Source organism: Malania oleifera, chromosome 2 (assembly GCF_029873635.1).
Source record: "Malania oleifera isolate guangnan ecotype guangnan chromosome 2, ASM2987363v1, whole genome shotgun sequence".
In the NCBI taxonomy this organism is placed as follows: Eukaryota; Viridiplantae; Streptophyta; class Magnoliopsida; order Santalales; family Ximeniaceae; genus Malania; species Malania oleifera.
In genome coordinates, this window is record NC_080418.1 from 135,959,729 (window position 1) to 136,029,251 (window position 69,523).

Consider the following 69,523-nt stretch of genomic DNA (forward strand, 5'->3'; position numbering starts at 1 on the left):
CAGGATATCATTCTGTCAACAACTGGAGATCGTTGTATTGGATGACATTGGAACAATGTCTAAAGTTCATTGCATAATGAATTGCAAATTGAACTTCATTGACTCTTTTAAAACTACTGCTAAAGTTAACTGGCCATTCATGAAATTTTCTCACTTTGTACATTTCATTAATGTTTAAGGTTTCAGGATCATGCGCTAAACTCCCTTCATTGGCACTGGATATTGCATGTATGGTTAAATAAAGTAATGAAAGCTGTCTTTTACGGGCAACAATTTTTGTAAGTAATGTGCAGCAAGATATTGCAGTGTAACTGTGTAACCTTATGAACTTATTTATCGTGCAACCAGTGAAAGAAATAAAAAATTTACTAAATTGAGTGTAATAGTGTGGTCCTCTACAAATGAAAGCTCATTTGCCAAAAAATAAACTTTTAGTCTCATAGAAAGTATTATCTACATGCTACACCATGGAAGTAATTTATAGTTCTTGGGAGCTGATACTGATATAATAGTACCCCTGGCCATGGGTGCATAAGTTAATCCTCCAATGGTTAACTGCAATTTAGAACATTCTCTGGCAAGCGAAAAGTTTAATGTTCTGCAGACTTCCTTTTGTCTCTTGAAGTTTGTCTGCTGCATGTGCATTGATAGAGACATTTCCTCTTACAGTCTTACTTCAGCAACTTGAGTAAAGGATATATTTGTATAGTTATTGGGACGTAATATGTTTTATATTGTTTGTTAATTGCCAGGGAATGCTAACACCCCAGCAAATCATGAACTAGTAGGAATGTTTTGAAGCGTGGTGCATTTTCATTCTTGAACACTAGATCTAGCAATCCAGAGTGTGATTCACTATTTTACATATGACATAATTGAATTAGTAAACATGGAGCATTATTGCAGTACAGTCTTATTTTTAATCATTATCAATCTATAATTTTCATCAATTAAATCTCTTTTTGATTTAGAAACACCTTAACACCCTTTGTTAAATATACATGTATCATTACACAGTTTTGACCAATACTCATATGTAAGTTTGCCCCTAACATACCTCATTTTGGATCTTTTGCTGTACTGTGATCCAATTCCCATTCCATGAATTGGGTGTTTTGCACTCTAATATATTTTTTCTCTACCTTTCCTGTATAAGCTCCCATTAAGGTTTCTGCGGGTCCTTTTTGATTGAGGATGCATATTGGTTTACTGGTTCTTGTTTCTGTATGCAGCATGATTAGGAGAACTCGAGAACTATGTAACCTCCTTGATATGTTTCAAATTTGTTGAACTTTGAATTGTCGCAATTCATTTATACTGATGCAACATTTTTTTGATAGAAAAAGAAATTCATTAGAAATAGAAAGAATGCATAATCAGGGGAGAAGACCCCTTAACGAAATCTGGGAATCCTCAGAAAAAACAATAAATATAATAAAATAAAAGGAAAGAAAGCCCAAAAAATAAAAACAGCAAACTGAAATCTGCACGCCCTTAGAACGGACTGCCAATCACGCTGAACATCTGAAAAACACATCCCCTTGAAATTTCTGTTGCCCACACACCACAAAGAAGCCATAAAAAGCACCTTTTCCCACACCAACCAATATGGAATCTTCTCCCCTGAAAGAATACTCAAGTTACGTTCCTTTGACAAGCCCTAGAACACTGAAAGAAGTGCATTATGAAAAATTTTGTTTTCCTCTCAAAGAGCTGAAAGAAGCAACTATATATATTTATCTTTTTCATCTCTCTTCAATATATTTGATAATTGTTCAAAGTTGTTTGCACTTTGTATTGTGTGGATTGATTTAAGTGTTGAATTGAATACAGTTTTGAACTTTGTTCATGACATAAAAATATAATCCCCCCCCCCCCCCCCGGCGGGGTGTATGCAAGATAATGACATATTTTCCGTTGGCTAGTGTAATTTATTTCTCTGGAAAAAGAAAAAATAATTTCTCCGCTGCCCTCCACACGCGCAAATGCTGTATTCATAATTTTTGCATAATCTAGAAAATGTGTTAATAGTAGCATGAAAGAGAGTAGACTGCTGTGGTAACTCATGTTGTATACTTGATGCAGGACCAATGCTCAGTAACCTAATTTTAAACAAAAACTAATACATGGGCCATTTATATGCTTATAATGCTTGGAGGATAAGGGAACTAATTAAGAAACCTAACTAAGTCAAAATACTAGTTTCCTAAATGATAACAACCTAGAATCTTGAAGATATAATCCTAATAAAAGTACCATATATATATATATAAATAACGGAACCAGAAATAAAATCTTCTATGCTGGCTGCGTCAGAACTTCTAGTGCCTATGATATATTATCAAAGTTTTGTTCTTTTTTTATGATTGTTGAATGTTTGTTTGTTTTCTATTATTCTCAATATTTACGTCTTATATACAGGTTTCAATGCTGTCATTCTGTATATCATTGCATTTCTATCAATATGAGTAATACTGCTGATGACACAACCACATCCAAGCCCACTCATAATGATTTAGAGTTTAGACCCTGCTTGATCTCCACAGTTTCCCTACATCTTTAGGTAATCTTAGATTGAGCTGTACTACAAGGCAAAGATTCTATTATGTTTTATCGTAATACTGAATGTCTTTTATTAGGCTTTTACTTCCCTTGTCGATGCTTTTGGAATTCTGGTTTCTTTTTACACTTCTGTGGAACAGTGTATAAAGCAATAAATAGATTTTTTCAGCTTGAATTGTTTTGGTCATCTCCTGAAAATTTGAACTTGAGTTGCATGACATATGCACTAGTAAATGGTCCCAACTTTCCATGTTGAGATGCATTTTCATGTCCCACAGCGCTAATCTCCTGGATGAAAATTGTGAATTTCGCAAGTTTAAAATGCTATAATTTCATTTCACCAATATAGAAAATAGCTATTTTTTCTGGACAATGCCATATGTTTGAATGACTATGTAATCTTCCTTTATTTACTCAAGCTTATCATTATTTAGAGAAGCATCTTTGGTTTTCCCGTACTTTATGAATCGAAAGAAATGACATAACAGTCGGTTTTGGGATTATATGCTATGAGGGCAGTGGCATGGTTGTGTAAGTGTGGATTTGGATGCAGATCTTTGCAAATAAATTGTCATTGCTTGAGTTCTTCATAGAAACTCATTTTGTTTCTATTTTACTTAATTATATCTGGCAGATTCACAATGGTTCTCAAGCTTGCCAATTTTCTTGCTGTACTTGTTTGTTTCAGGTGGACAAAGGTGTTCTTTTGAGTGAAGCTCTCCTTATGCATGATAAATGGCTGGAAGAGAAGGGGATTAAGCACACCAACTTTGCTGTCGTGACATGGTCAAACTGGGATTGTCGTGTGATGTTAGAATCTGAGTGTCGATACAAGAAGATCCGGAAGCCACCATATTTCAACCGGTAAATGAAAATGATTTGAATACCTGTCTGAAATAAATAAGCTGTTTCTCTTGGAGGCTTTTTGGACATTCCATACTAATGAATTAGTTCATTGTCTATGTGGGATTCCAACATGCATATGGGTGTGATGAAATGAAATTATCATATGATTACTGAAATAATAATTAATGAGAAAAGACTATATCAGTTAACGCTCCAAAAAATATCAAGTTTAATTAATTATATGTTCACTGAAATAATGTTTTATTAGATTTGATTACATCTGTTGATATTCCAAATAATATCCTCTTGACTGAGTGATAAAATATGAGTACCATTTTTTTTCCGGCTGCAGTAATGCAAAATCCTGCACATTACTCATTCTGAATGGTCTATCTGTATTTAGGAAACACAATGGTGCAATTTAACTTCATGGGACGTCCAAATGCCCCAAAAGAGATTGTATCATCACAACTATATTAATAGTAATTGTATTTTCTTCAGGAATGTTTGGTTGGAGACAAGAAATTGAAGCCAAGCATACTTTACGGCTTGTTACTCTTGTGCTTTACTGGTGAAAGAACTCGGGGTTTATATATATTTTCTGTCAAAAAACAGTAAATATGCATATATTATTTTTTTTCACCATTTATAGAGTATTGCACATTTCATATTTACCTAAATGTTAGTCAGAGTGTAGTTTACACAGTATCTTTTTTACGTCCCAAATAAATAGCCCTGTTTCTTTTTTATTGCAACTAGCACAAAGGATGTTACTGTATACCCATTAAGATTTTGTTTGCAAAACCACTCAGTAGAGTTCGCCATGCAATCTAAGACCACTTTGGTGCATTTAACCGATCATTAGAATAAAATTCTAAACCTAGACACCACTCACATCCTCTGTGTACATTTCCCGAGTTCTAAGCTTGGGAAGGGGTTTGGATGGGCTAGCCCTGTTGCTTAGCTCAAGCCCATCTGGCCTCCCAATGGACCCAAAAAAACATTATTGATTCTCTCCTAATTATTTTTTTTTGTGATGCTGTGCATGAGAACGGTTTCTTCTTTATAAACACATCAATATCTTGAAGCTAATGGATTTGCACCTCTTTTTTTCTCGATCAATTGCCAGATGGATCAACTTGAAGGTTCCGTTTCATGAGGTATTTGGTGGGGTAAGGTGCAACCTGAAAGAAGCCGTTCAACTGGCTGGCTTGGTGTGGGAAGGCCGTGCTCACTGTGGTTTGGATGATGCCAAGAACACTGCTCGTTTGCTTACTCATATCATGCACCGTGGATTTAGATTCTCCATAACCAACTCACTGATCTGGCAATATTCTGAGCAGCAATTGACAGCACAGCATTTCCTGGATTGCAGGTCTAGCCCTGTGCAGCATTTGAACAGGTTGAAGCACCCACCGACGCCCTTCATTCAGTTCCACCAAGTGCCAGTCGACCCCATAAAAGAACGACGCATGTACTGCTACTGTGGAGTGAAGAGCAGCAAGCGGATGGTCCGTAAACCAGGACCAAAGCATGGGAGCTTCTTCTTCGGATGTGGTAACTGGACCACCACCCGTGGTGCTCTTTGTCCATATTTCGAATGGGCTTCTCCATGAGTATGGCAGAGGATTATTATCCTTTCCCATATGAAAAAATGAAAAAGACCCAAAAAAAAAAGATGGATGAGAGAGAGAGAGAGAGAGATGACTCCTATGCAAGCAAATGAGCCTTTTGGTTGCTGCTTCTGACCGTACATATATATTGTGGCCTCTGAAGGTGGCTGTCTGCTTGGTCTCTATTAAAGAAGTCTGTTAGGAAAACTGAGCTCTTAACTTGTAAAAAGCTGTCTTCTTGTTCATAGGAAAGAAGGGAGTGGGATAGTTTATGCTTACATAGGAGGATGCTTGTACCATGCCAATGCATGGTCTTCTTTTAACTATTTTAAATAATTCGCGAGATAGATGGCAGCCGGATCTTTGCTTTTGAATGGGAATGAGCAGTCTGCTGATTTCATGTTTTCACATTTTATTTTTACGGTGTGTGCTTATTTTTGTTCTTACTGTTTTTGATTTTCAGATGAAGGAAGAAAGCCTGAAGATAATTTAAATAATTTAAAATCATAATTAAATTAATGCACGACAATTTTAATGCAAGTGCTCTTGGTTTCCTAACTCTTTTTGAATGCTCAAAAGATTGGACCTCTCTTATTGTGCGACCCAGAAGGAAAAATGGTTTTAGTTTTGACTAAATGTACAATTGATTTAATTTTTCAAATTCAACAATATATATACTTTGCATCAAAATAATTATTATATTATTAATTTAAAATTAATATTTATGAACATTTTTGTTATATTTGCCTACACTTATTATAGTTTCTTTTAGAAAGTATAGTTTACATGAGCTTCACATTAAATTGCATAATTGACTTATATAATTTCCGGTTTATTTTGTGAGATAAATTCTAGGAATCTAGTGAACTAAGTTTATGTTACCTAATAATGATTGGATGAAAGTAAATATTGATAGTAGCTTCCGTGGCAATCTAGTGTAGAGTGAAATTGGTGATCTTATCTAGGATTAGTTTAGGAATTGGATAGTTAACCTTTCTAGTTTAATTAAGGTAATCTAGCCTTAGATTCTTGCCGAGAGGGAAACGTCCTTCCCCCTTAGGCCGATACGGGCGAAAAGGGATTCCAACCCTTGACATCATGGTTAGTAGCCACATCCTCTAATCCTTTGAGCTACAAGTCTCCATCCCATCTCTACTAGATTTGTTCCTAGAGTATCCTTAAAAAGAAAAAAAAGAAAAAAAAGGTTTTTTCATCTTCATAGTTAAGAAGATGTGAAAACATGTTTCTTTCTATAAGAACAGTGCCGGTAAGTTCTTCAACTTGTGAACACGTGCAAGTTCCATGTGTATTCTTTATGACTTTATTGCAAATGGTAAACATCCCAAGTGTTTGAATTAAAGCCTAATTTGTCGGCATACTTTATATAATTGCAATCAATGTACAAATTATTTAATCAAAATGGTTCAACAAATACTTTTTTGATGATAGATATGACATATCCTCCTCTTAGCTTGAATTATATTATTATAATTGACAATTTTGGAGTTATTTTTTAACGGTAGCTTTTGTTATATAATTCTATGACATTATATTTTTTTTTTTGCATATACTCATAAGCAAGCGTTACTAGTTAAGAAACTATTATAAATTATTTACTTTCAAATGTATTCTCTATTAATTAACAAAATCATATGTTCAAAGAGATATCTTAGACCTAATAGGGTCAGGAAAGATGTTAGGGAATCTTTTAAGAAAAGATATGGAAGATATCCTAAATGCCTAGAGGGAAAATCTCTTTCAGAATGTAACTTTTGTTGGTTTTGTGGTAAGAAAGGTCACAAGGCTAATGACTGTCTGGAAACAGAGAAGAGAAAAGGTAGAATTAAGAACATCTTAATGGAAAACTCTTCAGAGCTTCTTTATGAGACTATTTGGGGGGGAAGAAATAGATTTAGATAACGACAACATCTATTATATTTTTTTCAGAATACTCAGATACAAAAGGAGAAGATTCAAAGGAAGAAACCCTAGAACAATCTCCCTTTCATTTGAAGCTAAGCCAATTGAGGTTAGCCAGCAGAAAATGTACCAAATCTAGTTCCATTAGCATAATTAGGAGAAGATCTAATACATTATGCAGAAACAGAAATCCCTTTAGTAGGAAGAGATTCCCAAGAATGGAGAATGTTTAGAGTCAATTGGGCTAAAGCATACCACACCTCATAGATACCTTACAAAGAAACTGTAAAAGTCATCGAGAAAGAGGTAACTGCAGAAGTATCCAGTATAAATGCAGTGGCATTTGTAGTTCCATTGCTTACTACACAAGAAGTTTAGAAAGCCATGGATAAAAAGGTAAGGTATGTCCATTATGGAATCATACAAGTTGGAATTAGTCCATTGGTTAGAAAAGGACAAAATCTACCCATCATTGTAGCAGTCATGGATGGAAGCATTGGTATTTTTGGTAGGTCCTTACTACGAGGAGCAAGAGCTAATTTGCATTCAAGAGCAACCTGGATCAAAATAATACTAGATTTACATGTAGATCTCCAAGACAAAAGTGTACAAAAAACTCTACAGATTAAGGTAAATACAAGAGAATGGCAAAACATGTTAAGATGCAGTCCAGATAGGAGATGCATCAGATTAATTGCCAGATTGTGTTTAAAGTTTTATAATATGGGGAAACCAGCCCTTAGAATAGGAGTTAGTAGGTTTACACAACTCTTCGAGACAAATCAATTAGACCCAGTCAGAGAATTTCACCAGAAGTGGTAAATCCAAGAGCATTGAGTTGACCATAGATTTGGGTAACCCCGAGAACAAAAGAAAGGTTAAAAAGTCTTTAATGCCTAAGTAAAGGAGTAATGATAATATGATAAATCAAAAGAAGGAAGAGTTCCTGTTAAGAGAAAAGAAAATATTTAGAAGGTTAAGGACTTCAGGTGACTAAGGTTGGAAGCGCAGGCGACTGAACTTGAATATGTATATATATATATATATATTGTATAAAGTTGGCTCCAATTAGGCCTTTCATGTTTAGATTTTTATATGATTTTTTAATGCCATAAACCAAGTTATTAGGTAGAAATGATCAATTCTAACTTTCTTTTCTAATTGGACCAAAATTCACATTCAAGATGAACAATACAACTTTTTGAAAGTTGTTACTTCTTAAATAATTTGGCATCATGTAAAGATCATACGTTCAACAACTATCAAGGAGACTTATTATTTAACTTTATTCACAAAAATACATAATACTCACTAAGTTATTAATAACTTTACTCACTAAGTTATTCACAACAATATAACTTTATTCTAAGTTATTAATACTCACTTTTTTTTCCAATGTGGGACAAACTTTACAAGTGAAATTCTCAACAATCTTTCCCTCACTTGCAAGTTCCAACTGCTCCCCCTTGAACGGAAGTCATCTTCTCCTTCACGAGATTAATTCTCTAACAACTTGCTCAAGTGGGCCGTCTTACATGTCTCAAATTGTGTTTCAAATGGTGCCTCCAAACCAATCCTACCTCCTACGTCTTGACCCAATTTAGATCCATCTTGGCAGCTTAGTTGATCCTTCTTAGCCTCGGTCACACACAGCTGCACCCAAAGTTATGAGCTGTCGGCTTTGATATCACTTGTTACAACTGGAGGAGTCAAACGGTGTGCTTGATACACATGGGCAAGCACCAACTTGACCTAAAAATTTAAGCCCATTGTGTCTTGGACTATACCATGTATATTATCACTTATCAAATACTCACATTTCCAATGTGGGACAAACTTTATAAGTGAAATTCTCAACAAGTAGAAGGTATTATTATTGGGATGCCTTTGGTAATAACTTCTTATTGAAGGAATGATTGCCGAATAGTATTACATGCTTTAATCAATTGAGAAAATACTTGTCAAATTTAGAGATTAGTGTGTTTTTTCCACTAAATATAAAAATATAGTTTTCTTATCTTCTCCTTAAATTAATGCAAGCTTGTAACCTCTAACTTGAAATGGATGAATTTTTTTTTAAAGTAAAATTATTTACATATTTTTGTATTATTATTATTATTATTATTATTATTATTATTCTTATTATTATTATTATTATTTTATTCATATTATTATTATTTTGCATCCATATTTTATTTTCACATTATAATAGACATATAACTTGACATTGTGAAGTTTTAGCCTGCTTAAACAAATCTTGCTATAATTCATCTTTAATGTTAATTATACATGAAGAAATCAACGCAAATTTGGCACTACATTATTGGACTAATATTCCTCCGTATTAGAATTTTATAATGGAACTTTAAATGGTTTAGTTTACGACTCTTAAGTTCATTTAAAAATGTATCTATAATTTTTTAATTGCCATAGCATTGTTATATTGTCTCAAAAAATATCAAATAAACTTTTTCGTTTTTCTAAATTATTACAAAAATTGTCTCATGTTCAATTTGTGCTTTGTGTTGCTTAACAAATTTGGTATCCAATTGTTATTTCTTCGCATCATCACACATTGGCCCAAATTCTATGCACAAATTTTGAATCCCTACCTATTTTGAAATAAGTTATTTGTGTATTATAGTTATTAATTCTTATGAATTTCTTTCTCATTTTTTCTTTAATCCAATATATTTTACTTTGAAGTTTTAGTGTCTTTGTCAAGTTAAAGGGGGATAGGTTCAAAAGAGTTTTTATGCTACCAAATGAAAAATATTGGCAACTATAATTACTAAATTACAGATTTTCATGAGCTCAAATCAAAAGAAGATACAAGAAATTTCTAAAGCATTCTACGAGTACTATACAATTTGACTTTCCTTATATTATTAATGACTTCAACCTCATTCATTGTACTCACGTACAAATTGTTAGGATCGGAGGAGCCCATGGGTGGACTTGATACACATGAGTGAACACCAATTTGACCCAAAAGCTCAAACTAATTGGGTCTTGGGTCCATCCATGTATATAAGCACCCATTATCCACTTTAATTTTCTAATGTGAGATAAGCTCACAAGTGAAATTTTCAACACAAATATGATTTCAGTATAAAATGACTCATCTCTACCAAATGTCAAAACTCATGTCCGAAGCAAACACACCATGACCAAAAAGTACAAGATTGACGACAAATTTTGTTGCAGTTGTTCCTGAAGATTATAGTTAAAACAAAATTGTAATTTATCCATCAGAGAGTATGAATTGGATGTCATCAATTAAGCAACTCAATGTAGTGGTGTATGAACTTATTATAAACAATGTGTTGTGCATCTAACATAATATAAAGAACAGTAAACTGCAAAACATTACTTTCGACAATCCATTCAACATAAAACCTCTTTATATGCAATTAACTACAATAATACCTCATCATGAATATTAAGAGGTTCAAAACTATATTTTTATTGCTTCAAGTATTATTAATAAACAAATTGTGCATCTTATCAAACTAAAGATAATATTATATAATTTGTAAATATTATGATCATTCATACTAAAAAAGATTGATTAACTATAGATCATAAATTATTACTAGAATCTGTGTATTATTATTTGTAATGCATAAAATTTATTTCACGTGCAATGCATGTATTTATAACTAGCTCGTATAAACACTTAAAAAATGTGTTTGAGAGTATGAATTTTAGGTCCTTGAATTTGATTTTGAACCAACTTCAACAAAATTTAATTCACTTTATGATGAATGCTATAAATTTATGAAGATCTTTCTTTACCTCTTTTTATTTTTTATTTATTTTTATATTTTTATTACATATGAACTCCGACTACCAACGAGCCCTTTCGCACCCTTTGGTGCGGCACCAAACTTATGGATGCGGACATGACTTTTGTTCATCAATTGGATGTTCGGTCAACTTGATCCCCGCAACATATTTTCATTACCATCCATGATTTCCGTTGGTTCATAGAAAACTCTCACCATCCACGCTTCCTGTTAACTTATAGAGCGAACTCTCACCATCCACGATCGTCATTGGTTTACAGAATAAACTCTCGCCATTCACAGATACAGTTAGTTTCGTAAGTGTATTTACCTAAATTAAACCACAGCTCCTTTACCTCTTTTTATTTTTTTGATGGTAAACGAATGGATCTTTCTCTACTCTTTTTGGTCTTTTGATGTGATCTGATGTGAGCAGAATCCTATGCTGACTTTTCACCAAGGTCAAAGATTTGGACCACTGAGGTCATCCCCATCATGCACCTCGCTCTGATATCATGACGACCAAGTAGAAGAAGTACACAATTAACGGTTAGAGATGGCAGCAGACGTAAACTAAAGTTCCGCCACGATACGGCCTAGACATTCTCTCGGATTTCAAAATATCAAATGTACATAGGTTCTGCAACCCGCTTAAAAGTCCAAGCAGTTGATAGCTGTATCATCTCCACCTCTGCTGTTGTTGTCTTCCATGGCGAATTTCACTTCCAGAAATCAACTTCGATCCATGGACTCATCAATTGAGACTCAATCGCTCCGTCTCCTCCGCCTCGTCGGTCTTCTCTTGATGTTCATTTCCTCTGCATCGGGGTCGAAAGAGGTACCGACCATAGTCCAATTCGATTCGGATTTTCCTTTTTCGTTGCGTAAGTATTCGGGTTTATCCTTCGTTTGGTTTCCGAGGAAAGGAAAGGGATAGAGATTTTGAATGTCACTACAATTGCCCTGGTTAGGAGACAGTGATGAACTCGGAGTCTGCTAAAGGACTGAAGTTTGGTTATAGTGAGATTTCGTTCTTTAAAATTCATGTCTCGTATATCATAGCTGAGAAAAATAGGGAAAAAAATAGAGTAAAGAAAAATAATATTAAGTCTTTTTGCTGAAAACAATTGAAGAAGTCACTCCAACTGCAGCAGTTAGTTTTTCTGCGCTCTGTTAGAGTGTACAAGATTTAAGCCTTCGATTTCCTTTAATCTTCCTACATTTTCTTCGTGATTGAACGGAATTTGAAATTCTTAGATAAAAAAGTCAATATTTGATTTACAGTTTTGCGATGCTGGAATCGCGTATGGTGAATCTGGGTGTGGAATGTCATCGTCGAAGTTACTGATAAAGGGAGGAACTGTTGTGAATGCTCATCTGATGGAGATTGCGGATGTTTATGTAGAAGACGGGATCATCATTGCCGTGAAGCCTAATATCAAGGTACGTGCGCGCGCGCCAGACTTTAAACTTCTCGTGGAGCTATGGAAGTATTTCCGATCAAGCTGCAAAGCTTCATTTTAAACATTATGTTTAATCATCCCTAGCTGTGTTTTCATGTTATGATTGTATCTCGCTAATCCAGGGCATGCAAAAAGTGCCCTTCTATCTGCTCTTTGACTCCTGGAATACTTTATGCCTCTTCCCTTGTGGGAAAATATTTTTCATTTTCAGTTTTCCAAATAATTACAAAAAACTTGTTTTCTTTGTACCATTTGCATAAAGAAGTTGGAAAAGAAAGGGTGTGTTCAGTTGTGGAAGAGAATTTTCCTTTTTCATTTTTTAGTTTTCAAACTATTACGAAAATGAAACAATTTTGTAATTATTTAGAAAACTGAAAAATTGAAAACCAAAACTATTTTCCCGATGGTACATGCCCCAAATTTTTTTTTTTTTTTTTCAGCTTTCGTAAATGAATGTTAGACAATTAAAAAATAAGGTGGCATTTCTGTAATTTTTTTAAAAATAGAAATAGAAAATAAAGCTGCTTTCTACGGTTAAACAAGCCCTTAGTTGGCCATAGTAATACCTTAAGTTGGTGGTTTATTCATCTATTTTTGACTTGCATCTGGATATCATGATTGACATCTGCAATGGCAGGTTGGTGATGATGTTACAGTGCTTGATGCTACTGGAAAGTTTGTCATGCCAGGTGAAAGTTTTTGTATTTCAATTACATGATGTTTTGACTAGAAGTGTAAGTAAATAATTATGGTAGCATTGATGATTAGGAGAGGATATATTTTTCATCTTCTGTTTGTTTTGGGGAAAATTGCCTCTTGGTAAAAGATAATTTTCTATTGAAAAATGGTCACTTTACATTGTTTTGATGGAATGCTGGAATTTCTTTTGCAATTTGTTTTGGTGGTTGAAAATATTCTTATTGATTATGGAAAACAAATTTTGCTTCAAGAGTGTGGAACTAGAAGGTGCTTTTTGCGTTTTTTGTTTTTTTGGGCAAAAGACATTCACCTCTCCTAAGGTTTGACAAAAAGATAGAGACGTCCTTCAGGATTTCAAAAATGCCACAGACCTCTCCTGAGATTTCAAAAATGTCACAGACCTCCCTTGAAGTTTGCCAAAAAGACACAGACCTTCCCTCAATGAACTTGTCTTTTTGCAAAATACAAGGAGAGGTTTGTCTTTTTTTGGCAAATATTAGAGGAGGTTCCTAAAATTCTTGAAACCTTAAGGCAAGGTTCTTAGAATTTTTGAAACCTCAGGGAAAGTCATTGTCTTTTTACCAAACCTCAGGGAGGTCAGTGTCTTTTGCCCTTTTTTTTTTAATGCCGAGGAAGTTACTTTCCTTTGACTCTAAACAATGAAGAAATTTTTTTCTGAAGCTGGTTTTCCATGAAATGAAGGCAGCCTATGTTGTTTAGCCCTTTCTCAAGCTATGCATATTTAATGTGATGTGAATGGCTGGAAAGTTGGTCAGGTGGCCAGCAATATTTTAGCATTTAAAAGTTGGACTGTAGGAACTTTGTAAATCTGTTAGTATATATGCCAGGATGACCAGAAAGATATAGACCTAAATGGTATAACAAGTGGTCAATAAAGCTGCTGGCAAATCTGTCCCACATCTAAATGGAAGACTGCTGAATGGATGTTTCCGGTTACAAGAGCTTTTGCTCCCAAAGTGAACACTTTGACGTCAAATTTACCTTAGTATTTTATTGCTGAACCTGAGTATTTTATTGCTGAATGTTTTTGCTGAACTAGACTAAGCTGTGAAGTTTATTTCTTTTATTGGTGTAGTAAATGCAGTTTTTTTTAAAAAAAAAATTTTATTGTATGCATGAGCCTGAATGCAGTTGGTAAACTATATCTGATGTTGAACTCCAGAATTGGAATTTTCATATTCTATGTGCTGCATATAGAATTTTCTAGATCATTCCAATTTGAATTTGGGAATTGGCAGTACATTTTGCCGATGTTTGTAGCCTAGGCTACAGTAGGCACTTGAACCTCACTGGTGATTAGCTGTACTTGTTCCTTAATGCTCTTATGCATGCCTCTATAAATTGAAGTTTTTTGATTGATTGGATAGTTACCGTGAAGCAACGTGTGGTTATTCTTTGGCTAGTTGAAATCTGATGGCATACTGATCATTAATTAGGTGAGCTTGCAGACCTTACAGGATAGGCATAGGTTATGGAATCTAAGTTGGACTGGAACGGGGGTGTTTCTTTGATTTTATGCAATTATTAGAACTTATCATGTTGACAGCGACTCCGAGATTGCTGAAGTCATATGGTTCCTTGCATTATATATTGCTTTTGGTTTTGGATATATTGTGGTGAGTTCCACCCTTTTTGAAAAGTTATGCATATGACTCTTTGGGGCATGTGGCACCCGACACTCCAAGATTGCTGAAGTCATATGGTTCCTTGCATTGTATATTGCTTTTGGTTTTGGATATATTGTGGTGAGTTCCACCCTTTTTGAAAAGTTATGCATATAACTCTTTGGGGCATGTTGCACCCGACACTCCCTTGACTTATTCTTTTGTTTGTTCATTTCACCCTATAAATTTCTAATCAGCACAAGTAGTAATCCGGCTGACTTTACCTCTTAGTTGATCATGTCTACCTGTTTTTTTTGTTTTTTTATCCAATAGGTAAATACATGCAAGTTTATGGTGAGGGGCTGTGTTTCTTGAAATTTATGCATAAATATGTGATTAGAAATTTAGAAATTATCATTCTGACAGTGGCACCTAAACTGCCAAAATCATATGGTTCCTTGCATGATATATTGTTCTGTTGGATATATTATGATGAGTTTTAACCTTTCTAACAAACTTACGCATATAACTTGTTGGGGCACTAGGCAGTCAATGCTCCACACATTTATCCTTCAGTCAGTTCATTTCACCCTCTTATCAAGTTAAAATTAGTAACATTAAAATTTGTTTTTCGATCAAAGCTTTCCACTATTTGAACATGACAAAGACTTCATCTTTTTGCTTCAGAATAAAAATCCAAACCTTCCTTGAATAATCATCAATGAAGGTTAACATATACATGCCACCACCGTGAGAAGGAACTTGAGAAGGACCCCATAAATCCGAATGGATATAATCCAAGGTGCCCTTTGTTCGATGAACAGCAACGTTGAACTTTACCCGACACTACTTTCCAAATACGCAGTGCTCGCAGAAATCTAACTTTCCGACTTGTTGTCCACAAAGTAGTCCCTGCTTGCTCAACTCGGCTAGACCCCTCTCACTGATATGCCCCAACCGCATATGCCATAATTTGGTGACATAAGATTCTGAACTTGATGATACAGCAGCAGTCCCTGTAACTGTGCTTCCTTGTAGCGTATAAAGGCTGTTGACTTTCTTCCCTTTCATCATGATTAGTGCGCCTTTAGAAATTCTTATAGCTCCACCTTCACCTCTGTAGCTATAACCTTTTGAATCAAGCGTACCCAAAGAGATCAAGTTCTTCTTCAATTCTGGAACATGTCTGACGTTCGTTAATGTTCTTACGATCCCATCAAACATCTTGATTCTTACTGTGCCCATACCGACAACATTGCAAGCCGCATTATTGCCTAGTAATACCTTGCCCCCATCTAAGGATTGGTAGGTAGAGAACCAATCCTTATTGGGACACATGTGATATGAACACCCGGAATAGAGGATCCACTCGTCGCCTGAGTCATGTTCTGAGACTGTAAGAACATCTGCACTGTCAGCCATCTGCTACAGCAGCATCTCCAAATTTGGAAGTCTTCTCCTTCTCTTTGATTTTGCGCTCTGGAAAATCCTTTCGTAGATGTCCTTCCTTGTGACAATGGAAACATTTATATTTCCTAGGCCTGGATTTGGATCTTGGCCTAAATCTGCCTTTTCCGCTTTCTTGACTCCTTTTATCGGTTCTTCCCCTTGCAACCAGACTTTCTGCTGAACCTTCAGATCTGCTTTCGGATACTCTTTTCTTCAACTCTTTCAAGTTTAATGCTGCTTTGACTTCTTCCATGGTAAGAGTTTCACAACCGTACATCATAGTGTCGATGAAGTGTTCGTACGAATTTGGCAGGGAACACAGCAGAACAATTGCTTGGTCGTCGTCTTCGGATTTAACATCAATATTCTTTAGATCAAGAATAGTTTTGTTAAAATCATCTAGGGTGCTCTTTTATGGACTTCTAGCTTAGTTCCGTTGTTAATTTTTCTGTGTGTTATAACAGGGTGTAAAAGGGGTTTGGGTAATTTTTTATTTGAGTGAGTGACTGACAAATGCTTCTGTAATTTTTCAATTTCATAGTGAATCATTCTCGCTGCTCTCCTCTCGTGGACGTAGGCAATTTGCCAAACCACGTTAAATCTGTGTGTCACTTTCTTGTCTTTATTTTTTCTCTTACAATTTATTTTGGCATATCAGCTTTTTATATTTTAACAAAATTGTAATGCAATTTTTCTGGTTTTCTTAGTTCACTTAGGTGATTATGTTTGCCAGAGTGTATTTACATGGACCAGGTCTTGATATTCTGTACCATTGTGTTTTTTTCTTGTGATCTTGACAGGAGGAATTGATCCTCACACACACCTAGCTTTTGAATTCATGGATACTACAACTGTTGATGACTTCTTCAGTGGTCAGGCTGCTGCATTAGCTGGTGGAACAACAATGAACATCGACTTTGTTATACCAGCAAATGGCAGTTTATCTGCAGGTTTCGAAGCTTATAAAGAAAAGGCCAAAATCTCTTGCATGGATTATGGTTTCCATATGGCAATCACGAAATGGGATGAGGTAGTTTCAAGGGAGATGGAAATTATGGTTAAAGAGAAAGGTTTGAGTTTCTTTTGAGTTTTTAATTATTTTATTTTATGTTCTAGTGGATCATTTGTAAGCAGTTTCATCTGACACTTTCCTTGATTCTGGACGAATTTAATAATAAGTTCTCTTTACTGAATTTTAGGTATCAACTCTTTCAAATTTTTTATGGCCTACAAGGGGACTCTTATGATTAATGATGAGCTTCTATTACAAGGATTCAAAAAATGCAAGTCTCTTGGTGCATTGGCCATGGTCCATGCAGAAAATGGAGATGGTGTGTTTGAAGGGCAGACGAGAATGATAGAACTTGGTATCACGGGACCGGAGGGGCATGCACTTTCCAGGCCCCCTGTGGTAATTTCTCCAAAACAGTAGGCATTTTTTGTGGACTTATACGACATGCTGCTATTGGCTGTTTTTACAATCTGACAGACATATATAATCAACTATTGACAACTAATGGTTACTGTTGGAATTTCTGTGATTGGCTGTTCTGGTGATCAGAAAGTCTCCATTAATTGAAGAAGAGTAGTTATCTTATTGGATAATAATCCTGAATTTGTTAATGTTGAAATGGATTAAATGTGAAGTAACAAAATATACAGAAAATTGAGATATTGTAGTACCATAAGAGATATCTATCCACTTTTAGAATGAGACAAAATTCCCAAATTGCATATTAGACTGAACACAAAGTAAATCGAAAGCATAACTTAACTATGAAAAGTTATCTTGGTAGCCACTCCTCTTGTCCTTATCACCATGATTAATTGAAGGACTGTAAGGACAAAATGTTCAATGAGATGGTGAATCTTCTTGTTTGTACGAGTCAACCTTGGCTGATCCATAATGACTCCTTTTGCCTCATCAAAGTTCACAAGAAGAGCAGAGGTTCAACCATTAAAATCTATCCATGTCGGCTGTGGGAAAAATTCTAAAACTGCCCACATAGCTTATTTAAAAACCTACAGTGATCTGGTTTGAAGTTCCTGATGCTGGAACTCCCAATTGGTTAAAAGAATTTGTATCCAATTTGGCAGCCAAAATTACAATTTTGAGATACATGAAAAAATAAAGCCATTTCCATTTTGGGCCCAAAAATACATTCACTGTAGTCACTCAGATCTAATAGGTTCTCTCTCTCTCTCTCTCTCTCTCACGTACTAGGGTTTTAGTTCTTTGTGAGTTTTTAATTTAAGATGATGTAGATTGTTCTGTTATCGTAGTGTTACTACTGTTAAGATTTGATTAAAATGAATGACCTAACTTGAAGATAGGTCTCTCCCTCTATTTATAATACAAATTAAATACATTCTAATGACAATAATACCCTTACTAACTCTTACTAATTAACATACTAACATAATAATAATGATGCTAAAAGACATATATAACCTCTAACACTCCCCTTCAAGCTGGAGCATATATGACATAAGCTCCTAGCTTGTTACAAATGAATTTAACATGAGCACCCCCCAACGCTTTGGTAAACAAATCAGCAAGTTGCATGTTCGACTTCACATAAGTGGTTGTAGTAAGCTTTTGCATCTGTATATCCATGGATATAAGTGTGTCCCTGATCACGATATAAAAGACCTCTCTTAGGTGCACCTTTGAGATATCTCAAGATGTGAATTACTGCGTCCCAATGACTTGTCCTCGGAGAATCTAGAAATTGACTCACAAGACTTGTTGCAAAATATATATTCGGCCGAGTAACTGTGAGATAATTCAACTTTCTAACAAGTCTTTGGTATTGTCCACGATTAAGTCACAAATCACCCATATTCGGCAGTAACTTGCTGTTAGGATCCATGGGTGTATCAACCGATTTAGATCCCAACAAGCCAATTTCATCCAACAAATCAAGAACATACTTCCTATGTGAGACAATAGTTCCGATATGAGATCTAGATACTTCTATACCTAAGCAAGTATTTCAACGGTCCCAAATCTTTGGTTTGAAACTTAATCTGTAGAAAAAGTTTAAGACTCTGAATAACTTTATCATCATCAGATGTAATAACAATATCATCCACATAAACAGCAAGAAGGGTCATATCCGATGAAGTATGATGTTAAAACGCGGAATGATCCACAACACACCATCGAAGACCAAATTCAAGTACTACAACATTAAAATGACCAAACTATGCTCTGGGAGACGTTTTGAACCATATAATGCCTTCTTGCACTGACACACTAAGCCTAACTCCCCTTGACCAACAAACCCTGGTGGTTGGTCTATATGAACCTTCTCCTCATGGTCACCATGCAAGAAGGCATTTTTCACATCTGGCTGATGCAAAGGCTAGTGACAAGTAGTAGCCAAGGAGATGAACAAACGAACTAATGTAAGTTTGGCAATCAGAGAAAAAGTATCAGAATAATGCAGACCATACACCTGAGTGTATCCCTTAGCAACAAGATGGGCCTTTAGATGAGCCATAGAACTATTAGAATGACTTTCACTGTGTAAACCCAGCAACAACCAACCACAAACTTGTCAGGAGGAAGAGGTACCAAGTCCCAAGTACCATTGTCATGTAAAGCATTCATCTCTTCAACCATAGCATCCCTCCACCCTAAATGGGCTAAGGCTTCTGAAACAGATTTAGGAAGGGTAGTAGATGATAGAGCAGTGACAAAACAATAATAGGAGGGTGATAAGGAGTCATAAGAAACATAGTTGGAAATGGGGTGTTGGTTACATGTGCGTGTACCTTTCCAAACAACAATAGGAGGGTCAACATGATGGGAAGTATGATCATCAAATGAGGAAACCAAAGGTGTGGTAGTAGAAGCTAGAGGGGACTCTCTTCCTTGGAGCCACCGTCGTGAATACACAACAACGTAGAATCTGAAAGATTAGGCAAAGGAAGAGACTCATTGAGCTCAGAAGTGCTCAGTGACTGGGTGTAGTAAGGTGTAGACTCAAAGAAGGTAACATCGGCAGAAACAAAGAAGCAATGCTGCACAGGACTATAACAACGTTATCCTTTTTGAGTATATGAGTAGCCCAGAAAGACACATTTTATAGCATGAGGATCCAATTTATCCACCCTGGGAGTTAGTTGATGAGAAAAGGACACACACCTAAATATACGACGAGGAAGAGAAAATAAAGGTGGATTAGGAAAGAGAATGGAGTAGGGAATTTTACCTCTAAGAATAGAGGATGACATTCTGTTGATTAGATAACAAGTAGTAAGTACATCACTACAAAACACTTTAGGTACAAGCATTTGATAAAGTAAAGTACGAATGATTTCAAGAAGATGTATATTTTTCCACTCTGCAACCCCATTTTGTTGAGGAGTCTGGGCACAGGATGATTGATGAACAATACCAAACTGAGTCATATAAGTAGTGAATTGTGCACTGAAAAACTCTTTAGCATTATCACTTCGATGTATTTGGACTGGCAACCAAATTAAGTCTTTATTTCAAAACAAAAGGCACAAAATACATGAAATAACTCATAATGATCTTTTATTAAATATAACCAAGTTATTCTTGAATAATCTTCCACTAAGGTTACAAAGTACCAGAAACCCAACTTGGACACGATCCCAATAAGACCCTAGACATCTAAATAAACTTACATAAAAGGGCTTGCAGTCCGTTTATTGACTTGAGAAGTGAAGAAACACGATGGTGCTTTTTCAATTGACAAGACTCACAATCGAGACTAGACACAAAACTCAAACTAGGAACAAGACATTTTAACTTTTCCAATGAAGGATGACCCATGAGACAATGAATTTGGAAAGGTGTGGTAGCATTTATGGAGGTGATAGAAGGAGATAGCGGCTCAAAGTGATTGAATCCACCAGCTTCACGCCCTTCGCCAATCGTCTTCCTTGTCTTCAAATCTTGAATAGCCCTAGAATCAGGGAAGAATGTAACTGAAAACTTCATGGATTTAGTAATTTTGCTAATGGAAAATAAGATTGAAAGGAAATTTGGCAATATGTAAAACTGAAGGAAGAGAAATAGAAGAAGTGGGATTTACTATTCCAAATCCCTTGACTACATTAGTAGATCCATCAGCAAGACTAACACAAGGCAAATTTGTAGGATATTGAAGAGTGGAGAGAAAGCTAGGTATACCTGTGATATGATCAGTAGTAGCAGAGTCTATGATCCAAGGACTAGGACGAGAAGTACTGGATGATAAGCATACTGTGTGATTATCTGTTTGGGCAAGAGATGCAATGGGAAGAGAAGCTTGTTGTGATGCTTGATATTATTGGAACTTGGAATACTCTTCCTTTGACATAGAGACAGTACGTTGCCCCCCACTAGACCCCAAAGGTGAGGAGTCTGTGGTGGCTGCAATGGCAACACGTGAAGGTCTGTCGTGAAGGTCCCAACACTGCTCAATAGTATGATTATTCAGTTTATGACGAGTGCACTTGTGAGGAGTACTTCTGCCTCGTCCGTCTCTACCACTATGACTACTCGAACCACCACGATAACTTTTGAAGTTGTTTGGTAGAGAATTAGAATCACTCTATGTAGAAAAGACTGTCCTATCAGAGCCAGATGCAAGATCAGGAGAATGTGTGCTAAAGGAAGCACGAAGGGCACAAGAATAAACATAAGAAAATGATAGCAGCTTGGCACTACTGCGTAACTGGGACTGAACTGCCTCAAACTCAGGTCCCAAGCCTGCTAGAACACAAAAAACTGTCATTTGCTTCCTCTGCTTCTGCATCTCACAAACATCGGTAGTCATAGGTTGCATGATGTTAAGCTTTCATGAATACACTTCATCTCTTCAAAATAATCTGCAATGCTCCTATCTCCTTGTTGTAACTGAAAGTATTCCTAGGATAAATCATACATACGTGTAATGTTACTGGAGAATAGAAGTTTGATATAATCCCAAATCTCCTTGCATGTATCTAGTTGCATACGCATCTTTGCAATCTGCGCCTCCATCGAATTCCATAAAAGGGAAATAATCAAGGCATCTTTCTAAACCCACATGCCTTTTCTCTTCTCATAAGAAGAATCATATTGGGGCAAGTGGTCAGATTAATCCTGTTAAATAAATCCGAACAGCTTTTGACCATTGAACATAGTTCTTTCCATCCAACTTTTGAGTTGTTATTTGCAACAACGATGTAGGAAACAAATTTTTGGGATTCATAGACTCCATCCCAACACTCACAAATCACAATCACACCAAACACATGAAGAACAATAAAAACTGATTGGGACAATTGCAAACTATGTAAAGCACTGACACAATGCCAGACGAGGTGAACAACTCACCAACGGATATAGCACTGCACGGCCTCACAACTGAACATACCAATGGTGCCATGGCTCCAAAAAACTCAGAAGGAAGCCTTCACAAACCCTAAAAAAAAATTAATGGAATACGGCAAGTTCATGGTCGAAAAAGGTTGAATTGTTTAGCAAAAAACTGGCCTAATCAGAAGAAAAAAAGAAAAAAGGAAAAAGTGGCCAGAACTTCACTCATGCGCTGGTGTGTAGGGTCGGTCCTACCAGCATTTGGCCGGCGCATAAGGGCGCATTGAGTGCCCTCTGGCAATGGGACTTTGTGGGGTGGGTCGTCCGCGGGGGGGGGGGGGGGTGTCCGGATTATGGGTGTATGGTTGGTTTTGTGATTTAGTATGGGATGGAGGTGGATCTGGTAAGAACAGCTGCAGGAGTGGTTTTTTCCGGTGATGGCTGAGGGAAATAGGAAATTGGTTTTAGATAGGATCATGCTCTGATACCATGTTAAGATTTGATTAAAATGAATGACCAAACTTGAAGATAGGTCTCTCCCTCTATTTATAATACTAATTAAATACATTCTAATGACAATAATACCATTACTAACTCTCTAATTAACATACTAACACACTCAATAATAATAATACGAAAAGACATATAACCTCTAACAACTACAATGTGTTACCCATAGCAAATATTGTTCACGCAATTGTTATGAGATACTATTCACGTTACTGTTGTCTGGGACTGTTCCTGCAACTATTATATTGAATTTGTGAAGGTTATGTTGTCTTTGAGTCTCCCTTTTTTTTTTTTTTTGGTAATAAAAGAAGAATTCAGTCATAGAATAAGAATATACAGCTAGGAGAATAAGACATCTCCTTAACAAAGTCTGAAAAATCCAGATAAAAAACACAGAAGAATGTCTTTGAGTCTCTTTTTATTTTGGGTTCAGCTAAATTTTGAGATTTACTTGATTTAGGACTTCGGTTTAATTATTATAATTTATTAGGGTTTCGGGTCCATGTTAAGGCTTGTAATCACTGAGTGTAGATTGATGATTACTCATGTTAGCAGATACAGTTCTAATATATTTTTTATGCTGTTTTTTAATTTTTTATATTATAAAATGATATCTTTTATTTAAATCCTTATGCAGCTGGAAGGGGAGGCAACTGCTCGAGCTATTCATTTGGCAGGCTTTGTGAACACACCTCTCTATGTTGTTCATGTGATGAGCATTGACGCAATGGAAGAAATAGCTAAAGCTCGGAAATCAGGTTTTGAACTCTTAATTATTAAAAAAGCTCTGTTGTTTCAGCAGTTTCACATAAATTCATAACTACCATGGAATGTCTTGGCATTGCAATATTGGTGGCTTCATATATATATATATTTTGATTGAGTTTACGAGATGTGCAACTTTCTTGTATATCTTTCAACCATGGCAATGTGCCCCATCTAAACTATGTAATGGTGGAAATGTGTTGCATCCTTAATATCAATTATTGAAATGTGGGTGTCACTTTTAGTTTGAAACTTCTCTTGAGATGAAAATTTAATATTTATCTAAGTAGCAGGAAATAATCACTTTGTAATTTTGGGGGCCTTAAAGTCCTCATCTCTTACACGAGCCTTTGAAGATGGGCCAGTGTTTGGTGTTGCTGATTTAGGGACTTCATTGGACAAGAAGCAAGTACTATAAGCGAACAGCTGTGGGCTGTGCCCCTGTAACAAAAAAAAAATAGTGTGCCACAGAATAGGGAAGTACCTTAACTGAGTGAATGTTGAAGTTGTTGAAATGAATAGCGAAGAGAGTGAAAATTGTCTCACATCGGTGTGGGATTGCTGTTGACCATGTATATAAGGTTAAGGTTGTATAAGTTGAAGCAACCTGAGCTTATACTTTTTATCTCAATCCATGGATTATTATGGTTCCAGATTCCCTCTAGTATATTGCAGGTCAGGGATGTGCTTGGTGAGAAGTTGGTAGGACTGGAGACCCTGAAGCTGGAGAAGGAGCAGTGGGTTTCAAGGGCAGTGTGATTACTGGGTGATTGCCACGGGGACTTCAATGGACAATAGTAAGGCTCTCTAGGCAAGCAGGTGAACTCTATGACATTAGCTTGAAAGCAGTCGAAAGAGGAGAGAGTATAACTGTTGGGCTCTTGAAAAAAGAAAATTAGAGTGTACAGTGGAATAGGGAAGCACCTCAAGTAGGTGACTGGTGCGGTTGCTGAAATAAATAGTCAAGCAAGTGGAAAATTGCCCCACATATCAGTGTGTTTTGTGTTTGAGATTGATATATAAGGTTAATGTTGAATAGCTTGAACTAATTTGAGCTCAAGCTTTTAGCTTGGTTGTTGAGCACCTATAGTTAAGCAAGTTACCGGTTATTTATCCTTTTTGTAGCAGGATGAGTTGCCACCTCTCGTATATGGTGCTACTAGATATTGTAGATTCCTTTGGCTGTTCCTCAGCCTGCTGGGCATTTGATTCTACATCACAACAGCAAAGATTGTATGATATGTTTATGCTAATGTCTGTGAGTTCTCCTAATTGGTGCTTGGTTGAAGTATAAGGAGATTAATATTTTTATTTGATGAAATAAGGATTGACTTTTTTTGTGCTTTGGACTGCCATATTCAAAAGGGTATTGAGCAGTATGAACTATGTTGATGGTAATCAGAAGGAGTAAAGCTATTTGTGGGAAAGAGAGGAGCACAAATAACTAAAAGTCTCCTCCTTTACTATTGTATAATTTGTATTTATATTGAAGCATTGAGAGATAACAAAATTACTTTATTACTTATTTTTAACACTCACTATGAAGTTGGAAGAATGAAAAAATATCACAATTATTTTATTTATGCTAATAAGAACTGCCTCAATAAGCAGAGGAACTTAATGATGTTTGGGGGATAGTACTTGATGTGACACATTCAATGATCCATACAAAAGTTCTCATTTGCACCATGTGTGATTCAAGTTGGTAATTTGAAAACTGGTGTGCTAAATATGATGCTCACCAACCCTCTAACCAAGACAACAATTTAATTAGTTCTTGATACCCCATGTGCTTGGGTAGCTCCCCCTTTTTGATGCTTTGGTTGATACCAATATAATTTAATCTTTTCATTGGTGTATAAAAATTAGTTTTCCAGTATAATTTAATCTTTTCATTGATTACAAAAATTAGTTCTCCATAGCCTCACTGATATAGAATGGGAAACAAGGCCAAAGATTTTTATTTGAGAAAATTTCGGATATTGCAATTCAATACTTGGTTAGATACCAAATTATGTCAGGGGAAGAAAAGAGAAATAAAGGGGAGACATCAGTGACAAAAGTTTGTGCACAAGGAATGTGCTCTAATGTTCCTAATATAACTCCTAATCAAATCTACTAATCAAATACATAGAAGTGGTATTAAAAGGCTTAACTTGCTTGGGAACCAAAGAAATAAAAATATGGAAACCTATAGAAACTAGGATAACAACAACAACAAAACCAAGCCTTTAGTCCCACTAGGTGGGGTCGGCTATTGTACAAAACTAGGATATTCCTTGTAAATAACCTATAAAAAAAAAAAAAGGGCAGCCCGGTGCACAAAGCTCTCATGCATGCAGGGTCCGGGGAAGGGGTGGACCACAATGAGTCTATAGTACGTAGTCTTACCTTGCATTTTTTCAAGTGGCTGTTTCCACGCCTTGAACCCGTGACCTCTAGGTCATACGGCGACAACCTTACCGTTGTGCCTAAGCTCCCCTTCCTTGTAAATAACCTATAATTTTCTAATTTAGATCCTGATAAATACTACTAGAAAAATCCTATGAAAATCTAAAAATAAAATTGCAATAATATCCCGACATCCCAAATGTAAGGAATCTAAATCTTTTGTCTCGTTTCTCATATTGCATCATCTGCTTCCTGTTTATCCTCCAGCTATTGCGGAGTAGTGAAACATTTTACAGTTTTCTGATTGCATCAGGCATATCAACCAAATTTTAAGCTTTCCTCCTCTTATACAATGCTTCAAATATGTTATATTCTATTTTGTGATTTAGTTGCCACATCTTCCATTAGCCACAATGAAGACAAAAACAAATTCTAAATACATGTTGTCAGAGCTGTAATGTTGATGGTAGGTGGTGTAAGAGACCTGGATATTGGTAGTTGGCTCAAACGTACCATAGCAATATGATTTCTCACACGTGTGTGGATACACATCGTGGTTATAAATTTTCACCTTCCACCACCTTTGAAATTGAAATGAAGTTCGCTTTCTATTTTGCAAAATTTCCCTCAGAACCTGAGAATTTGAGCAGATCATGCAAAATGTATTGAAATATCTTGACTAAGAAAAACATTATTTATTTTTTTAAGGTTAGAAAAAGAATTCTTCATTAATGTAGAAAAGAGATACTAGCAGAGGATCAGATATCCTCCTAATTATCAAATACTGAAAGAATACAAAAGAAAAAGGAAAATGCAAGAAGAAACACCAAGTTAATTGTTCAATTTTTTTTATAGCAAAACAAGAGATTTCATTGGAAAGAGAAGAATTTGCAAAGAGGAGAATGAGACATCACACATAAAAAATTCTGCAAAAATCCAGAGAAAAGAGACTAAAAGCAAAAAAAAAAAAAAAAACATTTCAAGTATAAAAGCAAAAAATTCCTCCAATCTTGCTGAATTTCCAAAACTCTTGCACCCTTAAAGCATCCAAAACCTACGCACCATAAAGAGGCCAGGTGATGAATCTTTTCCCAAACCAGCTGCCTATTCAATTTTTCCCCTGAAAAAAAATTCTTGCATTGTGCTCCAACCATAAACCCCACAACACTGCAAATATTCCGCATTTCTAAAGAGCACCTCTATCCTTCCTTCTTCCAAAACCCTCAAAAGAAATAGCCAAAAATCCTTCCACTGATGCTGGACAAACCCAAGTTTCCCCCAACAAGACAGACAATTTATTCTAGATACTCCAAGAAAAATCACAATGTAAGAATAGATGAGAAACGAACTCTGAATTCTAGTAACAAAGCACACAAACATTTGGAGTTAAGACCTTTAATGGCCTCATTATTTGCGACAGATTATTAGTATTGACTCTATTAAGCACAGTCAGCCAAATGAAGCCCTTAATCTTTAAGGGTGCTTTGGCCTTCCAAATACATGAGATTATAGGAAAGCAAGAGTTGGAACAGGTCCTCAAACAAAGATTTACAAGCATAAAACCCCGAATGATCCAAAGCCCAAGACCAACCAAGTATCCCTAGCTAAAGAAAGATGACAAGTATTCAATAATGACAACAAGGAGGAGAGTTCCATCAAGTTCTATCATTTAGAGATCTTTTGAAATGAAAGTCTAAGAAACTAGAGGCTAGCCGAACCAACCATAGAGAAAGACATCATACTATCTTGCCTTGATCTCAATAAAAAAAGACGAGGGTAAGATGTAGATAAAACATCATTCCTCAACCACAGATCTTTCCAAAAACAAATTCAAGAACCCCTCCCACCACAAAATTAATGTGAGGAGTGAATAGATCTCCATGGACTCTTGGAAGAACATCGCAAGCTCATAGTGGTATCCCACCTATTCAACCCCAACCGATATGTCGAATCACTTTATGCAAAAGGGAATGATCTTCCAAGGGAAAACGCCATGACCATTTAGCTAGGGAGCAATGTTTTTAGACATTGAAATCGAAAGACCCAATCATCCCTCCATTTTAGACCTGCAGCACCTAAGTGATCATGAAAACCCCCAACTCTAGACCATAAGAAGTCTCTCATAATTTTCTCAAAATTTTTTGCCAATCCCCATTTACATTTCAAAAAATGACAAATAATATAAGGGGATACTAGATAAATAAGCCCGAATAAGGGTTAATTTGCTTCCAAGGGAAAAGAGTGCCCCCTTCCAACCATCCAATCTCTTGGCCACTCTTTCCACTATTGAGTTTCAAAAATCCATGGCTCTAGGATTGCCCCTTGGAGGGATCCCTAAGTAAGTCAAAGGCCATTCTAAAGGACCACAATCCACCTCAAAAGCCTACTCTCCAGTACGCTGAAAGGCACATTAATATTAGCTAGACCACTCTTCCTCAAATTTATTTTAAGCCCCAACACCCTCTCAAAGACATGGAGGATACCCAAAATACATTTAAAAGAAGGCCTATGATCCTCTAGAAAGAACATAGTATCATCTGCAACCTAAAGATGAGATACCACCACACCCTCTCCCCACTTCCAAACCTTTCCCCAATCCTCGATCAACTTCCCTATCCACCATTCTACTCAACACATCAACTACTAGGACAAATAGAAAAGGGGAGAGTGGGTCCCCTTGTTTAATGCCTTTAGAAGCTCTTTGAAACAACTGAAGGAGAAAACCTATGGGAATGCAAGAAATCCAATTATTCCAAAGTGTCACGGGCCGAATATTTCACACCTTTGTGAATGGATCATGTGGCTCTAGCTAAAGCCCTCTTGTTTAACGAGCCAACCTAGCATTTATCACAATTCACCAACAAAACACTTTCATTGTCATTTAAGTAGATATAAGTGGAAGTAATAAGAAACTTATAAAAGCAGTGGCACACAAGTAGTAAACATTGAAGCAACATAATTCATTATCAACACCTCCGTTAACAATGTGTGTATGGCGAGGGAGGCAAGTAGTCTTAACACGTTAACTATAGCTAGTGAGTTTTACAAGTTGATGAACACTCACCCTCCCCTAAAAAGCTTTCTATGCTTGTTCTCACTCTGGCACTAGGAAACATCAATATGATTGAGGAGTCATACTCTCCTTTCTAGTCTAGGAAAAACCTATCTCTGAAAAATAACCCTACGTTAGTATAATGCCCTGAACAAGCTCAGCTTGTTATGCTCCCCAACTTATGCGGTCAACGTCCTCGTAGACTTAGGTGCTAGGTACACTTAAACTTTTTCCACAAATGGTTGTATATTTTCCGCAAAAAACCAGCTGATTTCTTCATCCCCAAGGCCTTTCCACTTCACTAAGAACTCCCGCTGCTTCTTCCTTGAGGAAGTGAACTCTCTATTTGCAAGGATATCTCCAGCTTCTCGTCTGCAGGTTGCACTGTCTTCAAATCTGCTCCAGTTGGCTGACTTGTGTTTGGATTTTCAGTGTTGGCATTGAATGGCTTGAGGCAGCTGACGTGAAACACAGGATGCACTTTCATCCAAGCTGGAGGATCAATTTTGTATGATGCCTTCCCTACTTTGGCCAAGATGGGGACTGGTCCTTCATATTTACGAAGTAATCTCCTATCTCGTCCTCGTAATGACCTGATTTGTTCATGATTAATCTTAACAAGCACCAAGTCACCTATGTTGAAGTGTTGCGATCTTCTCCCCTGATTTGCCCACTTCTTCATTCACTTAGAAGCTTTCTCCAGGTAAGCTCGAGAAATATTTGCATTCTGTCTTCATTCTTTGGTGAAGATGTACGCTCTAGGACTCTTTCCTCTATACAGCTCATCCACTGTGAGGTAATAGTGGTTGTTGGCCTATAACAAGCTCAAAAGGGCTCTTGTTGGTTGAGCTCTTTTGGGCTTTGAAACAGAATTGAGCCATATGAAGTAGTTGCACCCAGTTCTTCTGGTTAGCATTAACGAAATGGCACAAGTACTCTTCTACTAGCCCGTTGAATCTCTTTATTTGTCCATCTGTCTATGGATGGTAGCTCGAAGAGATGTCAAGTTGTGAACCGAGGATTATGAAAAGTTCTATCCAGAAGTTGTTGGTGAATCTTGAGCGTCGGTCATTGACAATATCTTGGAGAACACCCCAATACGTTAGAATATTCTTAAAGAATAGTTGTGCCATCTCCTCCGCTGAACAGTACATTGGTGTAGTGTAACAACAACAACAACAAAACCAAGCCTTAGCCCCACTAAGTGGGGTCGGCTATATGAATCATTTTTCGCCAATTTATGCGATCATGGACCATTTCTTTTGATAGATTCAAGGATATTAAATCCTTACTCACTATCTCCTCTCAAGTTATTTTAGGTTTACCCCTACCCCTTCTACTGCCCCCCACAGTAACTAAGTCACCCTTCCTCACAAGTGCACTATAAGGCCTATGTTGCAAGTGTCCATACCATTTGAGTTGTCCCTCCTTAATTTATTTTTCAATGTTATACCACTCATCCATCTAAGCATTTTCATTTCGGAAACTTCTACTTTTTGGATATTATGTTTCTTCGTCGCCTAACATTTCGATCCATATAGCAGAGCTGGTCTTATAGCTGTCCTATAAAACTTCCCTTTCAATTTTAAGGGTATTCTACAATCACATAGCACACTTGAAGCACTTCTCTATTTTAACCAACCTTCTTTAACTCTATGTATTACATCATCTTCAATTTCTCCTTCAGCTTGCATAATAGATCCAAGGTATCGAAATCTACAAGTTCTATTTATTTCTTCATCATCAAGTTTAACTTTATCTCCAATATTCCTCCTATCATTACTAAAATTACATTTCATATATTCTATTTTATTTCTACTTATCGTAAAGCCTCTAGATTCCAAAGTTTCTCTCCACAATTCTAACTCAGCCTCTACTCCGTCCCTAGTTTCGTCAATTAATACAATATCATCTGCAAACAACATATACCATGGAACCTCCTTTTGAATACTCTTAGTTAATTGGTCCATCACTACATTGGTGTAGTGTAAACGTACTGTATTTCGAAAACCTATCTATAACCATAAGTATAGACCCTGCATCTCCCACTCTGGGCAGGTTGGTGATGAAGTCCAGTGAGACACTTTCCCACGGTCTGGATGGTACTGGTAGGGGCTCCAATAGCCTTGCAATCTTCTTCCGCTCTAGCTTGTCTTGTTGGCTGGTGAGACAAGTCTAGGTACAATCAACCACATCATCATACATGTGTAGCCAATAATACCCTTGCTTCAGTAATGCCAAAGTGCGCTACCATCCTGGATGTCCGGTCCACATGGTATCTTGACACTCTCTCAACAGTGTCTTCCTTAGATCTCTAGTTTGTGGCACAGAGAATTGGCTACCATGGGTCATCAACAATCTGTTTTCCACCCAGAACTGACGTGCTTTCCCTTTTTCATCAACTTCATGAAGTTTTGTGCAACTGGATCTTTGGCTAAATTCTCTTTGATGCGCTCCCGCATCATCGTGGTAATGGTACTCACAGTCAAGTGTGTTACCATATGCAAGGCTGCCAGCTCGGCCTTCCTACTTAATGCATCAGCAACTTGGTTTAGGCACCCCGTCTTGTGCTCAAATGAGAAATCAAATTCTGCATCGGCTTGCTTGGGTGTCAACTTCGACTGTGTGAGGAAGTGGCTAACACCCGAGTTATCCATTTTCACAACAAACCTTGACCCAAGTAAGTACTGTCGCCACATGCGGAGACAATGTATCACAGCTAGCATCTTCTTCTCCTGAGCTATGTACTTTAGTTTCGCTTCACTAAGCTTACGACTTTTGTACGTAACAGGATGTCCCTCCTGTAACAAGACTCCTCCAAGGGCATAGTATAATGCATCCATTTGTATCTCGAAGGGTTTCATAATGTCCGGAAGAGCGAGTACCGAATCTCTCATCATGGCATCCTTCAAGTCATCAAAGGCTCCCTAGCACTTCTCTGCCCAGTTCCACCCCTGACCCTTCTTTAGTGGTTCTATCAAAGGAGCAGTTCTCCTCAAGTACCCCTCTACAAACTTCCTATAATAGTTGGCAAGACCAAGAAAGGAGCGCAACTCCTTCACTGTCATTGGGATCTTCCATTCTTGAATCGCTCTCACCTTCTCCATATTCATCCTGATATTACCTTGCTCAATCACATGACCAAGGAATTTGATGCTTCACTGAGCAAAAGTGCACTTCTCTTTCTACCCATCCAACACAACTTGGATGGTCATAGGCACCAACTCTTGGCCTACTTCTTCCTCTACCACCACCGTGGTGAGATACGTCTATTCACCCGTTCTCAATCCCTTCTTGAGTTGCATGGCTAAAAGGAACTTCTCATTGTCTCCTTTCCTTGCAATGGCTTGCACCATGCGAGGGTGATCTCTTATCAGACACAAGGAACCAACAAAAGGCATCGACACTACCTTAGTCTCCCTCAGGAATACCCTTCCCTTTTCTTGCATGGTTAACCTACCAGAGCGTGTAACGTTCACGCTGCCTACCCTTTGGCATTTGGCATGATACCCTGCCTACCCCTCTTGGGCGCTTGGCTTGGTACCCTGCATACCCTTTGAGGCGCTTGGTGTAAACCATTACCCTTTTTCCTCAAAGATTAACTTACTAGAGCGTGCAACCTTCATCCTGCTTGCCCTTTGGTGTTTGCTGTGACACCTTGTCCACCCCTCTTGGGCGCTTAGTGTGACACCCTGCATACTCTCTTGGGTGCTTGGCATAAACCATTACTCTTTCTCTGTCGTGTTAACTTACCAGAGCGTGTAGCGTTCACCTTGCCTACCTTTTGGTGCTTGGCATGAATCATTACCCTTTCTCTGTAGTGTGGTGGAAGTCCTCTGGCCACCCCACCATCGAACTTGGTTGATCTCTTTGGGATCCCTCCAATTAATCAACACGTTCCCTCAGTTGGGCCCTTACTTCGGCCACTTTGTTAGCTGACGACTCAGTTTGTGCTCCTAGAACATTAATTCTCTGGGTAGTGGTCGGCATGGTCATTTACCAAAGCTTTACAATCCCACAATGAAGGCAATTGAATTCACGTTGCAACTAACCAAGCTCTAATGCCAAGTGTCACGGGCTGAATATTTCAGACCGTGTGACGCTTGCTAAAGCCATCTTGTTTAACTAGCTAGCCTAGTGTTTACCACAATTCACCAACAAAACACTTTCATTGTCATTCAAGTAGATATAAGCAGAAGCTATAAGCAACTTATGAAAGCTGGGGCACTTAAGCAGTAAACATTGAAGCAACGTAATTCATCATCAGCACCTTCATTAACATTGTGTGTCTAGCGAGGGAGGCAAGTAGGATAAACACGTTGACAATAGCTAGTGAGTTTTAAAAGTTGATGAATGCTCACCCTCACGTAAAGAGCTTTCTATGCTATTCTTACTCTGGCACTAGGAAACATCAATATGATCGAGATACTCTCCTTTTTAGCCTAGGGGAAAAATATCTCTGAAAAATAACCTTACACTAGTATTTACATGATAGAAACCCATCCCAAACGCATGAGACAAATGGTCACAGGCAAGCATAATGCCTTGAACAAGCTTGGCTTGTGACAAAGCAACGAAAGGGAGTGTCCATTAAAAACACATGCATTCCTATCCAACCATGATCGAGAAAAAACATACCAAAAATAACAAAATGCCAACCAAATGAATGTGTCGACCTTGAAAGTAACCTTAGCTCCCTAAATACAATTAATAAGTGGGGAAGATGTAGAGGAATTTGTTATAAAATTAAAAAGAGGAAAAGACAAAGAGGAACGAACCAAATGAGAATAGAGCAAAAGATTTGTAAGAGAAGTCGCAAACTACCCTAATTCTAGAACCTCAAATCCCTCCTAGATGAAGGCCAAAAAAAGCAACCGACAATCTAAGAGACAAAGCAAGTTTACATGCTTGTGATTATTAAGATTCCTTTGAAAATTAAAATTCTAGGGACAAGTCCCTCCATAATCATGGAATAAGAAATATGGGGCGTTATGCAACAAAGAGAGATAAAAGGTGAGGGTAGGTGATGGGAAAAAAGTTAGCATCCTCTAGCCACACATTCTCCTAAAAACAGATACAAGAACAATCATCTACTTTATATTTAATAGGAGGGAAGAACAAGAAATCAGAAAAACGAATTTCCAATGAATCTTATGAGTAGTTGTAGTACGTAAAAACCAATTTTCAAACCAAGACCTGAACTACCCAACCACCCCCTTGGCCATAGATCTACAATTTGCTTCCCAACTCACCAAATGATCCCTCCTCTTACCCCAACCAAAGAAAATCATTTCTCCTTTGTACCTTACTAGCCACCCTAATTGGAATTCGAAACAAGGATAGAAAATAAAGAAAAATAAAGGAGAGGCATGCCTAAATCAAAAGTGATACACCCATCTTAAGTAAATAAAGAACCCTTCAAAGTTCAAACCATCAAGTAACTAGACACTTTAGCAACATTTCAGTCCAAAAAAGCCAAATGTTGAGGATTACCGCCCTAAAGAATACTTAAATAAGTCAATGGATAGTGTGGGATGCCACATCCTACTGAAGAAGAAAGCCGTGGCATCTTAAATGAGCTTAAGCTAATGGAACTTAAATTTTTTGAAATTGAAGATTTGAGTCTCAAAGCATTCAATATTAAAACTCAATACAGGATCATTTCTTATTTTTGCAAAAATATGATAGAATACCTAAGATTTTGATAATTTTGGGATGGAAGTGAAAATACAAAAATTAACCAAAAAAATCTCTAATATAAATGAAATTTAAGCATCTAAAGTTTGAAGAAAGCAACAAAGTATTTAGAGTTTTGAGTCTATTGGCAGATTGTCATTTGCCAACCATTTCAAGACAATACCTTGATTTTAAGTTTTTGGGTTATTTGAAATTGTTTTTATTGATTTAACATCATACCTGTACGAGTTATAATTTCACCTCATATTTGATAATATGTCCATAGACATTTATAATATTTATTCATAATTTAACCATTAATTTTCTGTCACTCATAATCCAAAATATTTATTGTTTTGCTATCAAAAAATATTACAAAATAATTGTAAAATAACTTGTTATTTTATTAAGTAATTGACATTGATCTCATATTAACACATTTTTATCACAATCATAAACAAGTTTAAACTCATAAATTAGTGTTCATATTTTTACTTTGATTTACTGAATATTTTGATTTCTGGCATAGGCCACAAACCCACTGGTGAGGAGGGATGATTTAGGTGATTAGGTCTTAGATGGGGCAGGAGGGAAGGGGTTGACCTAGAATCACTTGGATCAAGATACTAAGCAAGGATTTGATAGCACTTCTAACTTTGTATTGTTAGTACTCTAGGTCTTGTGGAATGAAGGAAGAGGATTCTTGTAGCTGACTCTGCCTAGTTCTAGTAGGACCTAAATCTTGGTTGTTGTTGTTGTTGCTGTTTGTTATAGTGTACTTTGATAAATTATGTCTACTAGATTATATAATATTTTAAAATTTCCTTTTGTTATTTGGCCAATTTATTTTTGGGTAACCACTCTCTCATAAAGAAATCTTCCTTTTTTTTTTTTTTTATTTAATCGAAAAAAACTAGGTAAGGATATGAACGATATCTTTAAGCCTTTTGAAATTTTATTATCTTTATACTATAATTTCTAATTGAATATTTTTTATATGCTTTTCATTAAAGTATATTATTTATTATATTTTGATTCTAAATCATGCACTATTATACCTATTGATGACTTGCATGGTCCCATAAAATTTTTCATGCTTTACTATTGTTTTCCTACATTTTTTTAAAATTGAAATTCATATCAAACTTGCAATTGTCACATGTGCTTTTGCTGTCTTGCATCAATACAAAAAGGTTGTTGATTCATAGTTGTGTTAAATTTTATGATCAAGAGTCATAGACAGAAGCTCTAACTTGCTTTATTTCAAACTGTAGGGCAAAAGGTTATTGGAGAGCCAGTAGTTTCTGGGTTGATCCTTGATGATTCCAGGCTTTGGGATCCTGACTTTTCCATGGCAGCAAAGCAAGAACCATAACTCTAATTTTCTGCCTGCATTCTGTCCATAGTTCAGCTTATTCAAGTATCATTTCTATGTTTCAGGTATGTCATGAGTCCCCCTATCAGGCCATCAGGACATGGAAAGGCCCTTCAAGCTGCTCTTTCAGCAGGAGTTTTGCAGGTTTCCTTCCCATCACTAGATAAAATATTGCTAATTACATATCTGAGATGATGAGGTCAGAATACTACTATCTTATCTCTTGGACATTTGGTTCTGTATGAATTTGTATCAATTATTAAGTTCAGAAAGGCTGGCAATTCAAAATTAGATTTTCCTGTTATTTGTTGCATAGATTCTAAAAGACAAATTCTCTCATTTGAGTACACTTTTTGAAATTTGACTCAGAATAGTGAACTGTGTGCATAGTATATCTCCTTTTCTCAAGATAATTTTGATTCTCACATGACCAAGGATGTGAATTTTAATGTTGCCATCATACCATAATCTCTAACTTTTTTCTCATCCTATTTGACCCTTTGCAGCTTGTTGGGACAGATCACTGTGGTTTCAACTCTACACAGAAATCTCTTGGGATAGATGATTTCAGGAAAATTCCAAATGGGGTTAATGGTAATATTATTGGGATGGCCCTGGAATATATGCCTCCTCCCCTTTTTGTCTTTTGAAAAGGAACTTTTAAAAATGAACCAGTGAAAAGGAGCTGATAGAGATTGTTGTAAAAATTGTTTGGCCCCTCTGTGAAACCGAGCTGTTCGAAAGAAGAAAGTACTGACTGTTTGGCAGAAAAGTTGTAAAGTGCCTGAAAATATTTAAAATAACTAAAATGGATATGTAGTTTTAGGAAATGTAATTAATGCTTTATAATTTTGTAATATTTAAGAAAACCATTTACAACAATGGGATAGAATAGTTTATTAGTAAAAGAGCTAACTCTTAGCTTTTAAAAGCTTCAAATCCTGAGCTTAAAAGTTTCCCAAAAAAGCTAAAAGCTCAAGAAGCTGTTTACCAAATGCATACCCTGCTTTTACTTTTAAAAAGGAGAATTTGAGGCAAAATGGGGGGTGGAACTCACCTTAAGTGGTTTCAATTATTAAAGCTATTCTACTTTCTAATGCTTCTATGCATTGATATACTGTAAGTGGTTTCTTTTATTAGAGGTATTCTACTTTCTAAAGCTTCTATGCATTGACATGTGGCATGTTAGGTATCGAGGAGAGGATGCATCTGGTTTGGGATACAATGGTGGTAAGTTGCTATGGATTTCTGTCTTCCTTCCCTAATGCTGAGTTACTGAGTGCATACACGTGTGTGTCATTTTCATGTCAAATGGTGTTTATCTTACAGGAATCTGGTCTAATTTCTGTCACTGACTATGTACGAATAACAAGCACTGAATGGTATGCATTCTCTGTGATGATCCAAACATTGCATGATTGTTTTTTATTTTTACATATTGGTTTTCTATATACCAAAAAGTATGTAGAAGATCATTTTCATTTTCAGTTGGTGAAAAATCTGCAGCCAGGACTGTTGATGATTGATTAAAGTGTCAAATTTTCAGTGCTAGAATCTTCAATATTTATCCAAGGAAAGGAGCAATACTTGCCGGTTCTGATGCTGATATAATTATTCTCAACCCAAATTCAAGTTTTGAAATAAGCTCAAGGTTCCACCACTCTAGGTCAGACACAAATGTCTATGAAGGACGGACTGGAAAGGTAATTTTTTTGTTAGCATAATTTGTTTTCATGGAGCTAGCCTACACATACAAGTTTTGGTTGGAAAAAGAGAATGCAAGAAGGGTATCAAACGAGTCCCAAGCATTTGAAGGCTTAACTTTGGTTAATAAATTTGAGTATTTGACCTTATCATACATTATGCCATTTATTATACTTTTTTGATTTGTCTCTTACTAATTTGAATTGTAAATTGTGGATGTCCTCTTCTACAAGTTATTTTTTTGAATCACCGGAAGGAGGTCTTATTTAATGGATAATATGCTCTACTTTGGAGTCCAATACAACTACACATTGAAAAAAATAATAATAAGGGAAGTAAGAATTCTTACCTTTGGGATGAGCTATATGCAATTCATAGTTTATTCCCTTGGGCGGATTGTAGGAGGTGATTTTAAAAGTAATTAGGTTTCTATAGAGAAGAAGAGGTTCTAGGTTCAGTTCTGGCATGCAGAATTTTGATAGGTTTCTTATAGATTGTGGTTTGAGGGGGGCCTCCCTTTGAAAAATACCTTAGTTTCTTGGTTTGTTAAAGGTGAGAGGTCAGTTGTTATATCTCTTTCTCTGGGGATTAAGAGGATCAATTTTGGAATCTCTCTCAAGATGTATTTGCTAGACTAGCGTGTGATTAGGTGTGACCCAACCACATTTTGTTTTGAGAATGTGTTTAGATAAACACTATTGTTGTCTTCTTGTTTGGGATACGTGGAAGGATTGCTCGGGGAGGGGGTTTAAAGTTTATGAAGAAGCTTAGGCATTTAAAAAGTGGTTTTGAAGACTATTGTCCGTCAATTAGGCGGGAAAGTTCCTGCCGTTAGGGTTGGGTTGGAAACTTAGGAGGTTTTTTGGTTCATTCCTAGCGGTGCAAAAGGTGAGGGATGGTGAAGCTTTGCAAGTGTTTTCAGTGACCTGGCAAAGGAGTTACGATAATAATTGGGTGATATGGTTGCAGATGGTCATCCACGTTTGAAATCGTGGGGGCAGGTCATGCTGGAAGGTAATAAAGATTGTGGCGAGGGTCATGATCGTCAAGCCCTCCCTGGAGATTGAGGTATGGTGGCTGATAGGGAAGAGAAGTGCTGTAGGTGAGGTTGTGTAGTTAAAATGGACAGGGCTGAGCTTCCGAAGTCAGCAGCAGTTGCTGTTAATCAGCCAGAAGGCCCAGAACCAACCGCACTAATTAGTCAGCAGCTTCTGAAGGATGCAATCATTGCCAACCAGTTGGATTTGCCTGAGAAGGTAGCAAGGGTTCCGACAGAGGAGTTGCTTTCCTTAGAGATAGCTAGGGCTGCACTCAAGGGGGAGGATGCGAAGAGACATGTGCCTGGAGGTATCTTTCTAGTTTTAGACTTGGCCCAAACAATTGATAAGAAGGGTATTTCTTTTTTACATAAATTGGGCCATTTATTTGAGCAAGCCCAAGACTTAGGTTTATCTGAATTGGGCTCTAATGAGGAGTCTAAGGGTGGTCCTCATTCCTTGGGTTCTATTCAAAAGGTAAATTGGGAAAGTTGGGATGTTGGACAAGGAAACGGGGAATCGGATAAGTCTGTGCCGTATTTCAAGAACGGGGAAGACCAGATTTCAGTTCTTAGAGCTCAGGAAATAGGCAGTCGGAAGGAGGAGGTTAGACGTCATGCTCAGTTTCTTGAACTCCAAACTTTGAGTCGGGTTGATCGAACGCAAGAGCATACCCAGAATATTAATAGCTTGGAGCTTTTAGACTGTGTTACCAAAAATGTAACAAGCCTGGAAAAGAGTTCAAAAAATGGGGAGGTAAGATGTAAAAATTCAAGAGCAATTATGGTGGAAATTGATGATATATTTTTTTCGAATTTTAATAGATTTGAGGGTAGTAAGGTGTATGCTCGCTCGGAAGTTAGCTCATATGGGCACCGAGATGCGGAAGGTGTTTGATGTGAAGAGAGAAAAATCTAGTGTGAAAGGGAGAAAGCTTTTGAGGAGAGACTCTAGAGGAGAACTTAGCATAGTGGGAGACTCTCTTACAAAGAAGGAGGTTGGGTGTAGCAATGGGGAAAGGAAAGAAAAGGAGGTTAAGAAATGGAGGGTTTTTTTAGATTTAGAAATAAGTGATTTGAGAATTTGACTGTGGTGGGAGCTATTGTTGGATGAGATTCAAAAACAATATGGGTACGCTTCTAATACTTGCGATGAAGTAGGGGATTTATTGTTTGTTCATCCTACCCCATTGGAAGGTTTGGAGGGAGTGCCTATTTTTGAAAATGATGGTTTAGTAACAGTTTACAATGTAGGGATGGAATATTGCCTACTCTTGCGGAGGAAATTCCCAAGGAGGATTTAGAAGCTCTTCTGGATAAGTTGGATTTAAAGTTGAGTGATATTGGAGGAAATGAGGTTCGCTTGGATGGTGGCAAAAGTCGTAAATTGAAGGGTCAAAAGAAATAGCAAATTTGAAGAGTTCGGTCTAGGTCTTAAATTTCGATTTGACTTAAATTTTGAGGCTCCAAAAGTACAGAAATTTTGATTTTGATTTTAATTTGAAAAAATTACAAAAATCAGTAGTAAAGCATGGAATTCTTGAATGAAACTTTAGGTTAATAGACATAATAATGTAAGTTTTAGGACTTAAATATTACAAGTTAAATACATTTATGTTGCGTATGAGGTTAAAAAGTTGTAATATAATATGTGTATCAAACAAATTTGTAAGATAATATGCATTAAACATATTCAGTTTATACGAATGAAATTCATAAATCATTTAAATATGATTTATTACACAACAAATGATAATTTAGACATGGTTAAAATTTCGATAAAAAAAATTAAAAGAGAGAAATTTCACTTCACTCGAAATTTTGTTCTATAGTTAAAATTTCAAAGTTTCCCTAAAATTTTGAGATTTTGATAAATTTTGGATGATTCGTTGAAATTTCAACAGAAATTGTGTAAGACGGACATCAACTGCCATTTCAATTTCGAGGGTGATGGAAATCAAAAATTTCAACAATTTCGTGGAAATTTAAGACCATGGTAAGAACCAATGGTGTCTAACCTGCTAAAGTAGGCACCTGTGGTAGACAGGCATCACTTTGTGCTTCTTGTTGATGGAGTACATTTTATATTGTTAGAGAATGACTTCACATAAAAGCTTAAGCTATTACATTGTAGGCCAACAATGTATATTAAGCTTTAACACTCCCTTGAACGTGCAGCCCGATAGCATGTGGAGAGATACACATGATAGGTAACACCCGTTACAAGGAATTCATCAACTTTTTATTTAAATGCAGACAACAAGACTAGAACTTAGGACCTCTTGATAACCAGCTTTGATACCATGTTAGACAACCACTTTACCTAAAAGCTTAAACTATTAGGTTGTTGGCCAACAAACTTTATCAAGCTTTAACATATAATGTATTTTATATATAATACATTAAGAAAGAAGAATAAAGAGATTGTTGTTATATGTGGCTCATATTTTGAGTGAAACGCGTGTACAAAGAAAACATGGTGGAAAAACAGAGAAGCTGGCTTGTAGGAAGAAATCGACGACGGTTTGCCTGAAATCGTCTACGGTTTTGTTCAGGTTAAGAGGAAACAATTGACGACTTTTAAGAGTTATATCGACGGTTTGGTCTCAGCACTAAACCGTTGACGGTTTTGCTCAGTTACTCAACGTTGTTTTTCGAATTTTGAATTAGGAAGTTGAATAGGTTGGGTTTTGGGAGGGAAAAAACCTCTGGGGGTTGAAGAGGGTTATATATACAATGTTGTATGTTGTAAACAGTTTTTTTTTTTTTTTTGACACAAGATAGTGAAAATGCACAGTCGTTTGCTCCTGTGGATGTAGGCATTGTCGAACCACATAATTCTTCGTGTCATTATTTTATTGCTTTCATATAATATGCGTAATTGTGTTTTCTGTATATTTCATCGTTGGTTGCTGCATTGTGTGATTTGGGTTTTCCGCTGCGCATTAATTTGCTCAACAAATTGGTATTAGAGCAAATTGGTTACAATGGCTTCTGGGATTTCTTCTACAAAGTTTGATGTTGTCAAGTTTGATGGAAGCAAAGGTTATGGCGACTATGTTTTGTCTGGCTGATGACGTGTTGTATCACGTCATGGATGAGGAATCTTTGGCGACAGTTTGGCAGAAACTGAAAAGTCGGTATATGTCCAAGTCTTTAACGAAGAAGTTGTATCTTAAGCAGAAATTGTATTGGCTTAAGATGGCAGAGTGTTTGAATTTGAACCAACATATCAATGTATTCAATCAAATTATATGTGATTTGGTGCGGGTTGATGTGAAGTTCGAGGAGGAAGACAAGGCGTTGATGCTATTGAATTCCCTACTTGCGTCTCATACGTATGAAAATCTAGTTACAGCTTTGACGTGGGGAAAAGAAACCCTGGATCTGGAAGAGGTTACAAGCGCTCTGCTAAGTTTTCATCAGAGGAAGAAAGCCAGCGATGAGATTTCACAAAGTTAAGGGCTTGTGGTGAAGGGTAACCAGGAACGTGGGAGAAGTAAGTTTCGGAGCGGATCGAGTAATAATAAGTCTCGGTCACAATCCAGGAAGGACATACAGTGTTTTAAGTGCGGGAAAAAGGAGCACATAAAACCGGAGTGTCCAGAAATGAAGAAGGGGAATGCAAAAAATCAAGAGGGTTCTTCAAAATTTGCGAATGTAGTAGAATAAGGAGACTCAGAGCGGTGGTGTTGGTGATATGCTTTCTCTTTTATCGGGTTTAGATCGCCTCACTGATTCTTGGATCCTAGATTTGGCATGCTCTTATCACATGATACCAAATAAAATTGGTTTAGCACCTACAGGTCATTAAATTCTAGTTTTGTTTTGATGGGAAATGATGCTTCATGAAAAATTGTTGGAATAGAGAATATCATAATTAAAATTTTTTATGGTGTTGTGAGAACATTATGTGATGTGAGGCACATACCAGATCGACGGAAGAATTTAATTTCATTGGACATTTTAGATTGTAACGGGTTTAGTTACAAGTCTGAAAGTAGGGTTATGTAAGTGTGTAAAGTCATCTTAACGGTGATGAAGGGACAGAAATTAGAGAGAAATATCTATGCACTGCTGGGTACCATAATTGTAAGTGAAGCTGCAACTGCAAATTCTGAGTCAGATAATACTATTTTGTGGCATATGTGGTTAGGACATATGGGTGAGCGTAGAATGATGGAGATTCATAAGAGAAATCTTTGAAGGGTGCCAAAACATGCAGATTGAATTTCTGCAATTATTGTGTTGTCGAGAAACAGAACAGGGTGCAGTTCAAGACAGCCACACTCAAAATGGAGGGTATCCTTGACTACATTCATTCATATGTTTAGGGACTGGTGAAAATAGCATAAGGAGGGGGACATATGTACTTTGTGAGTTTTATCGATGATTACTCACGAAAGGTCTGGGTGTACTTCATGCGGCACAAGTCAGAGACGTTTACCAGGTTTAAATTGTGGAAAGCTGAGGTGGAAAACCATATATGGAGAAAGATTAAATGCCTCATATTAGACAATCGAGCCGAGCACACTAATTTGAGGTTAATGGAGTTGTGCGAGCAACATGTGTAGGAACCCGGACCTGGAAAATAAAAGAAAATAGATAAGGAAGAGAGAAATAAAGGAAAACAAAGGAAAAAGAAGGAAATTGGTTTGGCAGGGCCCAAACTGTTGACGGTTTCACTGAGCTGGGAAAAAACCGTCGACGGTTTTGTTAAGGCAGGGAAAACCGTCGACGGTTTCCTGCGAGCCTGCTTACTTAAGGGCTAAGCAAGGCATATTTTTCATAATTCAAACATTCCTCTCTCTCTCTCTCTCTCTACTCTCACTCTCTTGTGACCCTCTCTCTCCCGTAGGCTCACCCTGATCCTGTGATCACTCTCCGATCATTTTCCTCTCCTTTCTTGGCTTGCCGGTTTGTTTTTGGCGGTGGATTGGAAAGCTAGGGTTTTGGATTTTCGGAACGTTAGCGGTCTATTTTTCAGGATTAGGTAAGGGGATTAAGGTAAGTCAGCATTTTATTAAGTTTGAACCGATTAAAATGTGTTGTATGTATGTATATACTTGATTTCAAAGGTTATTTCGAAAACCGACCGTTCAAAATGGACTTTACAAACATAGGATATATGATACGGTATTTTGAATAAAATGAACGGTGGAAAGCTTGGTTTTATCATACAAACTTCATATACTATGTTTTCTTGGTTGTTTAAATGGCTATTTTCAAAATACTGAAAATCGTGTGGTAGGTGAATAATCGGTATGGTTACTGTGTAACCGAATTTATGTATGGTTGTGAAATATTGAATTGTTTGTGAAAAATACTGGAATTGCTTGTGTAAAATACTGGGTTTGATATAACGGCTGCTGGCCGGGTTTTATTTGACTGTCGGGAGCCGGGTTTTATTAAATGGCAGGTTTTATACGAAATGAGTTTATAATACAGTTTTTATTACCTAAATTGCATGATATGGTTTAAGAACCCTAAGGACCAGTTGTATTGTGAGCACGATACCGTTGTTAGGGAATTACTATTTGGCCATGTGCGTCCACACTGTAGTGGAAGTGTAGGGTGGTTTCAGCCGATTGGCCTATGTAAGGATGAAGTACCTTCCCTGGGGTCCGGACCAGGAAGTGGTAAGGCAATCGGACCTGCAACGGTGTTTGGATGCCCGCAGACGCACTTGCAAATGGTTACTTTGACTGTGTCTGGGTTGATCCCTCAGAGCATAAGTCCAGTTTTCAGGCTGCACAACCCGTACCATGGGAGAAGTAAATGGTGTGTTAGTCCCAGGGAGTGTCTTTTACGCATATATGCTAATTTATGTAATGGGTATCTCTAATTACTAAACTAGTTTATACGGTATAAATGAAAAGGGTATTTTCAACTGTGCGAAGTGAGTATAATGTATAACTGCTATTTTCGGTTAAATGGAGAATGGAATGTTTTTTGTATACTCTAAAACTCATGTTGGTCACACACTGATATTAATTTAATCTGCCTTACTGAGAAGTGTCTCACCTCAATATACAAATCATCTTTTCAGGACCATCTCGAGATCAAGTTTAGTGAACTTCGGGGTCGGGTGATAGTTAGTTTTTGTGAGTGTTTGCAAGAACTCTAGTGTGTTTCAGTTAGGTCTGATGTCCCCGGATGTGTATAATGGTTGTATGGACTGAGTTGGCTTTTGTATTGTATTATGGTCTGTAATATGAATATTTGGAGACCTTTGTGTATAAAGGTAGTTTAGAACTCTGGTAATGTATTTTGGAGAATGTATCATTTATTTCCGATGCATTTATATAATAAATATGGTATCAGTAACACAGATGTCGCTAAAGTAGCACCCCAGGCCCCACGTGGCAGGTCGGGGCGTTACAGCATGGCATAAGGACACGCTTCATAGTACACAAGACATCACAACATAATGGTGTGGTAGAAAGGATGAACCAAACTCTAGTTGAAAGGACTCAGTGTCTCAGGTTGAATGCAGGCCTTGCAAAGAACTTCTGGACTGAGGCAATGAGTATGGCGTGTTTCTTGGTTAACCGATCACCAAGGGCATCACTAGAAGGTAAAGTTGCAGAGGAGGTGTGGACATGTAGTGCAGTTGACTACTCTGGTTTGAGAGTGTTTGGATGTCCAACCTATGTACACATTTCTAGTGAGGAGAGATTGAAGCTTGATGCAAAGTCTAGATGGTGCATTTTTCTGAGGTATCAGAAAGGTGTGAAAGGGTTCAAGCTGTGGGATCCAAAGGCAAACAAGGTGGTGTTCAATAGAGACGTGGTTTTGTTATGAGAAAGCCATGTTGCAGCATACTCAGGAGGAAGAAGAAGAGAAAAAGGTGCCAGAATAGAAACTTAGAGCAGAGATGACAGCGTTTAGAATGTAGGTAGTTCTAGCTCTGGAGACCAGCAAGATCACAGTATTGCTATACATAGTCCTAGATGCATTATTAGGCGACCGCCCAGGTATGAATTGATGATCTGGTGTCTTGTACACTCATTACTAGTAGCAAGGATCCTACTACTCTTCAAGAGGCGGTGCACAACCAAGAGAAAAGTAGATGGATGGGTGCTACGGTGGAGGAGATGGGATCATTGCATAAGAACTAGACGTGGGAGTTGGTGGCGCTTCCAGAAGGGAAGAGGACGATAGGATGCAAGTGGGTGTATAGGAAGAAAGAAGCGGTATCAGAAAAAGAAGAAGAGGAGTTTAGGGCTCGATTAGTAGCAAAGGGTTACTCATAGAGGAAAGGAGTTGATTATGATGAGATCTTCTCCCCTGTGGTCAGACACACTTCCAAGGGTAGTGTTGGGATTGGTGGTGCACTTCAATATGCATTTGGAGCAAATGGACGTAAAGACCGCATTTCTCCATGATGATTTGGAGGAGCTGATTTACATGGTACAACCATAAAGGTTTAGTCAATCAAGACAGAAGCACTTGGTTTGTAAACTGAAGAAATCACTTTACGGGCTGAAGCAGTCTCTGAGCAATAGTACAAACGTTTTGACTCCTACGTGATTCGGATTGGTTACAGAAGGTGTGAATATGATTGCTGCGTGTATGTGAAGAGTCTTGATGATTGTTATCTTTTTTTTCTGTTGCTTTATATTGATGACATGCTGATTGTTGTGAAGGATATGACTGAAATAAATCAGTTTAAAACTTTGTTGAGTAAAGAGTTCGACATGAAAGATTTGGGTGTGGCCAAGAAGATTCTTGAGATGGAGATTCGCAGGGACAGAGTTGTAGGGATATTTCGGTTATCTCAAGGTGGCTATGTTAAGAGGGTGTTGAATAGGTTTAGCATGGATAATGCAAAACCGGTGTGTACACCACTGGCGAATCATTTTAGATTATCTACCGCCCAGTGCCCAAAGAAGGACGATGATATTCGTGACATGTCAAAGGTCCCATATGTTAGTACAGTAGGGCGTTTAATGTATGTTATGGTATGTACAATACCAAATCTGACACAAGTTGTCACTGTGGTGAGTAAGTTTCTTTCAAATCTGGGTAGACAACATTGGGATGCAGTCAAGTGGGTTTTCAAATACTTGCGGGGTACTACACACTATGGCATCATGTTTGGTAGGCAACAAAGTGGTCTGTTAGTTGTGGGATATGTGGATGCAGACTATGCAGGGGAATTGGATGACAGGAGGTCTACAACAGGGTATGTGTTCACCCTTGTGGGAGGGCCTATTTGTTGGAGGTCCATGGTACAGTCTCTAGTTGCATTATCAACAACTGAGTCGGAGTATATGGCAGTCGCCGAAGCTGCCAAGGAAGCACCGTGGCTTACAGGATTGGTCAAGGAGCTGGGTATCTAGTAAGGTGGAACTTAGCTGCGTTGTGATAGTCAAAGTGTCATTTATTTGGCGAAAAACCAAGTGTATCATGTGAAAACCAAACACATAAATGTAAGGTTTCACAGGATCCGAGAGTTGGTCCCTTCTAGTGAACTCTTGCTTGAGAAAGTTCACACTTCTAAGAATGCAACAGATGTATTGAAAAAACCTATTACCACGGATAAGTTTAAGCATTGTTTGGACTTGCTTAATGTCTCCAGTTGCTAGATGGGAGGCGGTCCCAATCTATTGCCCCAGATGGAGCTGCGGGTTATGTTTTCGATTTTCTCCTAAGGGGTGTATATTCGCCAAGGTAGAGATTGTTGTTATATGTGGCTCTTATATTGAGTGGAACGCATGTACAAAGAAAACATGGTGGTAAAGTAGAGAAGCTGGCTTACCGGAAGAAACCGGTGACGGTTTGCCTGAAATCGTCGACGGTTTTGTTCAGGTTAAGAGTAACCAGTCGACGGCTTTGCAGAGTTATATCAACGGTTTGGTCTCGGCATTAAACCATCGACAGTTTTGCTCGGTTACTCTGCGCTGATTTTTGAATGTTGAATTGGGAAGTTGACTAGGTTGGATTTCAAGGGGAAAAAACCTCCAGGGGTTGAAGAGGGTTATATATACAATGTTGTACGTTGCAACTCTTATGAGTTTTTTTTTCACACAAGATAGGGAAAATATACAACCGTTTGCTCCCATGAATGTAGGCATTGCCGAATCATGTAATTCTTCGTGTCATTGTTTTATTGCTTTCATATAATGTGCGTGATTGTGTTTTCTGTATATTTCATCATTGCTTGATGCATTGTGTGAATCGGTTTTTCCGTTGCGCATTAATTTGCACAACAGAGATTAACCTTGAGAGGTGCAAAATCCTCAAAGAGAAAAAAACAGTCAAGAGGAAGAAAAAATAAGGAAAATAGATGAAAGAACTAATAGTGACTAATTGAGAAAACCCCATGCATTGAGGAAGAAGAATAAAGAGATTACAAACTTGAGAGGGTAAAAAATCCTAAAGAGCAAAAAATAGCCAAAAGAGAGAAAAAAAATGAGGAAAATAGATGAAAGAACTAATAGTGACTAATTAAGAAAGCCCCTCTCTAAACCCCGCCATCATAATTCACAAAACGCTGTAAGTTTGCGAATTTCGCTGACCTTTGTTCCTCCAGGACCAGACAGCCATAACCCCGTCCTATCCAAAAGTTGTTGGGTTTCTAAATCTTTCCTTCCAATCTCCTCCACAAGAAGAGGGAAAATCCCATCTGCACATTGTTTCTCTTTACCAGTCCATCTTCCCTAAGAATAAGTCCTCCCTAAAACTTTCATTGATATGATGGCACATATGATAGACCCCTGAGTAAGTTGGAAGATTTGGCTACATACCTGTTTGTTCCCGAAACTCATCCAATAACAAGCTGTCATCACAGGCAAACTCATTGGCTGCATCACTCTCTCATCATCTGTCATATCTTTGATTTCTTTCTCTTCTTTCCCTTAACTTTTCATCCATATCCCTGTGAGGGCTACAATTTATACTCATGATGTTGATTCCCCCTGTTAAATAGCCATAGGATGTGCCAAAATAATGTAATGAATCTTTAGGGAAAAATAACACTTTTCACATTCTCCGCTTCTGAGCCATCTTGAATTTAAGCAAATGTCAATTCTTCACCCTGGGCAATCCTGCAAGTTGAGCGTACGTATCTTGTTGAACTGTCCTATCAAATAGCCATGAATGCCCCAAAATAATGTGACAAATCTTTTGAAAAATAATCCATATTGCAGTATCTCCAATTCTGAACCAATCTTAAAGGTAGGGAATCATCAATCAATAACCTTAAAATTGGTATCTTTCACCTAGGTGATCTTGCGAGGTTGAGGATGGGACTCAATATTCTGCTTGAACATCTTTGCTTCTTTGTGCACCCCATTAATGCAATTGTTGAGATCAACAGCAAACATAGTTGAGACTAGAAATACTGATTCTCTTCCAAATCCTTGTCATCCATCTAACAACATGAAAGCATTGGTCAAAGGATTAAATAGTCTTGTTGTCCGTCATCCTCATCTTTTTCATCATTTGAAAGTTCTTTTCTCAGGTTTAATGATTTTGATCTCCTCACCTTCTTTTTTCTCAAGAACCATAACCTCATTGGATGTTCTGTTCCATGGTGTCCCACACCCTAGAACCTGGAATGTTGAATCACTGTCTTTACCTTGCATGTTGATCCTGGTATCTCTTGAGCTTTTCAAGGAGTAGCAGAAAGTGCACCTTTTCCAGTTCCTCGACTAACATATCCCACCCAAGAAAGGCATTAGTGCCCTTCTTAAAAGGAGAGGTTGATGTAATGTTAGGAGGATTGTGTTGGATGTTTTTTTCAATCTTAGATAAAATCTAAATGGCATCTCCAACCAACTGTAATGTTTTGAGAAGTGGTAAGTTCGGGGCAATAGCCTACATCAACTATTGCCTATACAAGGGAATAAATGCACCCGCACACCTCTTCCTATTAGTGCAGCATGCAGGTGCCAGTTAGCCTGGCAAATTCAACTGGTTTATGCTGCTATAGTTATGTTCTTTTTCTTTACATTGTGGAGCTAAAGGTGTAATGGTAGTTAGTGGGCACAATCTGCTCTGCTTGGCCCTAATCATCTCAGCACAGGTCCCAACTTCTCAAAAACCCACCCTTCTAAATGTGTTCTGAATTTGCCAAACTTTAGTGAACCCTTGAAATTGGTTTTGGCCTGATTTAATTTCAAGATTATGGTCATCTCATACTATCTGAAATAATTTTTCAAGGTGTACACCTCAATTTCTGAACACATCAAGAGATCCATCTCCATTAAAATCTTGAACTTGTAATTCAGTTTAAAATTTTCTGCACAATCATACTTTGCATTAAAGGAGTGTGGCTTTGTACTAGTAGGTATGACTTCCCTTAATGGTGTGAGATTCAATGGGGTTCTTACCTATAGCTGCGACTTCAGTGGTTGATTTACTTAAGAAACGCTCATATCACATCTAAAGTGGTCTCAATTTTTCACACCCTATCTTTCAATGATTTAGCTTCAGAAGATAACTAGGGATTATCACCATTATTTTTCCTTTTGCTGCAAAGAATTCTCAAATGACATGACTGGCATTTTCTTAATATTTTTTTTTTTCTTTTTGTTTCTATCCTTTTGTTGTGATTTTTTTTTTTTTCAAAAAAAAGTAAATCAGAAATGAAATTCATGAGAAAAAGAGAAACTGTATAAGAATAGCTTGGGATACTGCATGGGGTGGACTGGATTTGAGCTGGGTCAGTTCAGTTTTGGAACGGTATGATTCAGTTCTGGGTCAGATCAACTTGAATTTGGGTCTTAACCAAGGTCTTAAATTTCGATTTTGACTCAAATTTCGAAGCTCCAAAAGTACGGAAATTTCGACGGAAATTTCGATTTCGATGTCAATTTCGATTTCGATTTGAAAAAATAACGGAAACTAGTAGTAAAGCATGAAATTATTTGTGAAACTTTAGAAATGGTTAACAAACATAATAATATAAGTTTTAAGACTAATATATTACAAATTAAATACATCTATGTTTTGTATGAAGTGAAAAAGTCCTAAAATAGTATGTGCATCAAACATGCTTATAAGATAATTTACATTAAACATATTCAGTTCATGCAAATAAAATTCATAAATCATTTAAAAATTATTTATTATACAACATTGATAATTTAGACATGAATGGTTAAATAAAATATTATTATAAATTTATTTTTTCATATAATTTCAAAAGCACTTGTGATAACCTTTTGTTTCAATAAAATAAATTAAAAGAGAAATTTCACTTCACTCTTGAATCTCTCATTTGAATTTCGACAAAATTTCATTGCATAGTTAAAATTTCGACAAATTTCGCTAAAATTTCAAGGTTTTGACAAATTTTGGATGATTCATTGAGATTTCGACGGAAATTATGCAAGACGGAAATCGACTGCCATTTCAATTTCGAGGGTGACGGAAATCGGAAATTTCGACAATTTCGTGGAAATTTAAGACCGTGGTCTTAACCAACCCAAAAATGGCTGGAGAATGATGGAAGTGCCGCTCCTGATCTTCTTAGAATTGGTTCTAGAGTGCTCTTGGCTTCAGCACTGCATTGAGAATGGCTCGACTTGGCTTTGGTCTGAGGGCTATGGTTGGAGAAGTCGCACACATTGAAAGTACATGCAGTGAATTCTAATGACACATTGAGCTGTGGGAACCTGGAGGTTTGTAGATCACTGAGCAGGAGTAGTGGGGTTGATGTCACCAGAGTCGGTGGTGGGAGGGAGATCTGAACATGGAAGCATTTATTATCACTTGGCATGCATGGGGATGTGTGGGTTGGTTGATGATGGTTTGACATAGGATTGGCTGAATGAGGGCATTTGATCTTGATGGCTGTGCGCGTTATAACGGGTAAAAAATGGGTGTTGGGATTTTCGTCCATGGTGGGGTTATAAAACCAAAAATTTTGGAGAAGATTTTAGGGGGAATGCAGGAAAGATTTGAGATTGAGGGAATAAAAGAAAGAATGTGAGAAATTAAGGAAGAGCAAAGACAAGGAAAGTGAGACCAAAGAGAAGGAGAGGGTTTCAAATTTGCTTTTATACCAATTGATGCAGCAACATCCATGAAATACAGAGGGGGAATAGAGATTAGGTTAAATAACCTAAGTCCATCTCATGTTAATGTCTCTTCTGATCCTAGTACTATCAAGCACATTTATAGAGAAAAAGTAAAGCAAAATCATGACTAAAACTCTGTAATAATAATTTCTTGAGGTCTAACTATTCTCAAGAAAAATCACATAATCAGCATGCACATTTGACACAGATAAACATAGCCCTGTGATAAATGTACCCAAGACTTGTCCTCCAAAGGGGGTCAGTGCGGCTTCAAAACCAATGAGTTTAATTTTTTTGGTTGGCTAATGTAATATAAGATGGCCCTCAAATCAATGTCATAAATTACAAATATGTAGTTGAAAGCATGGGATTGAGTGGCTGCAAATGTTACCATATCATACAATATGCCTTTTCTTATTCTTTCTTCAAACTCTTCTCTTAATTCTTTGCATCTAAATTGAGGATTTCTCGTGTAAATTGTAATTCCATAGGATAGCAAAGGAAGTCATCCAATCTATAATTTGCATAACTTGGAGATACTAGAATGATGACATGAAAAAATAACATGCTTTTGTCAACTTGGATATGCGAAGTGATTTGATTCGTAAGATTTTGGAGACTGGGAGAGGAATGTAATCATGTTGGTGAGTATAGTGATTTGAATTGTTCACTTTTGGAGGCACATATACATGTGATGAATAGGATTGCCATGAAGTTGGATAATGTATAAGCTACAGGAGAACCAGGAAGGGAGAGCTTTCCCCCCTTTTCTGCCCAACTCTTTCATTGGTCTTAAGAATGCTGGTTTTAAGAATGAGCGATTGCCCTTCTTCGACCCTTATTGCCCAACCTGAGAGCAGACAGCTAATGCGTTCCACTTATTGAACAGGGTTCTATGGTCGGTCTGTGACCCCTGTAATTTGATTGGTGCCATTTGAAGATATGCAGCTCATCTGCTGTTTGTTGGCATGTAGATAAATCTGGGTTCTAATGTGATTTCCCCAGTAGAACACTTGTGTTGACCATTCACTTACTGCTCCTGACCAATGGATGAAGTTGTGGCAAACAACAGATTGAACACATGGCCATTTTGATTGATTAATCCAAGTTGGTTCCTGATAGTGGATCTAATACTTAGCATTCTATGGGTTTACACCATTAAGAAAAAAAAAAAAAAGCTAGTATGAAAACTAAGTTGTTTCCCTATAGAAGTACTGTTGTTTCCGTTGCCAAGTCAGGCATCACAATTTATCTTTTGGCTTGAAATTTGTGTTATTGAAAATTTCATCTGCATTTGCATACTTGCACTATTTGCTTAGCAAGGGAGCAGGCTTCTCTTGTTTTCTGGCTGTGGGTTGTGCATCTATGTGTAATTATGTATTAAAATTTGAGCTTTGATCCTGTCGACCATTAATTTTATTCACGACTTCAATTTTTAAAATGTGGCCCATCTTTCCTTCTTTCTTCCTTCCCATACATTCTCTATCTATCACCCCGATTGCCAATCTCCCTTACCCTGCCCCACTCCTTTTGCATGTTATTCAAATGGCAGTTTCACTAGTTTGTCTGCATTGAGATTTCATTCGAAACCATGTTATACTATTCCACGTTTTCTAACTGTTCTTGCAACACTTTTTCAGGGAAAGGTAGAAGTGACGATTGCTGGAGGAAGGATTGTGTGGGAAAATGATGAATTGAAGGTTGTTCCTGGTTCTGGAAAGTACATAGAAATGCCACCTTTCAGTTATGTCTTTAGTGGAATTGACAAGGTAGATGCTAAATACATTTCTTCCCTCCGAGCTCCAGTACATTGATTATAAGCCACAGCTTGATTTGGAGGTATTTAATATATTTCTTACTGATATTGAGGGGAATATAACTCAAGTTTGTGCTGTGTCTATTCGGAAGAAAAATAACAAAGACGACCATGAGTACTGTGTATTCCTTTGTGTAAAATATTTGCTTGTACACAGCTGCATCTTAGAATGTCAATAAATGAAACTCTTACTTTCTGTTTATATATAAAGTATGCTCCTTGGCAATCACATTCAATGTCTAAATGTAGGTCTTCATGGCACAAAAACTCAAAAGATTATTGTATAGAGAAACAAACAATATACATACATCTTGCTTTAAGATTACAGAATCCCTTGCGTCTAAGGGTTGAACCCAAGTCATCTATAAATTTACAAGCAAATGAGTGGACTGGAAGCTGGGTGGGTTCACTAGAAATCAAGGTCTAATACAACAATTAAGGTATGTCAGAATCTTCTTTTTCCTCTGCAAATCAATAAATATAACAAAAGAAGATCAGACAAAAGCACATTGATGTAGTTCTGTTGTTATATGTTATTTTGGTAAATGAAGTATTAACATAATGTTGCCTGTGAGGGCATACTGGAGTGCAATGATCCATGTGCATTGACCAAGGGGATATGGACCAAAACAAGCTCCAGTATGATCTTGTATTTGAGCAAAAGAATCATTTCCCTTTGTTAAAGAACACATTATCATACTAGTCATTAACCAAATCTTTGTCAAATAGAGACTTACCATGACTGAATCTTCCTGATTACGAGCAATGAGTTCTTGTTCGTTCCCTAGGCTGGCACGTCGGAAGTCAGATTTCTGCTGCTTCTTGTTGGCTCGAGCTCGGGAAAACACCATAGAATAATCAGTAGCTCCTGGGGACTTATGATCCCACCCTCCAAATTGAGGAACAGACATCCAACCATTTTTCTGAAAACATTGAATGTACAAATGCTCAGAAAATAATTTTTAAAAAGCACATAGAACAACTTACAATCTAAGATATGGTGTTCATTCATATTGTCATGAGATCAGAGGACATCCTCAAGTTTTGACCTAAAAAAATGTTAAATAGAATAGCGATGTAAGAAATTCACCAAGCAAAGGAGGGCAAGATGACCACCATTTTGATTTGACCTTGTATTGGTTAACATCCCCTTGGTCAATGCACATTAACCAATATAAGCTCAAGTATTTTCCCTCATAGGGCAAAATATATACCAATCTCTGAACCCTAAACATCACAAAGTGGAAGGGCTAAGATGGCATTCAAGCCTTGGGGTAATATAGGAGGGCAACACGACTACCATTTTGATTTTACCTTGTATTGGGTAACACCCCCTTGGTCAATGCACATTAACCCATAGAAGCTCAAGTATTTTCCCTCACAGGGCAAAATTAATACCCGTAGACATCACAAAGTAGAGGCTTTTGTAGGTTTAGTGATCATTGTTTAAATTTTTTTTTTTTAAAAAAAAAGGAAAAATGATTTGAATAAGGAAATTATAAAAGAACAATGAAAATTTAATGTTCATATTGATTGAAAGTTTTTCTAGCAAATTTCATCCAATTTATAGGCACCAATAAGATGACATTGTAATGAAAATCTACACAAAAAAAAAAGCATGTAAAATCCATTAACATGAAATAAATGTACAGAGATCATGTCCTGTGCTGCTCCCCATATTTAAATAATTTGAATTCTATCTTTTAGGATTGTCTGCATTGTAATTTTTTTTAATTTTATTTTATAGAAATTCAATAAAAACAAGTGCTCTCTTATTATTGTTATTATTTCCAATAAACAATCAAAAGCAAATCAGAGAGACCCAAATAATAAAGAACTAGGATATCATCATCATCATCATCAGCATCATTGCAGTGACAATGTTCTAATCATTTGAACAGGAAAATAAATAAATAGGCCCCTTTATTTCTTTTATTTATTTATTTGGGGTTTCAAAAAATCAGATTTTGGATGTGTATTGTGCATACCTCCTTCCGGCTTTCCATGGTGGGATTGAAGATGGGAGGGAGGGAGGGAAAATATTAACAGGCAGAAGAATGCTGTGGTTATCAATCCCCACAATCCCAATATATAAAGGCCCTACTCCCTGTAAAGATGAGAAGGCTTTACCAGGTGGCTTCATATAATTGGGCAATGGGAAGACCGTTGGCACTGCTTACAAATTACAATGCCTTCAATTGAATAAACCGCAATTTCAGTTGCCAACTCCTGCTACCACCGTACACATAAAATGGTAGAGAGAGAGATCTCGGGAGGGTTAAAGAAGAGCCTAAAATTAGATTACCGCAGTTGGAAACATGAGGATCAGAAAGGGCATCGGAACAAATATTTTTGAAGAAAAAAAATATTAAAAAAGTTGCATTTTTATGTTTGGTTACAAGGAAATTGAGAAAAAAATAAAATTTATAAATAAAATTTTGATTTTAATGAATATTTAATTTTTCTTAATTTTTAGTCATATTAAACTAAATTAAAATTAATATATACTTCCCTTTCCTTCCATTCCTTTTTAATTAGTAAAATACGTGATCCAAACGTATTTTAAGTGAATGTATTTTGAGAAAAAAATAAAATAAAAATAAAAACAGAAACAGCAGAGTTTTGGTTTCAGATATGAATCACTGTTTTTATTGTTTTGTACCGATTGCTGTCTGCAGTTAGGTTTTGGGTTTGGTTTTGTTTTTGTTTTTCTTGTTTTGTTTATGGAGGGGGCAGGCACTAAAACACGGGAGAATCAAGACATAATGGGAAATAAGATAGAAGCAAACGATAAAATTTGTTAATAAATTGTAGATTTTCATAATCCCCCGAGATTTTAATAACATGGCAATGTCCTGTTGGTTAAGGGTTCGTGTAGATCAAAGATTTTGTTTGGGAAAAGAAAAGGAAAGAAGAATGAGGAGAAAATTTATTTTTCTTTTTATTTTCCTTCTCTATTAAATACTATCAAAATGAAAGTTTATTTTAATATAACTAGAAATAAAAAAAAGTAAATATTAATAATGTGTAAAATTAAAATTTTGTTTATAAAATACTTTTTATTTTCTTCCTCACTTTATTCTTTGGTATTTTTCTTTCTTTTCTCTATTATTTATGAGCTTCAAATGGAGGCTAAAGAAATCAACATTTTTAAAAAACCTTGACATGTCTCCATTTTAGTCTTATTATATTCATGAATTCAACTCAACGTAAATATTTTAGGGCAAAAGAGATTTTCTTCTTCTCAAGTTTAACAAAAAAATAGGAATCTTTTCAAAAATTTCAAGGACGTCACCTAAGTTTTGTTAAAAAAAATACAAATATTTTCTTATATTTTATCAAAAGACATGTCTTCTGTCTTTTTGATAAATGTTATCGGAAATTTATGACATTTTATAAGCCCAAGGGAGGTAAATGATAATTTTAAAATCTTAAGAAAATTTTTTTGTCTTTTTGTTAAACTCAGGAGAGGTCAATATTAAGCAACCAATGGTCTCGAACTATATTTATATAAAACAATGTTAAGATTTCTTAATCTGTATATTTAAAATATATAAAAATTTAGCTTCTTTTTTATGCAAAAGTGAATGCTTATGTTATTTTTATGAGAAGTTTATTTTTGTGATAGTTGACAAGACATAAATGCAATACTAAAAATCATTATTATAATATTATTGATAATAAATTATTATAAGATTAAAATTTTTAAAAATAAAATAGGTAATATTATTATGTTATAATAAAATAATATTAAATTTTAAAAATATACTATTAAAGCCATGAGCTCCCTCCTTTAACGTTGTTGTTATGTTAATTTTTTTATAAAAAAAAATTAAGTTATATTATCGTAAAATAATTTTATATAACATTTTCATTTGTAAGAGAATTCCGAAAATATCATTCATTGTTGTGAAATTGCGAATAACAGTTTCTCTGCCCCCTCTTTCACCTGCCCCGCCACGAAACCCTAGAACCCTCATCGAAAACTTGCAAGTCCCAATCGCCACCATCCCTTTCCCTCCGATCAAAGCGTTCGTCCTGTTCCGATGGCGACTATCAGCCTCCGGAAGGGCAACGCCCGGCTTCCTCCGGAAGTGAACCGAGTGCTGTACGTCCGGAACCTGCCCTTCAACATCACCAGCGAGGAGATGTACGACATCTTCGGCAAGTATGGGGCGATCAGGCAGATACGGATCGGCACCAACAAGGACACCCGCGGTACCGCCTTTGTCGTCTACGAGGACATCTACGACGCCAAGACAGCCGTCGACCACCTCTCCGGTTTCAACGTCGCCAACAGGTACCTCATCGTCCTCTACTACCAGCAGGCCAAGATGAGCAAGAAGTTCGATCAGAAGAAGAAGGAGGAGGAGATCGCCAGGCTGCAGGAGAAGTACGGTGTCTCCACCAAAGATAAGTAGATTCAATTGAAATGAATTTTGCTTTTTCTTTTCCCTGCCTGGGTTGTGTTTTCTTTGCTTGGTTGCCTAGATGGTAGTGAAATGGGAGAGAAAACGGGAACTTGAAATTTGTTCTGGTGTTCCGGAAAGTTTTAATTTCCTCTTCTATCATTTTCATCTGCTTTCGTGGCTGCCAAACCAAGGATTTAGGTGTTCCGACATTTTGAGATTAGAGGCAGACTGTAATTTTTTAGTTGTGAAAATTTTATTGTGTAATCAGTGGGATTGCTGAGATGAAGCAGGAACATGTTGTTTACAAGTAATCTTTCTAAAACGATCTTACCTAGGTTTCTGAATGTTTAGTGGGAATTCCTAGTTTGTGAAATTTGTATGCCACTCAAACTATTTGTAACAGTAATATGTGACTGTTTGTACATGGGTTTATAGCTAAGTTCGTCATTGATTTATGTGTTATCTGAATGTTGTATCCATTTTGGTTTTGGACCTTTTGGTTGATTGTGCTTCAGAATGAAGCAGCTAAGGTTTCTGAGCTGGTGTGACAGATGGCAGTTTGATTAAATAAATAAGTCTAGTCTGGCATAGATGGTGAGTTGCATAGAAAAGGTGAAGAAAATATTTAGTGCTACTAAAGTGGTGATGAAGAAATTATTGTGAACTAGCAGTGATATGTAGCTGCTGGGAATTGTTAGGAAAAAAAAAATGCATGGTGTCATCGAAAGAATTGCAATGATGAATGAAAGACACAGAAGTCAAATATTCCTTGCAAATCAACCACTGCTGGCCTAAGTGTAGATTTCCTTACTTCTAAGATTGTCTACAATTTAGGAGCTGATAGTTTCTGAAATGAATGGTTAGATGGTTATGTAATTGAGTGAAAGCTATTTATTGCAACATATATGATAATGGATGAATTATAGTTTCTGAAATGGATGGTTAGATGGTTGCATAATTGAGTGAAAGTCATTTATTTCAATGTACATGACAATGGATGTATTTATGTTTGAGTTGTTCATCATGTTTTCTTATTTTGATGTTGTCTCAGTTTTATTGGGTGTAGAGTGCAGAGCAAGTGGGGAGAGTTCCACACCGTGGCCTGCTTGATAAGCTTGTTTAAAAATCAGAGCTTTTGTTAAGCTTGGCTGATTTCTGTTTCTGAGTTTCAAGTTGAGCTTGGCTTTATCTTCAAGTCCAGTTTGTAGAATTTAATGGAGTTTGTGTGTGTGTGTGTGTGTACCTTCACACCTCAGGGTCTTCATACCTCAGGGTGACCTAACAATCAGATTGACCAACCTTGCCTTTTTGTCTTTTTCTCTTTCCAACCCAAACTTTAGTACAAATTAGAACTCCATTTCAGTGGCAATAGAAAGAGAAAATAAAAGGTTAGAAAGGAGTACTAAGCAGCCCTTTCTTCTCTAGTAAATTATCTTATCAAAATATAATTATCAATTGCTTTGCAAAGAATCATATCATGTGGCTAAGTAGAAATAAGAAGACATTTTGAAGATGTAATGCATAGAGTTAAAGCAAGTTGGGTAAAAATGAAGAAGTGCTTTGAGTGTATTGTGTGATTGTAGAATACCCTTAAAATTATAAGGAAAGTTCTATACGATGGCTATAAAATCAATTATACTATATGGACCAAAATGTTGGACGACTAAGAAACAAAACTAAAAATAAAAGTTGTCGAGATAAGAATGTTAAGGTGGATGAGTGGTATAACATTAAAAGATAAACAAAGGAAAGAACATATGTGTGGTAAGTTAGGCATAACTCTGATAGAAGATAAAATTAAGGAGGTATGACTTAGATGGTTTGGGCATTTACAATGTAGGGCAAATGGTGCTCCAATGAGTAGGAATGAGCTAGTTATTGTGAGGGACAGTAGAAGGGGTAGAGGTAGATCTAAAGTAACTTGGAATGAGATAGTGAGTAAAAATTTAATAGCTTTGAATTTATTGAAGGAAATTTCTCATGATCGTATAAATTGGTAGAAAAGGATTCGTGTAGCCAATCCCACTTAGTGAGACTCAAGGCTTGGTTTGTTGTTGGAGAGAGAGAGAGAGAGAGAGAGAGAGAGCAAATTTTCTTTCTTGGCTACTAGATTAAGAGGAGGAAAATGGACATTTAATAAATCATTGGAAAAGTTTAATATCATTGTGTTTATATTTTCATTTGTTTTCTTTTGTTTTATTTTCTGTTTTAGATGTGTGTTGTTGGCACTGATGGCAAGGCCAATTTTTGAAACGTGTATGGTTGAATTCATGGGATCATTCTGATGTTAGAGAAATATGGGGTTCCTATGAAATTTTGAACTTACCCAAAAAAAAAAAGGAAAAAATAAAAATTATTCGTGGTGGAATAACTGATGCTTGTATTGGACATTGATCTCTTAGATTTCTTGATTCATTTGTTTTTCAATAGATGCAATATGGAAGATCTAGTTTGCATAGTTCATAATGTTGAGTTGGTCTTGATGATTTGTTCATACTCCATAATGTTGGCCTTAAGTGTTTGTTTGTTTGTTTTTTTTTTGACTTTTTTGGTTTTATTTATTGCAGCTTATTATTATCTTATTAGCATTATTATCGTTCTATTTCTATTTTATAGATCTAAGTAGAGTAGTAAAGATTAGCATGAGATCTTTTTTATTTTGGTGGAGAGAACAATTTCATTACTAAGAACAAGGAATATGTATCTTGAAGTAACTTAGTAACATCATATTATACAACTAGCTAACAGGAAGAGGAAACACACACTATTTCGAAGCTTCTAATTAGAACTAGCATGACCCAAGTTAGCACGAAAATCCACTACTCAATTAGCTTTCGGTGTGAAGGTGGAACAATTTTATTAGCATGTGACCATAGATTATTTTAGGATGGTGCCCTTGGGTGTTCTTGGGCGTTTATATATGTGTTGTTAAAAATGCCCCTTAAACAATGCACAACGAAATATGTATATTGTGTAAAGGATCAAACAAAACCAAATGCAACAATATAAATGGTGATTATCCAGGATTATTCAATAACCACGGCAAATAAACAAAGTAATAATAAGAGCAATAACACTTGAAATTACGTGATTTGGCAAAGCCTACATTCACATGAGCAATTGGTAAGGTTTCGCTGTGAAGATCACAAAATACACAATACAATGAGTTTCAATGATCTTCATTCCTTCTCTTCCTTTCACTTTCCACAATATGCCCAAAATGGCATATTTAATAACCCCTCGGAGGCTTCCCTCTAAATATCCAACTGTCCCAACGTTCATATTCAAAATTTGAAATCATCCTCATAGCCCTGAGTCCATTCGTTGACGAATAGGGTCCATTCGTCGACAATTAGTGTCCATTCGTCAACGAATTAGGCATATTCGTTGACGACTTCTAAATGTCTGAAATTTATCTGCTCTTGGTATCTCCACTTGCGACGAATGAGACTCATTTGTCCATGATTGCCTGCTACAAAGCATCAATGACTTCCACATATGTTTTTCTTCCTTTTGTTTATGTACTCTATAAAGTATAAGAGCCATAAAAACACAACAATCTCCACCTTGATGATTATACGTCCTTTAGGAAACTTGAAAACATATCTCATTGCTCCACCTTGACCTTTGAACGTTTGTTTGGGATCGTCTCCTTTTTAGCACTTGGAAACAAACACCAAGTCCAAGCAACGTTGCTTGAACTTGTCGATGGTAGCTTTGGCTTCTACCATCAACCCCGATACAGTTGTAGATGCAACTCTCGAAGACTTTACCTTAAGCTTCCAATAAGACCATCCCAAACACAAAAACTGCTACAAGCCTTGTATCATCAAAGCCCCCTGCATAGTCTTCAACAAAACTTACAATTGACGGTCCACTTTGTTACCTGCCGAAACACCCCATTGCACAATCATGGGAAACCTTTGACATATTCCAAACATCACAGCCAGTTCTTGGGTCGGTAGACATTTCAAATTAATTTTCCACAGAACCCCCTTGAGACAGCAAACAAAGTCTCTCTGCTGCTCTATCCATAAAGCCATCCTGAGATAACTTTGATCTCCTTGTAGCCCTGTCCACAAAACTACCCTAAGATAACACCAATCTCTTTGCAGTTCTATCCATACCAGTGTTTCCAAATTTGTTTTCAGAGAGCCGCGCCTCAGGGTGTTTTGGGGGAAAAACGCACCAAGGCGTATGTGCAAAGGAGAAACTCCATGAATGTGTACGCCTTAGCCAAAAAATGACACCTTTTTACGGCTTATATGAAATGCGTACGCCTTTCGGTATCTTGGGTTAAAACATAATTTTATAAGTCCAAACCCAAAACACACTGAAACCCTATCTTCCCTCTCTCTCCCGCGAAGCTTCTTCTCCTTTGCTCTGTCGGTAAAGCCCGACGAAGCCTCTGCCCTCTCTTCGAAGCCTTGATGAAGCTTGGCGAAGCCACTGCTCTCTCTCGAAGCCTCGACGAAGCTCGATGAAGCGTCTGCTCTCTCAAAGCCTCTACTCTCTCTTGCACCTTGAAGAAGCCTCTTATTGAAGCTCGAAGCTCAAAGCCCTTGCTCTCTCTCGACGAAGCCTCTGCTCGAAGCTCAAAGCTCGAAGCCTCAGCTCTCTCGCGACGAAGCCTCTGCTCGAGGCCTCTGCTCTCTCTCTCTCAGTCTCTATTCGACGGGATATTAGTTTTACAATCAACTAGAGTTGACTAAATGAATATTAAAAATTATTCCCATTTTCTCATAATGGTTGGGTTCAAGGCTGGAGTTCAACCGTCTCCCAAACAGCCCCTTAATAGCAGAAGAAATTTGTAATTTGGCTTTTTGTCATCTGTTTGAAAACTTATGGCTTATTTTTAATACTTAAGAATCATATTTTTATTTTTTTCTCCATTATTCTAACATTTTTCTCATTTTTATACTTTATATAATTTATTTATTTATTAATTATTTTAAAAAATACAATCCCAAAATGCTTACGCCTCAACACCTTGAGGCGTATGCCTCGCCTCGTGGGGGGTAAAACGTCTCGCCTTACACCTTCGCCTTTGAAAACACTGGTCCATACGAATTAGCAAACCAAGACCCATCTTGGCCGTACCCAACACATTCATGTCACAAGTTTTCAACAGCGTTCCCAACTGATTAGCCTCAATTAAAGTCTTTCCAGCCAATAACATGTCATTCACACACAACAGATACATCACTGAACTGCATCCTATCACCCTTTTCTACACTGGAAGTCTCACCAACTCACACACCTGGTACATATGCAATACATCCATTTTATTATAACACTTATTCTTCTATTTTTCCCTTTGTCATGCATTGCAACTTTAAAAATAGTAAAAACCTTGCTACTGGTAGTAATGAATACATGAAATACCAGAATGCCAACTTTATACTTGAGTGGTGGTCTGTTAGTGTACATGGGCCCATCGTGATTTTGCTAGTTTCTCAAGCTGAAACTCCATATAATATGACCTGTCATCTCTGCCCTGAGTTTGTAACTCCATCTGCATCACACGCCCATTCATACCGTGATACTGTTGACCCTAGATAAAACTCCTCGCATTTTTGTCCCGAGTCCCTAACTCCACCCGAATAACATGATTACTACTGCCGCAATTTTCTTGCATTTGTTTCTCTTCCTTTACCTGAGTACGCTGCTCCATGGCTTCATCAACAAAAGTCATGTCCTCAATCCCCTTTATTGGCCACAAGATCACCCAGCTTGTACCTACCTTTCTTATACCCCAGAAAAGTGTATTGTCCGAACATAACACAAAGCCTTGATCCTCAATCACTAGAATAGCACATCAGTTGACATCCACTCACAATCGAGTAATCTCCCGCAAAACTTGCCCACAATTCACTTGCAACTTTCCTATCTAGCGATACCTTTGACGATCGATCACACGAGAAACGCGCCATACTCACTAACCAAATAAATTTTTTTAGGGGAGAAATTATTTTGGTGAAAAAGATTATTATGCTTTGCTCACAGATTTTAAAAATTGAAAAAAAAAAAAAAATTGGTATAACTACCTACTATTAAAAAAGGCCAATTTCTTGAACTTCAGAAAAGTTGGTTTAGTCCCCTTGAGGAGATTGTAATTTTAGCTTGAGGATTTTTATGTTGGGGTCTTAGTTCAATTGATAGGGATGGAAAGGTATACATGATAGGAGTTGGTTGCATCATTTTATAAAGTCTGAAGTCCATGTGGGCCTACTCACATAAATTGGCGGAAAATGATTCATATAGCCGACCCCACCTAATGGGACTAAGGTTTGGTCTGATTGTTGTTGTTGTTGTTGTTAAGTCCATGTGGGCCTACACCCTTTTCGATCCCATTCTAGGTCAATGTGCATAGTCTTTGGGAATTTTTGGGCAAATTTTTATGTAATTGGGACTCTTTTGGGCTCTATGCCCTTTTCTTCCATCCAAGGCTTGTAGTCCTTGGAAATTTTTTGTACAAACTCTCATGTAAGTGAGACTTTTTTCAGCCTATATGCTCTTTGCCCACCTTTTGAGCTTGTAATCTTTGAGAATTTTCACTGAAGCTTTTAGGCAATTGAGGCGTTTTTCGAACTCTAAACCCTTTTCCCATTCTAGGCTTGTAACCTTCAGGTATACTTGCCCAAGATTCTATGCAACGCGGGCTGTTTGTAGGCTCCATACCCTTTCCTAATTCCAAGCATGTAGCCCTCAAGGACAACTAAGCCTTTTTTACAAGCTCTACACCTTTTCGCACATTTTGGGTGGCTCATGGAAATTTGGTCACCCTCTTACACAATCATGGCATTTCCTAGGCTCTAAACCCTCTATCACATTTTGGGCTTGTATCTTATGTGTGCAACCATTTTTTTGCTGATGATAGAATTCGAAACTTCACTAGGCTTCACTCTTGAAAAGTTTTAAAAGTCAGTTTGGGTGGATTCAATTTTTCAGTTCTGAACTTTTGTCATAGAATGCTGCTATCCTGTATAATAAAAAACCCACAACACCAGAGCATTGAGGGCCATTTATACTGCCCCAGCAATCCAGCATAAGCACAAGCCTACCGATGATCTCAAATGTCTTTCTCCAGCAAAAATAGTCCTACTTCACTTCCATGACAAAGCCAAGCTGAAATGATCAACTTGTCATCAGAGGAAAAATGAAGGCATGAACCTAAAAAAGCCATGACAAAGCCAGTCTTATCAGGCAGATCACTACAAAAGCCACTTTGAACTGAAGGCATGAACCTAAAAAAGAAAAAACATGTTGCACTCGAGGAAGGAGAGATTTGTGTTCTCATTTCCATGATAAAGCAGAGCTGAAATGACCAACTTGTCATCAGATGGAAATGGTTTAGGCTATGAGAAACAAGCAGATGAAAAAAAAAAAGCCAGATTGGGCTGACTATAAATGCCACTCCACTTTGAACTGAGGCATGAACCCCAAAAAGGAGAGATTGCTAATTAGCTGCTAATGGATACTATTATTGTGGGATGGAGGAAGAATCAGCTTTACGTGTGCGCACACACATTTGCATCAGAGTTTCTTTGGTTATTTGACATCTTATTTTAGAATTATCATTGAGGTTGTGTTTGGGAGCGTGGATTTTAGGCCCCGAAGGATCAGATATAGTGTTTTTGTGGATTTGGATGAAACTCAATTTTGCATTGCATTTCATCCTAAGTTGCACAAATTTAAATTGAAGGTCTGAACTCTAAGCTCCTAAGCATGGATACTACTTCCTTTACAGCTATTAACTTATGTGGTGGTGGAATTTGGCAGGTTCAAAATACAGAAGGAAATTACTGGCTTTAACTCTTTCCTGGTCATATTTTCTAAGTATCATGAAAGGAGAGAAATTGAATGATTCGTGAAGGGCAGGTTCTGAGAGGTCTTGATGTAGCTGTGTATGTGGGTTCGTAGTTGGAAACTTTCAGAGTTTCTAAGTTCGCTGATTTTTTGTTGCTTCTTTAAGGGGTTTGTTAGAGAATAGGACTGCAGAAAGTGGGTGCTGAGTGTTGTTAGGGATCTAGGAACAATAATCACACGCACAAACAAAATAAACATACAAAATAAGAACACCAGATTTACGTGGTTCGGTCTAATCTGACCTACGTCCATGGAGCACAGCAAATATACTATAACGTGGGAGAAAAACAAGAGGAGACACACACTCAACTCAACTCTTCTCACACTTTTCTCTTTCTCACCTTCAGCACTCTCACACTCCTCGCTCACTTACTTCACTTGCACACTTCACACAACACAAATGTTCTTATTTATAGATACATAGGATAGATATAGAGGGAAAGAAGTTATTGCATTCTAATGGGATAATGAGCACGTGGTCTTTAATGGATTATTTTAGCACTTGATAATTATGTTTTTGATGGAATGAATTTGGCATGCGGTTGCAGCTCATCCTCCTTAAGGTGTTTCCATTTTCTCCGTTTCCATATTTTCTCCATTTCCATTTTAGCTTAACAGGCGTGTGTTCTGTTTTCACTGTGAAGCAATGTTTCTATTGTATCCTGTTGCCTTTTTGTTTTTAGGAATTGGTATAGGAGAGTTGTTTTTTATTTTTTGATGCTGTGGTAGGTGCATTGTTATGCAGTTGTAGCACATTTCTGGGGTACAAAAATGTTTTTTTATTATTATTATTATTTAAAAACAACCCTTAAAGATGACTACATTTCTTCTTCCAACTCTTGCCAATAGCAATGAAGTTTCCTTTTTTTGCTGAAAAAAGTAGAAGACTACAATTTTAGCAAGTTTTTAACATTGCCTTGAGCAACACCTAGAAGATTGAATTGAAGCAATGGAATAACAAGGACATGGGAGCAAGTTTCGGTATTCGATTCTAGTATGTTTGGCATCAAAACAAGATGGAACTACAATTACACAAGGACCTAGAATTTTTATGCAATCATTATAGGCAGGCAACTATAGCTTAATTAATAAAAGTGGGTCTAGGAATTGTGTCAAAATAAATAAATAAATAAACCTAAAGATGTTTGAGCCAACAAGATATAGTTTGTCATGAGAAAGTAGACATGCCAGTAATTATGTCTTTTCTGTTCTAATGGAGGTCATAAATAATTTCGCACCCATCAACTCCTAAGAATTAGTAAGGCGACAATTAGGGCTGATTACAATGTTCAGAAGCAGAGAACCCGTCACTAATTCACATTGCACAGGCCTAAAACTCCAAGAATCCCATGTTGAACCAGTATTCCCTCACATCCTCTCCTACTTTTTCTAATGCAAGAGATAATGTACATGAGCACTCATAAATTAATATATTCTATGAATGCGTCGGAAATATTCCTCCGATCAGCTTCAGTCCACCTTAATACAGCAGAGAGGTTTAGATAGTGACTTCCAGCACAGTAATGCACAATTAAACAAACACCTCATCACGCCGCTTCTTTAGGTTGACTTCTGGGTTGCCTTTTCTCATCATGGCCACAAACTCTTCATAGTTGATATTGCCATCCTGTTAACAAGAAGTGAGGCGATTAGCAAAATATTGGGGTATGATTCCCTTCTGAAAAAACAATAGATATACTTGGCTTTCATGAATAAGAAGTACTCAATTTGTTCTCCAAATGGTCTAACTATGGAATCATATGCTAAGCTTCCCAATTTCCCGAGGGTGCATTGGTTTCACAGGCTAAGGTTTTGTAGGACTGGACTCGGCAGAATATTATTCACTGGATTGATTATGATAATTATCCTGTGCTGAGGTTGGTCTGCCATATATAAGGGATAGGAGAAGGACATGACTGGATTTTTTTTTTTTTTCTTCTTTTTATGCCTTTGGTCTGCTATAGCCTACCCTGGCCAGTGGAGGAATCAGCCAGATCTAGTCCATATGCATGAGCTAAGACGCCCTTCTTAGCCTGTCCTATCCCTTCCTTTTTCTGCACCGGGTAAATAGTGGCTTAACACAAACCTAGCCACTCTAGTTTATGAAACAAACGCATCCTTGCGGTATACATATGGGACAGGGACAACTATGTGATGGAAAATGAGTTAACCCCATGTGTTGCCCAGAGTACATTGTGGTGTTCCAAAGAACCTGAAGAAGAACAAGAAGAAGCTCACGTTATCAGCATCGACCTCGGAAATGATTTCCTTTATGTCCTTTGCATCTTGCATGCCGAATTCTCGGAGGGCTTGTTCAAGCTCTTCTGTTGTTATATACCTGAGTTTGGAAGTGTTTGAACTAATGTTAATTAGAAAAAGTCAGAACAGCTTAACCTGTTGTTATCATTCTCATTGTTATTATTATTATTACCCGCTATTATCTTTATCGAAATACTGGAAGGCAGTGTAAAGATGCTCCTCTCTATCCATTCTGTTCATGTGCATTGTCGCAGTGATGAACTCGTCGTAATCTATGGTTCCATTACCATCCGCATCAGCCTGTTTTCCAAAAATAAAGGGAGGCATTTAAATGATTAGAACAACAGCATCAAATGGAAAAAAAAAATCTTAATATGAATTAAACCGTGCATGAGTTCTATAATACTTTGGTAAAAGTAGTTTTTGAGGACTTACAGCTTCCATTAATTGTTTGACTTCGTATTCAGTTAGCTTTGTCCCTTGCTTGGAGAGCCCTTGCTTCAGCTCCTCAAGTGTAATAGTCCCACTATTGTCAGTATCCATGCCCTTGAACATTTCCTTCAATCCCATGATTTCTTCCTCTGATAAACAGCCAGCAATAACCTACCAATTCCAAATAATTAAACAATTAAGGTATTTGACCAGACACGGAAAAAAACTCAGCAGACACTGCTTTCTGAAGGGAAAAAGTTAATACCCGAAGCGCAACTTTCTTGAACCTATTCATTGCTCTGAACTGTTTGAACCTGTCAAAAACTGCATTATCAAGAGGTGTATCAGGTGCTTCACCGTCCTCCTTAATCCATGGATGATCTGAAATCAAACAATGCATTTTCAGAAAGTAGTATAATATTAGTGACACAGCAGTTTTGATAAGCAATGAAATACAAAGTTCACCGTAATCATTAATCTGTTTGGGACTGGAATGGTTAAATCAAGATCTCACAATTTCTTTTCTTTTCTTCAAATTAGCAAAGTGATATTCCTAAAGGGAACAACAGTTGTGGAGGGAGCCAAAGAACTACTTGAGATATCATACTTACTTAGGACTTGGTATGCTGTTACCCTCTGCTTGGGATCTGAAGTCAGCATCTTCCTGACAAGATCTTTAGCTCCAGAAGAAATTGAAGGCCATGGATCACTTGTGAAATCTACGTGACCACGCAAAATTGCATTGAAAATCCCATGCTCCGACTCTGTCAACCGAAATTTTTTTACTTTTTAAGTTAAATCGTATGGCCGAACAATTCATTGTCTGTCTATCATGGTTTGTTGGAAACTCAGGATGACCAGAAAAGTAAAAAAGAGCTGAAAAAACAAAGAAGACGTAATTTACCTGC

At 37.0% G+C, this 69,523-nt stretch overlaps 5 protein-coding genes across 5 annotated transcripts in view; 3 read left to right on the forward strand and 2 right to left on the reverse strand.

The window, feature by feature from the left end:
- Window positions 1-5,429, forward strand: part of LOC131148558 (uncharacterized) — an 18,654-nt gene extending 13,225 nt beyond the window's left edge. Inside the window, exons 4-5 of the mRNA XM_058098338.1 lie at window positions 3,251-3,426; window positions 4,538-5,429. Coding sequence (XP_057954321.1) covers window positions 3,251-3,426; window positions 4,538-5,024 — 663 coding nt within the window. The 3' untranslated portion in view covers window positions 5,025-5,429. The remainder of the gene's footprint in view (window positions 1-3,250; window positions 3,427-4,537) is intronic.
- A 5,839-nt stretch (window positions 5,430-11,268) lies between these two features.
- LOC131149098 (dihydropyrimidinase) lies at window positions 11,269-53,845 on the forward strand. Its single transcript, XM_058099187.1, has 13 exons — window positions 11,269-11,567; window positions 12,014-12,172; window positions 12,830-12,881; window positions 16,766-17,035; window positions 17,165-17,376; window positions 23,435-23,555; window positions 35,956-36,043; window positions 36,122-36,200; window positions 36,563-36,650; window positions 37,246-37,286; window positions 37,386-37,438; window positions 37,603-37,759; window positions 53,468-53,845. The coding sequence occupies exons 1-13, from the start codon at window positions 11,439-11,441 to the stop codon at window positions 53,639-53,641; spliced, it is 1,623 nt and encodes a 540-aa protein (XP_057955170.1). The 5' UTR covers window positions 11,269-11,438; the 3' UTR covers window positions 53,642-53,845.
- A 5-nt stretch (window positions 53,846-53,850) lies between these two features.
- LOC131149099 (uncharacterized) lies at window positions 53,851-55,744 on the reverse strand. Its single transcript, XM_058099188.1, has 3 exons — window positions 55,632-55,744; window positions 54,381-54,566; window positions 53,851-54,107 (listed from the first exon to the last, which is right to left on the reverse strand). The coding sequence occupies exons 1-3, from the start codon at window positions 55,647-55,649 to the stop codon at window positions 54,060-54,062; spliced, it is 252 nt and encodes an 83-aa protein (XP_057955171.1). The 5' UTR covers window positions 55,650-55,744; the 3' UTR covers window positions 53,851-54,059.
- Window positions 55,745-57,450: 1,706 nt separating this feature from the next.
- On the forward strand, window positions 57,451-58,510 carry LOC131149882 (splicing factor 3B subunit 6-like protein). The gene has a single exon (XM_058100673.1). The coding sequence runs from the start codon at window positions 57,690-57,692 to the stop codon at window positions 58,062-58,064; it is 375 nt and encodes a 124-aa protein (XP_057956656.1). The 5' UTR covers window positions 57,451-57,689; the 3' UTR covers window positions 58,065-58,510.
- Window positions 58,511-67,087: 8,577 nt separating this feature from the next.
- The window catches only part of LOC131149883 (calcium-dependent protein kinase 2-like), a 4,341-nt gene continuing 1,905 nt past the window's right edge, over window positions 67,088-69,523 (reverse strand). The window contains exons 2-8 of the mRNA XM_058100674.1: window positions 69,520-69,523; window positions 69,227-69,379; window positions 68,881-68,996; window positions 68,619-68,786; window positions 68,356-68,483; window positions 68,163-68,262; window positions 67,088-67,551 (exon numbers count right to left, since the gene is read on the reverse strand). The exon at window positions 69,520-69,523 is cut by the window's right edge and continues 140 nt beyond it. Coding sequence (XP_057956657.1) covers window positions 67,456-67,551; window positions 68,163-68,262; window positions 68,356-68,483; window positions 68,619-68,786; window positions 68,881-68,996; window positions 69,227-69,379; window positions 69,520-69,523 — 765 coding nt within the window. The 3' untranslated portion in view covers window positions 67,088-67,455. The remainder of the gene's footprint in view (window positions 67,552-68,162; window positions 68,263-68,355; window positions 68,484-68,618; window positions 68,787-68,880; window positions 68,997-69,226; window positions 69,380-69,519) is intronic.

What these genes read in the sequence shown, in the direction of transcription:
- LOC131149098 (XM_058099187.1), top strand. Translation starts at nt 11,439, where the DNA reads ATGGCGAATTTCACTTCCAGAAATCAACTTCGATCCATGGACTCATCA. An exon ending in AATTATGGTTAAAGAGAAAG is followed by an intron (nt 17,036 to 17,164) that starts GTTTGAGTTTCT and finishes ACTGAATTTTAG; the next exon opens with GTATCAACTCTTTCAAATTT. An exon ending in CGAATAACAAGCACTGAATG is followed by an intron (nt 37,439 to 37,602) that starts GTATGCATTCTC and finishes TCAAATTTTCAG; the next exon opens with TGCTAGAATCTTCAATATTT.
- LOC131149099 (XM_058099188.1), bottom strand. An exon ending in ATCAGGAAGATTCAGTCATG is followed by an intron (nt 54,108 to 54,380) that starts GTAAGTCTCTAT and finishes ATTGATTTGCAG; the next exon opens with AGGAAAAAGAAGATTCTGAC.
- LOC131149882 (XM_058100673.1), top strand. Translation starts at nt 57,690, where the DNA reads ATGGCGACTATCAGCCTCCGGAAGGGCAACGCCCGGCTTCCTCCGGAA.